The sequence below is a fragment of the Nannobrachium achirus genome, assembly GCF_963921795.1.
Source record: "Nannobrachium achirus genome assembly, chromosome: 1".
Classification (NCBI taxonomy): Eukaryota; Metazoa; Chordata; class Actinopteri; order Myctophiformes; family Myctophidae; genus Nannobrachium; species Nannobrachium achirus.
Genome location: NC_137810.1, coordinates 20,593,702 through 20,665,291, shown reverse-complemented (window position 1 = coordinate 20,665,291; position 71,590 = coordinate 20,593,702). Strand labels below are relative to the sequence as shown.

The following is a 71,590-nucleotide window of genomic DNA, read 5'->3' as shown; positions in this document are numbered from 1 at the left end:
AGTACAGAACGGTTTTGTACATCTGTGTGGGAATCTTAAAGAATCAGCTTTATTGTCACATCACAAGTTTACAGAAGTAAAGAAGTGTGTGAAATGTGTTGTTGTGCATCGTTCCCATCGTATCGTTATTTTCCAGAGGGGGTGGGGGAGATCAAGCAAAAGTGTTGGAATGCTACAGCCTTCCACAAGATACCCGTCTCTACAGTATGTAAGAGGATGAAGGTAATGGAGAGAGAGCAGGAAGATTAAAAGTTGTCTACATGGCTGTCCAGGAAGTAGAATGGACATAAATCAGGGCGATACGTCACATCTTGTATGTATTTGAGCATAGAGGTCTGGGCTGGTTTCCAGTTGTTAGAAATCACTTGTGCCATGCCCGTCGCAAAGGCATCGTTTCATGGGGAAAAGTTCAGGGAACAGATCCTTGGCACTGAAAAGACATTGAGCATTTTGGAGTCATTTTGAAAGCACATTTCTTACCTAGAAGGCACCCGGCAAAGGGTGGCAGTGTTTCTTTATGTCATTGAAATTCCCTTCACAGGACAACTGCTTTTATTAGATTACAAAGTCTGTCCATTACTTCAGCCATTACGAGTTGAATTGGGAAGGGACGTGCTATTAAATTGGACAGGAATCTCCATGAATATTTTACAGCCCATTCAGTGAAATAAGAGATTTTTACATGATTCATATGAGATAATACTTGACATTAAGAAAACGATAGCACCTTGATGCACAATAGATTATTATTATTCGTTTTTCTTATCAATAATGAATCATATTCAGGACATCCAAATTTGGATTTGTCCTCTGACTATTTGCATAAAAAGCTATCATCGTCACACTCTGACACACACGTTGACTCAAATTGTCTTTGAAAAGTATACTTGTTGCATGTCTCTCTGCCTTCTTTTCCTACTTTTCTTCTCTTACAAGTACTTGATGTAAGATCTGGTCTGGCTTTTATGAGTGTACAGTATATTGCTTTCTCTGTTGCGTTGTCTCTCTCCCTCTCTCCCCACATATATCTCCCCTTTCCCTCCTTCCCTCTCTGCTAAATCTCTTATAACCCCATTTATGATGTTGATTCTATGGGACCAATTTCCGTAGGCCATGAGCTTTAATATGGTTTGTAGAGCTCAAGGGTGGGACAGTTAGTGGGATATTTACAGTGTGTTAAAGGGGAGTCAAGGTTACCCATTTCTGCTCGCTTCTGCACCTCCCTCTGATTAACATTGAAGATTCTTTCCCTTCCATTTACCCGACCAGGAGAAATCTCTCCGGGTTATTGCTCGGGGCTGTGCTCATAGTCATTACCCCTCCTGACTTGTCTCCTCATAGAAGCTATTACGGTTCTGCTGCATTTGTCCGATGGTGTGGAAACAACTCATCAGTGGATGAGTGTGTTCCGGTCTACAATGTGCCTAGCATTTTAATTGGAGCCCAAACGGACCAATGCCAGATTTTTGGGATAGATGTCGGTACCGCTTTTGGAGAGCCCTAGACCACTGTTTTGTTAAAAAAAAGAAAAGAAGAAAAAACAGTACATTTGATTAATCTAAATGTATTTTATTTAACCACTAAGCCCTATTTAAAAAAGAAGAAAAACAAAAGAGAAGGTGTACAAGCTCACAATGCATGACCTTGTAATTTGTGAGCTTGTAGACCTGTTATTTTAGAAGAAAGAAAAAAAGACATGCACATCATCCAAAAAGTCACATAATGGGCGATATATCAGCCAAACAATATATTGGGCACACTCTAATTTTGATTCTGTATTAATAGTGATACTACAGCAGTGATTCTCAAACCTGTGGGTATCCTCACAGAGGATACTACAAATGGGCCCCTAAATAATTGGCAAAACAAAATAATATTACATTAATATATATAAAAAAAACTATTGTTAGTTCCATTGTTGGGCCGCAAACACTCTTTTTCAAGTGAGCCCTGATGGAGAAAACATTGAGAATCACTGTACAGTATACCGTTCCATTGAAATGCACATCTTGTGATTGCCCTTTGTCTGACAAAATAAAGTCCAAAATAAACTGTGCTAAAACTTTAAGGCGCTTTTATGTCTTACTCAAATGCCTTCCGAGAAATGTCTCTCTTCAAGAGGTAAGACTCTTCGTCTTCCCATGTGGATTGACAATCACCCTGACATCCACTTTTCTGTTCTGCTCCTTTCCCACACTGCATTTTCTTTTGTCCAGTTCAGCTTCTGTTTGTTATTGGTGCTATTGCTGCTTTCTGATGTGCATGCAGGCGTGCGTGTGTTGCTACTGTACATGTCATGACTTATTCATTACTCTGTAATGGATATAGTAACTCGACATTGGTGGTGGTGTATGTCATTTGGATTCCATATTGTTATCTTCTGTGCATCCTGTCATGAAACCCCAATTATCCATTCTCTGTCAATGCGACAGCAAGTGTTGTTGTACAGAGCTGTAGACAGACACAGGAAGATGAAAGCATGGTTGTCGTGCATTTGGTTCCTCACATAAACATTGTTTTTGTGTGTGCGTGTTTCTTTTTTGTATGTGTTTAAATGTTAATGTAAAGCCATGCTTCAATGTGTGCCAAAATCAGAGATGCCTGCAGTGTTGTGTCTGAATATGTACACTAATCCTTTCATTATTCCCCCTCATCCCTTCCTTGTCCACCCTCTGTCCCTCATTCTCTTTCCATGCTCCTTGTTTCTCTCTCTCTCTCTCTCTTTCTCTCACTCTCTCACACATCCCAGTTGATCAGAGTATGTTCGAGAATTCCATCGCTCAGCAGCAGAGTCCTCAGCCCTCCAGGCTAGGCCAGCCGTTGTCCCGCCGCTCCCCAGGATCCACTTACCCCAGCATGGGCAACAACAACTCCGTCGACTCCTTGTCCTCTGGAGGCCAGCAAAGGCTGAAGAATGCTCTCAACCTGGGCAAGGCTGTTGGGGCGAAGGTTAGCTCCACACAAGCAGCAACGGATCACACAACTCTATACATTGTATTATGCTTGTTTCATATTATACATTCTTTTGACACATACTGTATACCCACAAATATACATACTGGAAGGAGATATACATTTCATTTGAACATTTCCCTTTACAGGATTCATTGGCATTTGCAATTTTAGAACAGCAGGTCTTTGACAGTACAGTAACCTTCTGGACAATACAGTCTCCCACAGTCTCACAAACGGAGGTCCATTGCACACTTCCACTAGTTTGTATAATATTTACTGTAAGGGATAATCAACGGCTGTGTGGTATTGGAAAATAATGCATGATGTAGAGGCTAATTACCCTGTAATGTGAGGCACAGGGGAGGTTGCCTCCACACAGAGTGAATTATTTTCAGATAACAGCACAAAGTTGATTAGTGATTATACTGTACCTCTTTATTTGAATTATTGGTGAGTGGCAAATTTGCCATATGGTAAAGTATAATTCATTCATATTTGGGGGAAGTCTCTGAATGTGATCTTTGCGTTGGCATTATTCTTGATCAACTTTGGAATAAACGTTACCTTACTACTGAAGCAAATGGAAGAAGCCACAGTAATGACCTAGGAATGGGTAGCTGACTGCACACACACACACACACACACACACACACACACACACACACACACACACACACACACACACACACAACAAATACATTTTATGTCCCCCCCCCCCCCCCAAAGGTCGAAAGTTATATTGAAATCCATTATCCTAAGTAACCATTAAAACAGCACCATTTCTATTATGAATATCAATTTAGAAAAACCTCCGGCTAATCAGAAATTAGTATTCTCTAAAACTGCGGCATGATGTAATTAATGAGAAAATGAAAGTACCCCTGCCTTTACCATGTTCTCATTGATAGCTTCTCTGCTGTGCTCCCCCAGGTTAATGACCTGTTGAGGAGGAAGGAGCCCAGTCATCATGGAGACATCGGCGTTACTGAGGTGAACAAGAACGTCGGCGCAGTCTGGACCACCATGGACCACCACATCAACCAGACTACTGACAACAGGTGCACGCACGCACACACACACACACATACAGTACATAACACGCACGGCACGCACGCATTAGCTACAGCAATGTTAATGTGAATAATATTGATTATCATAGTGCTGTAGTTTACATGTTTTCTGTACATGAATTAAATAACAAGGACTTCCAACATAAAAAAGACGGTAAAAAGTCTTATTTGGGATGTTCCTTCTAGGCAGGGTGTTTAACTGTACTTGTACTGTACTACATTTCTATTGTATTGACTATACTTGTACTGTTCTCCAAATAATCAATCAATCCTCAATCGGATAAATGTTTTTGTACATTTTTTTTGAGGAAAGATAAATAATGTGGCATTATAATGTAGCATTATGTGACCATTGGCAGGGAGCAGCAAAGAAAGAACCATATTGGATAAGATCTGCTTGTTGAAAGTGTCTAAGCGGAAGTAGAAGAAGTACTGCCATAAAGGAAGTTACACATTAATGCTGTGCAGATCTGTTCACATTGCCACTTTGTGATTGGTCGAAAAAAGACAGCTTCTGGGGGAAGTACATACAATGGACGTCCTTCCCTAGAGCCACTTTTGTCTGTAGTTACTGTCCAAGCTTTGCTCCTCGTGAGATGAGATAAGGCTGTGACTGGGAATGAAGTTAATGAGCGTAGAACCTAGGACTAACAGGCACAGCCACACAGCTATAAGATGTCAAAATAATGATGGATTCTAACTGGACAAGCTTTTACCTGGAATGTCACCATTATGAGGCCCCCATTGCTGGGCAAATCTGGGCTGTGAAAATGAATTAGGAACACTGTGTTCTCCACTCGTGTTAGCCACTACTGTTAAGGTGCCCTTGAGCAACGCAGTTAATCAGATGTGACAGGGGAGCTGATCAGTGACCATGGGATGCTGACTATGGTTGTAATGGTTTTATCTCAAGTGTGAATGTGTGTAACTTGATGAATACATAGCAGGACGTTGCAAAAAGAAATGAAAGGAGAGAGGTTGATGGCTTAATATTCAACTGACTATTCATAAATCATGAGATGTTTTTTGGAGGTGTAAAGCCTGATTTATACTTTGCCATGAACCCACTTAAAATACAACTTCGTGCAATCTGTTATTTTCAGTGAGCAACATATTGAGGAAAGATAATGGTAGAATAAATTGAGTTTTAGTAGAGTGTGACTCAGTCAACTAAATGGTTCTCAAGGTGGAGTGCCAAGTCCAAAAAAGACAAGTCAGATAGTAAAAAAAATAGAAACACATCCAAAAAACTAATCAGAGAATTACATATGACTGGTTTATTACATCAATAACAGTCACACCTTGATGTGACAAGACACTATAAAAAAGGCTGTTTGAGCCCAAATGTTATTGATGCAATAAACCAGCGATGACGTTGTTGGAGTGTTGCTAGTTATATCACTCTAACCTCATTTCCAGTTTTATCTCCATCTCAGGAGGATATTAAGCCTGCAGCAGAACTACTGCCAAACGTGTCTACCCAGAAGTATAGGCCTACATGTTTTCCAGCCTACCGGACTTCCTGTAGCTCTGTACTTCCCTTTAGACACTTTATATTACCAGTAAGACAGGGGCGGAGGTTGTGGTTTGCCAGCCAAGGAGTGTGTGAAAAGTTTGGCATGGATAGGGGCAACGATGCCGGAGATAAGAGTAGGGTAAGGATTTGTGAATAATTAAAGGCAATGTGTCCCTAAACATGGATTTTTTTTCAATTAATGATCACAGATAAAAGGATGGCTTGTTGGAAGTTTGAAATCTAATTAAATGTTAATTCACTTTAACTCTCAGTTTAAATGGAATTGGCTTTTACTTAAACCTCTGTGTTCATTACTTACTGTACAATGTGTACATACACACTGTTTCTCTTCTCCTACACACACACACACACACACACACACACACACACACACACACACACACGCATGCACGCGCACAAACCATTGTTTCTTTGCCGTTACACAGAGAGCAGTTCTACTTCAGGGAAACATTGATCTGGTTGTTCTCTAGCTGAAGACAAAAAGAAGGTTGTAATGTACCCAGACCACCATACTGTATGTTTGTAATGCATCACTAGTGGTGGATTGTGTGCTGTGTGTGGGTGTGCACATAACTGCAGTACATGTGTGCGACTGTGCGTGTGTGTATACACTTGTGAATCTGAGCGTGTGCAAGTGGAATTGGAAGGTGGCACATGATGGGTGGGTGTGCGTGTGTGGTGCAATTTACCAAAGCTGCTCCGCAATCTGCTCATTTGTACTGTGTGACAATATATATATATATATATATATATATATATATATATATATATATATATATATATATATATATATATATATTTATTTATATTTATTTATTTATTTATTTTTTGTGAGGTAAGCGCCACAAACCGCTAAGTGACTTTGATACAGTGATCATTACAATAGTGCTTACATGACACCCTAGCATCCCTACTCTGTGGGGGAATGTTCCGCAAAAATAGCGGATCTACAAGCTCACAATGCATTGCAATGCATTGTGAGATTGTACAGTAGATCTGCCATTTTCTGCCAAGGAATTTGGTGTACAGTAGCTAGAGGGAGAAAAGGAGGGGACCCTCGGAGGCCCCGGCCAATGAAGAATAGGGTTTACCACGTGGTTAAACATAAAAACATAAAAATAAAATAAAATAAAACATAAAACTAAAACAAATACCATTAAACTACCAGAATATTGGTGGTTGGTTTTAGATGTGCTTATGGAAGGATAATTTACATTGTAACTGGTTTTAGATGTGCTTATGGAAGGATCATTTACATTGTAACTGGTTTTAGATGTGCTTATGGAAGGATCATTTACATTGTAACTGGTTTTAGATGTGCTTATGGAAGGATAATTTACATTGTAACTGGTTTTGGAAAATCAAACTGATCGTTTGTGGAGTTTCCTCCTGCAGGGATTCTTTTTTTTTATTTTTATTTTTAGCTTTTTCTGTTTTTCATTTCCTTTTGTTATCTTCTCTAGATCATGGTCTGCTTTCCAAAGATAAAACAAATTAGTGAGAATAATACACTTTTTTTTTAATTAGATAAAGTAATTAGTGGCTAGGTTAGTCGGCAATTACATTTATTGGCAACTGTGCTTGAATGGTAGGCTACTGACCATTAGTTGATGCTAAAATCTTCTGCTAGCTTACATTGGCTGCATTGGCTATACTTTGCAAGGTAATCCCAATTCCCAAACTAAAACATCAAACTGTTTTGTCAGCTCTATTTTAATGCTGCCAAGATGTTCACTCAGCAGAGGAAAATTACTGTAATTTTATTTATCTACAGCAGTGCAGGGTCAAACAGTATTTGTGGATCAGCTGATAGCTCAGTGGAGAGCTTGTAATAGCACATGGTTTAGAATGATGATACTTTGTACTTGCGTGGTAATCTGTAAATGAATCTACGCCCATTCCAGCTTATTAGAAATAACTATTTACTTGCACTATAATGTAAACGCTCAGGTAGAACGCTTACCGAGCTCAAATGGGTTTGTGTAGTGCTGCCTGTCACCTCTGGACAAACCTCATGCAGAAGTAATCAGAACATCTCTGTTATCGCTATGGTGATAATTACCAAAGATCATTTGCTGTCAGTCTGGGGATCAGCCTGATTAACGGTCATATTTTTGCGAACACGGTTTCACTCATTGTCCACAAAAAATATAATGATAATTGACAACCTATCCTCTGTGTCTCCTTCTCTGTATCCCTCCCATCTCTCTCTACCTTTCTAATATTCAGCCACAACTCCCTGGACTCCTTCCCTCGGTTGGAACCCCCTCCCCCGACGGTGAAGAAGCGTCTCCCCCGTGCTCTGAAGACCACCCAGGACATGATGATATCCTCGGACCCGGTGGTCGCCTCCCCCGAGGCACCCGACTCCTCTTTTGTCTCCTCGCCCGACAAGACACCCCTCATCGACCGACAGGACCCCCTGTCGAGTGGGCCGCGAGCAGGCGAAAAGGACGGCGCCTCGGGGGGAGGAGAGGAGGGGGAGGAGAACGGAGGGATGGAGGAGCTCGTCTCCCCGCCGGACGAGACGCAGCGGCCCGCCGAGAGCAACGGGAAGGAGGACGGAGTGTCGGGCTCGGAAGAGGACGTGGAAGAGAGGACGAGTGAGGGAGACGCGGAGAGCCATCAGACCCAGCTCCAGCTCTCGGTGCCAGACCTCATACACAAAGACACTCTGCTGGAGCCCAGAGACAAGCCCTACGAGGCCCGGCTGGCTTCCACCCCTCGCTCCGGGAAAGCCCCCCAGCGCATCAGCCTGAGCGAGGAAGGGCTGCTGGAGAACGGCGGCCCCTACAGGAGGGCCCTGGGGCTGAATGCTGAGGAGGTGGAACCTCACCCAGACTTGTTGTCCTTTGAGTAAGGAGTCCACACCTTAGTTGGGGGAATAAAATGTATCTGATTTAGCTCTGTTTTTCTTCCACTAACGAGGCTGTTGACGAGTCTTTAAAGATATATTTCCAATGCAAGTAGATGATTTGAAACCATATTTTAATTTGCCCTTTTCTGGAGCTAAGCAGTGAGTGAGATAGTTAAACTCTGTTGACCTCAGCCCCCCCCCCCCCCAGCAGAAAGTTTGTCACTGCCTTTAGATTTTTAGACTGATTAATTGGAGTAGAGTTGCTTGGACGATCTCAATATGACAAATGATTTGTAAAAGGATTTCTTACAAGTAAGGCAGGGTCAGGATCTGTGGGCTTCATCCAGTAGGCTATAGAGCATGTCACAGGCGATCTGACTCTCACCATCATCTCTAATATCTATCAAGCATCTCTGAGTAGTAGGATGATATAAAGAAGCCACTGACACAAATACAGTACAGTACACGTCTCTTGTCCAAACAAATGGTATCAAGTACATAGATTCTAATTTTAGTTAATAGAGCATTTCTCATTAACTTATCATGTCATTTTACGAAGCTAGTTGATAACATGTAGTATTGATATTACAGTACAGAAAATATTGGTATATATGTATTTCTGCATATCTGTCACACACTCAACTCTGACCATCACCAGATTTTCGCTTAAGATGGAATTGGCACGATGTGAATTAATGTGGAAGGATGATAGATGGTATGTTATTCGGTTCATTTTTTATTCACTCAGAATTTAAAGTGAAACATAGTTTTACGGGTAGGGTTGTTAAATATTTCATTATTAAGTTCAAAATAACGTATGATGGCATGGCTCCAGTATCACCAGTCTCACCTCCTATTCAGTAACCATCACTGTTTAGGATTTAGGAATTTATGAGACCGGCATGCCCGTCATGGCTGCCATGTGAATAAGGTCAATTGCCTGCTATACCCCCTATTTTGTCCCTGGACAATGTAAAGCAACTGAGTGGTTTGTTCACAGCCTGAACTGCCTCCTCAAACTGGTAACTACTTCCTGTCCCATGAACAGCACCACTGTATTACCAGGTGTCCAGAAGTTACTCATTTCCTGTTCCAGTTAATATGGGTGATTGGAAATCTCTGCCTACAGTTACTGTACGTCTGGTAATATCTCAAGTCAATGTAGGGACTAAAACTGTGAGTAAACGATGCTAAACTGTTTAAAAAGATAACTGCATTGCAGAATCAATGAAAATACGTTAGGCCGGTCTTTCATATTAGGACGATATCCTTTTCTAGACTATACATTGAATTTAGATGTCCCCAGATGCTACTGCAAATAGTTTCCCCCACTATTGAAGAAGAGGAGCACTTGGTATGTTTTTCTTTTTCTTTTCTTTTTTACGTCGACAACGCAGACGCGCTGAGCCTGAGGCCGTCGAACCGCACCCGAGTGAGCTGCTAGTGTGGCCGGTGGCCGTGCATGTCGATGAGCACGCTGTCAGAGTTGGCAAAGCCGTGGTGGACGGAATCGTTTATCCTGTGAGGCAAAATGAGAGTTCCCTTCCCTCCTTCTCGGCCAATCACAGGCCGATGCACCCCAGAAATTCTCCGGTAGGCGGAGATCTCCGATTGCCAGGCTAAGTGAGACTAATGAGAGCTACACACGATAGTGACATGAGTGATTCATGGGACTTGATCCAGGCCAAGAAAGGATACGTTTTACTGGAAAACAAAGATTTGAACTTTCCCAACCCTGAAAGATGGCACAGCGGGCGAGGATGGATGGTATGTGAAGAGGGAATCAATGGCAAGTTGTTTTTTGAGCGAGATTAGAGACAATGAGCCATAAACAGAAAGCAGCAAAGTACAGTAGGTTCATTTGACCTGACATATGCTATAGTGACAAGCCAAAGTGACTGTAATTAAAAGCCATTTTCAGGAGAAACGGAGACTCTCCAGTCTGCTGAAGATGTTTCTAAACATATATCACAAAAGTAATAGAATCCATAGATTTTAATGCATTTCTTTTTTGTGTGTGGCAAGTTTAATATGTACATAATGGAAAATAAGTACCAAAGTCTAGCCATTCCGTACAGTACGTTTGTTGCATTAATCACTTTCAACCTTGAATTTGAGCATGGCACTGTAGACGAATATTTGTTATTTTTCCAAAATAACAGCTCTACAACGTGCCGCAGTGTGGTATGTTGTGAGCTTGTAGATCTGCTCTTTTAGTAAAAAACAATGAATACAGTACATGCCATGGTTAAGAGAACACTGCATCAATAGATGTTTGTGGATAGTGTGACACACACTGTATGAATCGCTGCTCTGGAGCATTCTGTGGGGCAGCCCTGCAGAGGTACTTTGATTTATAGCACTTGCATTTGGGCTGTGCTTTAAATTAAAGAAGGTGAGTCATCTCACCAGGGTCCAAATGTAACCACTACATTGGTGTGTAATGTGTATTTAGCTGAGATAACAAAACATGCTGAACCAACAGTATACAGTATATCCATATTACCTGTTATCAAACACTGTTACCCTGTAATTACTTGATGCTTTCCAAAAGCCCCTCATAAATTGCTAAATTGTTGAGTCAAACTGCATAATACTGGAATAGTGTTTACGAGGAGCTCAGTGCAAGCATGCTAATGAGTCAGAAGCAATTAGGCGGTAATATGATGTTCTCAATAATATCAATAATGAGAAAAGCATGTGACATTTGTGTCACTCGGTTTTATGTTGCAAAAGCAGACTGCCACATGCCAACTCAAGTACAAGCCAAATAATTCGATTTTTACGTTCTTTCTACCTACCTGAACAAGGAGGAGATGCCATGTTATGAGAGGATATACAGTATCATATGAGGGATACGGTCATTAAAATCTGAATGTACTAGCTGGACAAGCATAGCTGAAAGCTGGCTTAGTGAAGTTTTTTACTTTACAGAACATAACCAAACAATAACGACCTGAAATCGTTTTTGTTTTTATTTCTCGCGATGCGGTGCATTATTATAGCTTGTTGATCGGCTATTTTCGCAGCCTTTCATTGACACTAGTATGAAAATAGGGCATTAATTTATGAGAGAGAGAGAGAGAGAGAGAGAGAGAGAGAAAAACATTGAAATACAAGGTGTATAGTCAACAGCGATGAACGATGATATAAAGCTGCGTATTATTCACTATTTCAGTCAAAATGTGCACTACCCACACACACTGACAATAGCATTCTTTATCGAGGTGCTGATTCAATATGTTAGAACACTAGACCATTGCAGATGCTGCTTAGATATAGCTACAGTACAGCCAATGTTGGATTCAAGTAATATAAAATACCTTACATCCTCAAAATCTCTCCTTGAAATCTTTTATAATACAACAAAATCGAAGCAGGGCAAAGGGCATTTGTAGGCATATTCATTCAGTACAGCCCTAGTCAAGGATATGGATGCTCTGCTGACCACTGAAGTACAGGTTTTTATTTTTTACATATATATATATTGAGCTATATGAAGGAATGTTGATGTACATTTTATCAGTATATTTTATATCTCTATCTTTTTCAAATGTCTATGTGAATATGAAAGAAATAATTGTTGTTCAAACAAATGATTGAAATTGATTTATTTTGATATACAATGATAGAATTTAGTAAAGACAATGATCTGTTTTTTTATTAGCAGGAGCAGGATTGGCAAATCATATTGCAGAAAATGTTATTTTTAATTGCAAGTTAATACAGGTCAATAGAATTTCAGTGATTGTCATGAAGGAAGCTAATGTTTGCACATGAAAGCTTTTGTGTTTGTGGACACATTAGACAAAAAGCCTGTTCAAGCAAACATCAGATGTTTTTTCTTTTTTTTAATTACTATTTGAATATTAATTGAAATCTCTCTATGTAATGAAATTATGTTTATTCCACTCCCACTTATATTGATATATTTCTTTTTACATGTGGATGTAATATGTTCTGTAACTATTGTAAACCTTTAAATTGTGAAAATGAAATTTAGACCTAATCACAATTTCTTGACTTTTGTGGATTTCTTGATTGTTTGATGGGTTAACATGCCACTACCAGCAGTACCAAGCTGTTTTCCGTCTTGAATCTTTGAAACAGATTATTTTAGTTCATTTATTCTGGGCATATCCTGACCTTTAATGCCTGTTGTCATTACATTCCTATAACCATGGCAACCAGTCTTCCATTCAACACTGCCAGCCACACTTCCTGTTTTCGTGGGATTCGCATCATTGTATCTCAATGCACTTTAAACTTGTAGTAGCCTAAATCAAGACCTTACATGCCCATGACAGAAAGGTTTTATTCATAAAACCATAATGACCAAGACTGCTACAATGATCCAATGCTTGAAATCCCCTAAGAATATATAATTATCTTGTGGTGACACAGAATTGCCACTTTTCCTATATATTATCTAGATGGATCTAGATGCGTTTGCCTTATTTGTGATACTGTTGTTGTGACCTCAATCCCGGCACATGGGGGTAATGCGGCATGTGTTGATATATATTCAGTTCCAAGCTCAGTGCTGAGAACAAACAATTAACGCAATTTATTAATAATTCAAATGCTTATTTATTTTCCATTCTATTTGCAAAAGAAACTGGGCCTTCGTGCATAATACAACAAATGTCTTAGACATCTGGCTGTCTGCCTGCCCGTCTAGCTGGCTTGTTGATTGGCACGCTGTTCTTTCAACCAGGATTTGTTGAAAGACGAAAGATTTTGAAATGTCTTCAAAATGTCCTCATATCAACTGTACTTGTTCCAAGAAGTACTTGGAACCTTAAAGCTTAGTTCATTGTTTTTTAGGTTATTATTCTGGCTGCAGCTTCTATACAACTCGTTTTCAAAGTGTACTAAAATGTCTGAGTGTTTGGTCCTCTGTGTGAAGGGGAATTTCAGTTATCACTTGCAATCACAAATACATTTTCCTGAGTTTGTGTGCATCTTGAGAGAAATCTGAGTGAAATTGTCCTTGGAACGAGCAGAGTGGCACCAAATGAGTTCTCTGACATGCTTTGAAAACCAGTATGTATAATGATTGATTCAGAAAGCCATCACATCGAGTAGGAGAATATTGCTGAGGCACTTTACATCAATGCAATGCATCTTGGGTCCATTCTGTTTGAGCAGGCAGCCGGTGCCTGCATCAACATCACTGTGACACCGTTGCCCCCATAGAGCTGGAGATTAGCAGGGCCTCCTCATCCAGGCGGAACACTGAGATTTGTCAGATAATGGGGTGAATGTCAAACCGATATAAAGACAGAAAAAGCAGTGTAATGGGACTTACGTGTAGGTGTCCTTGTTTGTACATGTCTAGTAGTTGACTCCTTGCCTCATATCCGAGTCCATGTCACATCACATAAGCGTCAGCAGTTGTGCACGTACAGTGTACACGTGTCTCTTAAGATTTGAGAGAGACTTGATGGAGCAAGAGATAAAACTTCCTGTTTCTTTCACTATCTGGATGTCAAAAGTGCTCATGTTCCCACTTCTCTCTCATTCTGACTGATTGTTCCTCATGTTGGTGTACTGTGTACTGCACTGCAGGACAGCTCAAGAAGGGGATAGATTACTATGTGTTGTAGTTAAACAGACTAAAAAGTGTACATGGATGCTGTGTAATTGATGTTTTTTAACTATTTGTGAGATTAATTTAGACTACAAAGTGTACATGGATGCTGTGTAATTGATGTTTTTAACTATTTGTGAGATTAATTTAGACTTGATATTTCAATTCTCATTAATCCTGTTGAGTGCAGTACTGCCTTCGTTTTAGCATACTGTAACTTTTGTTCCACTGTAAAAGGGCCAAGATGTTTTTAGGGCCAAGATGATTAAGCCCTACTCGTACTTCGTCACACGACGGTGTCTCACGTCCAAAATAGCTGACCTACAAGCTTACAACGCATTGCAAATGTGGACGTTGTGAGCTTGTAGGTCTATTTTCAGTGTGCGACACCGCTGTGTGGCAGGGCACAACTGAGGCATTTTAAGGGAATCTGTGGAGAGCAGGTCCACACTCAACAGACTAATAATGTGCATACTTACAAAATGAGCTTCAATGCAATGCATCCAAGTCAATTCACTTGCACAGCCTTTCTGGAAGCCATTAGTCATTTCATTGACACCTCTCCCTTGTTATTGAAGTGGGCACAGCCAGCTAAAATAAATAATCATAACTTGAATTTGTGGGTGACAAGTGCTCAGGGGCGTTACTCACAAGGGGTAGGAAAGTGGGACTGAGTTACTGGGGCCCAAGGTGGAGGGGCCCTAATAACTTTATCTATTGAAAAATAGCAGATATACAAGCTCACAGCGCGGCACCGAGTGCCGCGCTGCGAGCTTGTAGATCTGCTATTTTTGAAAAGTTGTGAAAATCTTTGAATATATGTATTTTTTAAGCGAACATTTCTAACTCAAATTTTGCTTCTGGGGGGTTCCCTGGAACTAAATATTTTGAGATCGGGGTCCATGGCCAAATACATATCATCTGTGGGGGTCCTTGACATAGGTTTCTTGCACACATTTTCACAACTTTTCAAAAACAGCAGATCTACAAGCTCGCAGCGCGGCACTCGGTGCTGCGCTGTGAGCTTGTATATCTGCTATTTTTCAATAGTTAACATTCATGGGGGGCCCGCAGTGAATCCTTGTACCCAGGGCCCAGAATTTGGTGTGACGCACCTGCAAGTGCTGTGCGCGGAGAAGACCACCGTTACACAGTAGCACCACACACACACACACACACACACACACACCCCAATTCTCACACTCGTTCTCCATTTGACTCCTGCAAACTGGCAAGTGGGTAGCGGAGAGTCAGATCAATGAAGGGACTCATTAATTAATGCTGAATTTAATTAATTTGCGTTGAACGACTCATTCATTACTCTAAGAGGCTGTGTCAGTGCCACGGTCCTCGGGTGTCCTCGCCTTGCCTCACACGTGGCACACACTTGGGGGACAAATGCACATGCATTGAATCATGGATCGAGGGTGAGATGTGGAGAGCCAAAGGACTGAGAAAACACGCACCAGAAAGAGTGACAGCTCAGCTGAGAGTAAACACAGCAGGTCTAGCCAGTTCAATTAAAAACCCTATATACTTGATCGGGGTCCCCCAGGGCTCTATGCCTGGTGTGGGGACACACTAAATCTCTTCGCCAAATATAGCTGATTTACAAGCTCACGGCATGTCACGTTGCAATGCGTAGATCTGCTCGGAATGTTGGCCCCATGAATAGACAATAGTTGTGTACAGGTAATGAACGGTTGTTGAGTAAATTCCTCAGAGAAATGTTTGTTTTACAGGCATATTCTTTAAAGGGGAAGACCACCCATTTTCAATATTGAACTATTTCATTAATATACCTTAGAGGAGTTGTGTGGAAATAAAAAAAAAGTTCCCCCTCTTCTGTGTTGCCTAGAACTGGAGGATTGATTTTGGGGTTTGTATTGTAAAGTACAATGTGTGATGTCATCAAGTTGTACTTTACAATACAAACCCCAAAATCAATCCTCCAGTTCTAGGCAACACAGAAGAGGGGGAACTTTTTTTTTTATTTCCACACAACTCCTCTAAGGTATATTAATGACATATTCAATATTGAAAATGGGTGGTCTTCCCCTTTAATTATATTTTTTCACAGCTCCTTGCTGGCATGTCTTTCCTTTCTTGTGATTCTCTGTCCCTTTCTTCTCCTCTTTCTATAGATCCATCTCTTTGCTCTCTGCCACATTCTATCGAGAGGTGTAATCCACTCTGTCTCAGTGCAGGAATGCTTGCTGACTCCCAGCTCACAGCCAAAAATCCTTGACCCCTAGGAGAAGCTGCCTGCCAAGGCATTATTAGTCATTGCCAGCTGGCTGGATAGAGTTCTTATCATGCTTATCGATCACAGTGGGGAAAGTTTGTGGGCGTGTGTGTGAGAGAGGGACAGAGAGCGAGAGCAAGAGAGAGAGAGATGTCATCCAAGGCAAGCCAACACCACTGAGCCTCTGGTTGCGACCGTACTGTAGGTCGCATGTTTAGTATGAAAACCTGCAGATCATGTCTGTCCGTCCGTCCGCCACATGTCACGCTGAGGCATGATGTCCAAGACATCAGTCATCTCCATATTTGGGAAAATATGGCCACATTTTGTCCAACTTTAACAACCAACCAGGTCTCTGCATTTTTTTGGTCAAAGTTGATCCCATGCCAAAGCGCCAGCACTCGCCCAGCAGTCTGCCGTCAGTCACAGGTGGATGCGTGCACACGCCCATGTGCGCGTCGCTTCTCGCCCTTAGGGTGTCTTACTTAGGTAGTTTATAGTACATTCCACTGCACAATTAAACCACCTAAAATGAATCAGTGAATTCAGAGAGAAAGACATGGGAGAGCTTTTCAGCATATGACTTTCCCATTGGTCTGGCAGTTTATCCCCATGTTCGTCACACCTGTCTTTCTTTGCCTCTGTGTCTCTCTCTCTCTCTGTGGAGAAGCAGGTCTGACACAGTGATTGCACCTGTCTTTTCACAACTCCAGCAACCGTGAAGCATCTTTATTTTTTTTCATCCTTGGTTCAAGCACCAGAATAATATTAGGCATGTGGATTGTATTCATTTATTTTGATCCCTGCTTGCAGCAACGCTCTAAGGCGATGTGGGCCAGTCAGACCAGCACTTTGGTCTTAAACAACATTTCTTGGAAAATACTGGTCTGGTTGAATTTTATTTTCATTTTTAGTGCACTGGTGAGCGAGTGCATAGGTCTATGGATGGCAATGTCTGTCCACTTTATTCCATTTGTGAGAATGTAGTAACACTAGTGGAGCTTAACCCTAACCCTAAACTATTAATCTTCTCTAGCTATGATGACTACATAAAGCATAGGCCTTGTCATCTATCAGTTTGTCAACAGGCCACAGAGTACAAATGTAATTCCAGTTCCTATGTTGGGTTTTCACAACAATAGGAAATCATATGTGTATCTCTATAGGGACTGTCGGTTATGACATCACCGCAAGATTCGGGGCTTAACTCCGCCCACTTTGGCGGCCATTGCCATTGCTAGGTCTTGGATGCATCAAGATCAGTCTGTACTAGTTCTACTTGTTGAGCAAGCAACGATACTTTTACTTCAATTGCTCTAGGCTTTGATTGCATTTCAATAAAACCATATTTGATCAACATAACGATCACACACATTTTACTGTTTATAGGGAATGTTATATTATTATAAACCGATCTTTATTTCCAAAGCAATGGATGAATGTGATGGCTGTTCTGATCTGCTTGTGCTCTTTCTGCGCTCATGCATGGACAGATTTTAGCGTGATATCTTTTTATTGGGAGACAATAATGAGCACCAGCAAACGAAAGCAGACATTCCAGTGAATATGGACACGTTTAAATTTAATTTTTTTGATGAAAATTGACCGAGTAATGGCCGAGTCAAATTGCAAGTGGTCTTGGCAGTGGCCCAATAACTGGCTGTAGGCACGCTATGTGGTATAAAGTAATTAAGTATATTTACTTAAGTACTGTACTTAAGTAGGCCTACACTTTTGTACTTTGCCAATATTTTTACTTCTTCTCCACTACATCCACTACATCCACTACATCTCTGATGAAGATGTTTTGATAACTTGAAAGGGACATTCTGCACAATGAGTAGGCCTACTTTTACTGTTGGTACTTAAGTACATTTTGATACCATTACCAATACTTTTATACTTTTACTCATGTCAATTTTGAATAGGCCTACTGGACTTCGACTTGTAATAGAGTACACTTGCATTGACCAATCCATCTTATCTACAACCAGCGAACTGTCAATGCTGTTCTCTGGTCATCGCTTCCTTTTATCCAAGAGTCTTACAAGAAAGATAGCAACGAACATGGCGGGCGGAAGTGGCCGATTTTTGCAAGGCCCCGCCCAGTCCTCACCCCCTATAGGAGCAGGATCTGACATTTTTCTTGTCCAGCTCTGGGCTTGACCCTGACTATTCATGTTTCATTCATTTACAAAGTTACAGAGAAGTAAGAAAAAACGATAGATAAGAGGAGAAAAAAAAAAAAAAAAAAACAAGAGCAGTACAGTACCAATAAAGAGAAGGTGCATCAATAGAGGGGGCGAATAATATATAAGTATACATAAAGTGTCTTACAAAAAGAGACCATAACAGTCAATGCTAGTTAGTGCAACAAGTATCTCACTGTCATTGTTAAACAAAGCAAAATACTCAGAAACTACCAACACAACCTAATAGTGCAATGTCAAAAATCAGTGCGAAAAAAACTAAAAAAAACAGCTCAAAGAAGAAACTAGGAAGCGTGTCACCGCAAGACGCACATGAGCACTCTCCCTGGAAGGTCCTTATGTTAAACATCTCGGCAGCACCAAACAGCCGACTTAATGACGGTGGAGATAACAGGCCTTTCGGGTGGAATTTAATCCTGAGCTTCCTTCCATAATGAGAGGAGACAGACACGTGGTACAAAACCTGGAAAGGGCTCTCCTCTGGGGCACCCGCTGGCCCACTGGTCCAGGCGCATACCACGTAGGCATTGCCACATAGGCATGGATGCCTGGCGGTGTCGCCGGTTCGATTCCCGATCCGGACGACCTTTGCCGTGTGTAAATCCCCATCTCTCCCCCCATTTCCTGTCAGTCTATTGTCCTATCAATAAAGGCATAAAAGCAAAAAAAAAAGAAAAAAACTAATCTCCTCTGAGCACAAGTCTCCGCCAGGCCGGGTTGCCTACCCAGGGTCTGCAAACTTTGGAAGGCAGTCATAGCCAGTGGGAATGGAATCTGAAAAATGTTAAAATGTTTTCCATGTGTCTGTGTGGTGCAAGATATATATGGCAGTGTTTTATAAGGCCGGGGCCACACATTTAAGGCACATGCTTTATGTTTTACCTGGGGGGAGATGGGGGGTAAAGCAGTGTTCCTTATGGAAGTCTAATGTTTTAAAGAGGCAAGCTTGCTCTGTGCCTTAAGGACAGCCTTAGAAAAAGCTTATAGCAAGTTTGCCTCTTCAAAACATGTGACTTCCATAGGAGTGAATTGGATGCTGCCCCCAGGTAAAGCATAAAGCATGTGCCTTAAATGTGTGGCCCGGCCTAAGGTCCCTGGTTCAAATCCACCTTTTGGAACGTTTTCACTCTATATCTAAAGTAATTAGTTGTAAAAATAAAATAAATATAAAAAATAGACAGCAACCCAGCACTAACCAGTGATGTTTATTATTGGTTATGAATTCAAAATCTGTAAATCACCAAATTAAGAGCCAGGGTGGGGATATGTCAGCATGTAACCCAGTTAAAGACAAGAAGATTAGTGTGTTTGGAGCTGGGTTTTCACTCAGTATTTCTACCATTAGCCTACCAGTTAACTTGAATAACTACATATACTGGTAGTGGGCTGTGGATAGTCAACTAACACACTAGCCTGGAAGAGAAGAGTGTGTGTGAGACATTTCAGCAAGTTTTTGAGTGAGTATGAATGCAATCTGAGTACTGTAATGATGTGGACATGGACATGTATAGTTAAAGGAAAGAACGTTTAATAGTGATGCGGTGTTTTGGATAGTTTGCTTTGGGACCCTGCTACCAAAGCTGTTGAAGTAGAGGTGCTCAGGACGTGTCAGTGCATACCAACTGTCAGAGTCAGAACTTCCTCTAACACTATGGACCAGAGCTAACTGCAAACCAGAGGATCCAGGTGTACACAGACAGACAGGTGGAGTAATGGGTTCTCTGGCACACCACTTGTTTTGTTGGGAAACTGGCTTTCTAAAGTTTTCAAAGGAACTGTCTACCGTGAGTACAGAAGAGTTTCCTTTCAAAGCATGCTGTAAAAAAAGTGTTGTTTAAATATTATGCCTGGGGGTTTTAAGCTTACACTTTTGATGTGGAACACAACAGTTTTTGAAGTGGAACGATACTTTTCTGACATGGAACGCATCATGAACACATTTTTTAAGTGGAACGATAAATCTTTGAAGTGGAACACAACAGTGTTTGAAGTGGGGGGGAAATGTTACAGGAGTGCTACTGGTATCCGTCAAACCACCGGTGCTCCTGGAAGGGAATAATACTCAGGAGAGAGGAAAGATTATGTCAAAGAGGCATAAAAGATCTAGCCTCATGTAGCCAGACGGGCAAAATATTTTTGCACTGGTGGATTTGTCCGATTCCAGGCTATAAAAATCCCAGTCCAGGCACTCAAGGTGGATTTTATAGGTAAAAGGCCTTTAGGGGATTTCGCCCCTGAGAGACATTAAAATACACCAACACGTATCAGCTTTTTCCTTCTTCAGGGCGTAATGAAACGATGAGACACAGATTAGGCCTAATTATTGGTACGTAGGTGTGTCCCAGTGAGGACCTGCAGTCTTACCTATGGTTTAAAATGTGTCATTTATTAGCATTAAGAGAATTCTTAGCAACATTGAAAAGAAATGATTGGCTACTCACTATTTGCTGTTAAAAAAAAATCTGATCATGATCCAGACAAAACCTCTCCAGAAAAACTACTGATGCATAAAACCTTAGTGTCTGTGTATATTCCAAGTTTGCCAAGTTGTCAACAACAGGTACTCTTATCTTTTAACTGTGTTCTTTCTGTTGTCATTTGTGTTTTTTGACCTTTATCAGAAATTATTAATATACAATCAGATCAGTCAGCTTAAAACATATACCACTTTACTGCACCCAGGTTAGTGAGAGTATCACCATTGGTCTGTTCGTTCCTATTCATTACTTCTCCCTGCAGATGACGCGTTTACAGAATTTGATATTCCATTCCACATCTCTGTTCAAGTCCACATCATTCACATTTCTGAAGAGATTCTTGTTTTTGTGGAAAATGTGTATTATACAACCATGTCATTTAAAAATCCAATCTAACATCTGAATATTATGGTTCTTCGATTTGATTTGATCAGAAGGTTCAGATATAAGATGTTCTGTAGAGCAGTGGTTCTCAACCTTTTCAGGCTGCGACCCCCAAAATATTTTAACTGGGGACCCCCCCCCCCCCCCCACCCTGACGAGCACTAAGAGTTGAGGCATTACAGTTTGTATAACACGGTTCTATTGTGAAAATAGCAGATCTGCATGCTCACAACGCATAACTAATGTTTGACAATTTGGCCAATGTTTAATTTGTCATTTTAGAGGTATTTAAAAGGTCCTTAAATTGTCACTTTAGAAATGTGAAGATAACGTTGATACACTTAAACTTCATGTTGGTTTGTTAACTGTTGGGTGAGAAAACAATGTTGCACATTAAGTTAATCATCTGGGGACCCCCCAAAATAATTTGGGGGTTGTCCTGACCCACAGGTTGAGAACCACTGCTGTAGAGTACAGAAATAACTTCCTAAAGGATAATATAGCACAAATGCTTGAGAATATAGACGGAAAGAGTTTTATCATTTGGTAAACTTCACAGTATAACAATCCATCTAAGAGTGATGGAAATCGATGGCCAGCTTGTTAAATGATTTATATATTTGCTGTGCCTGTGAGGTCGGCTTTGCAGTCAGCGAAGTTAGCAGCAGACTGGTCAATAGGTAGGGACAACAGAAACAATGTAAAGGAATCTACAGCAGGAGTTTGAGACATCTTGTTGGAAGGTTATGCTGCTCCCTGTAGGTAAGAATATCATACTGCATTTCAACTTTCTATTGGGGCTTTCTAATGCCTGCTTGCCTTGAGAGGCTGGTGATCAAACAACCAATTTAACAGGTTTTTGGTTTAGACCACCACTTGGAAATTCTCTTTTGGGTGAGCAGTAGATTTTTGCCTTCTGGACCAGGGTTCAATCAAACCCAGGGATTTGATTGCTACTTCCAAATTTCAGTTCTTCAATATTGAGGTAAAATGGGGGAAATGTGCAAGATGTAGAAAACAATTTTTGCAAACACATGTGTTCTGTGTTCCAAAAACACAGAACACACTTGCCCACTATAAACTGATAAGTTTAACACTGTGCGTGTTCTCTCAGTGAGTAAAGGTGATTTAATGGAAATTGGAATAAAAAGCTGAGACACATTTTCAGTTCAAGTAAAGCATAGCTTTTTTTTTTATTGTGAGATTTTGAAACAACAGCATGAGTATGATTCAAATTTTTACATTCATCCGTTTGTGGTTTGATTTGGGTGATATATCAAGAAGCATGTTTACATAGTTGTCTTTGTACTAGTATTGCTATGCAAGTCCTAATAGGATACTACTACTACTGTGGGAAGTACAGTAATAGTATAATTGAGGTTTAGGTTCACACAAAAACAAATGGAAACTTTTGTACCAATATGTCATAATGGACAAAGCTTGATAGTTTATTTGTATGATCAATTAAAAAAAGGTGAGCATGCATAACTAGGTAATCATACTTCTAGAAATATCTCCATGTCCTTTCTCAAATCATCAAATGTATTTCCTGTGTGCAACCTCAACATAACATTTGTCAATCTTAACCAAGCAGGTTAAAAAAACAAAAAAGGGAAGACTTAAGCAAAGGCAACAATGGAAATTAGAACTCTCTTTTGACAAATTACATCAAAGAAAACCTTTTATTGAACAATTTCGAATGTAATAAAGCTAGAATATAAAGTTTTTGATAGATTCACAAATGAATTCATCAAATATATTCGGCTCAGAAACTGTTAGTCAAATCCAGAAGCTGACAGTTTGACATTTTTATTCTCAAGCCAAGACAAGACTACAGCAGATTCAAGTCAAGTCAGGTTGAATTCATTACTTTAGTTTAAACAGTCTGGTTTAAATAAGGTTTGAGCTTTGTTGTTGCATAACGTGACAATATTGTTTAAACATAAATTAAGGTTTCAGTCAGCTTTACATTGGACCTCGTTTCAAGTTCATCAGGTTTGAACTGGGTCGTTAACAAAGTCAGTCACACTCAAGTGGCCAGAGGCCCAAAGATATTACATCTTTTTTTATGTATTCCTGCTCAAAAGGACTGGTCAGCTTTAACTTGAGTGAAATAATCCAGCAAATGAGATGGATGGAACCTAAATCTATGGTTCCCTCGCTGAGAAACTTTATGAAGATCATTAGATTTCATTTTTATGTGCTGTAGAGAATTGTTGTTTTGTACTGAAGTGTGCTTCGGTAAAAGGAATGGATTATTATTGTCATCAGGGTAAAAATGTCTGACAACTTTGGAACATGCACTCTTGTATATTATCTTTTCAGTTTCTATTTTAGTCTCACAAAGTCTTTGTACTTTAAGATTGCTCAGTGCAAGCAAACAGTGCTTCAGTGGTCACACACACACACACACACACACACACACACACACACACACACACACACACACACACACACACACACACACACACACACACACGAAAATATCAGTCTAACATGCATTGTGACATTCACGTCACAAAGAGTTCTGACTGACATGTCCACATATATATACGTAGATTGCAATTTGCAAACTCTCAAACTCAAATTCTCCATTTTTAAATCATTGATGTACCAGAAAGCTATTCCTCATTATGCTATGAATGATACACCCGACACAACTGAGTCAAGAAAAAGCATTGACAAATCTGATGCTATACTAGCCATATTGGTTTGATACCTAACTCAACAAACTGACAGGTAAAATCAATAGTACTACAGACAGTGGAAGACAGATGCAAACATACTTAAACGTAACTACAAATGAGCATGTAAAGCGAAAGTCTTACTTAATTTCAGCATGCCCATGGTTGTGGCTCTTCTCTATCCACACAATGTTATTACGCTTTTTACCCACTCGCATTCACTCTCAAATGTTCCAAGAACTGAAACATTTTACACCAACATGTAGCCTATCACTGATTGTTGATTGTAACCAGTGGTGCTTTGGTATTTTCTTTTCAGGGCGGACGGCCATTTATTGACGTCAAGTGCACGCGAAGAAAGAACGGATGTCAGAAGATCTAATGGTGGGAAAACAAACACAATGTTTTCTAGTCTTAAATTACATTTGCATTGTTACTTCTAGTTTCATTTAATGCAATTAGAAAATACAGCGCTGCAGTAGAGAAACAAAGTTTGCTTTGAACGAATCTCAAACAGTAGCCTACACATACCACCATGATAGAGCCACTACACGTATGAGGACGCACACACATGCACCTGCAGTCACCACTGGTCGCTTAAACCTACAGTAGGTGTTAAAGAATCCATATGAAAAGGGTACTTGGGCATGTGAATCTAGGGGGGATGCGCTGCACACCACTCACTGGTAAACCTGGTAAACTTGTATTTGTTATGCAAATAGCCATTTGATTCGAATCTATGGGGACGCGTTCTAGCATGCACACGCGCAAGCACTGTTCCGTGCCGTAACTGCGTGTGCATGTGGGAAAATGATTGGCCGGACGCCGTGGTGGTACGTCCAGCCTCCAAAGCACTACTGATTGTAACAGTGATTAGGTGTGAAGATACCAAACCAAGCAGCGACTGAGCCACGGTGGTACCAAACTAATTTCACAGACCTGGTCATAATACAGAAAACAGAGACTGATCCAATGCAACTTTCTCCCTTTGTGCAGATCAAATCAATGCCCCCCGGTGGAGGTAAAACGAACTGCAGTCATTCAAAGTATAATGCAGTCTACACCTATTATGACAGCGAAAGTTTTTTTTTCTTCCTGGCTGACAGAAATGCCCAGCCTTGGAAATGCATTTTCTTTTTTTTTTTTTAGATGTTTTGGTTGCTAGGTACAAATGTCACCACAAACTTGTTCTGGCCCTTGTTTCTTTGGATGAAGGGCTGAAACATGCAGGGAGAGGGTGGACCGACCTACCTATGTAGGTTCATGAAATGTTGTGGACAAGGAAACATGTTCGACAACAACTGTACAGATGTGACGCCTAGTCTTTGTGCCCCACACCTCCTCCACTGCAGCTGGACAGCTTGTTAAGAGTGACATTGATGTGTGCTGCGTTTTAACCCAAGCTGAACATTGTTTCAACTCTCAAGCGACCAGAAAAGAAATGCCTAACGTGTCGTGTAGTGCTCAGCGTCTCATCACACTGCTGCCGTTCACAGCAGTTTATAAATATGCGACGCTCCCATTGCAAATAATTAAAATGTGCTGGCCTCAGGCCTCAACAACACAGTTACTGACCTTTTAAGGAGTCAGTAATTCTACACCCACACCAGATTTCCTAACCGTAACCTCTAAAAATCAATTTGAAAATGCAAGTAGGCCTATTAATGATTTTTTTAGCAATAGGAAATTATATTATGATATATTTCTCTGTTATTCATTATCATAATCAGCTTTTAATGGGTCTTTGAGCGCAAGGTCTCCCCCCCCCAATAGTATATTCTGACCATTTTAAGAACTGGTTATTATACTCTAATGCAGATAGATATACATTTTTATATATTTTGTTTTAAAATGCATTCTGCTGCAACTAATACTGTATGTGGCACCACTCATTTTCAGAATGAGAGAATTTGAGGAAAGTGATGCATTTCTTGTGCAATAGTTACTCATGAATGGATGTAATTATCCTACTCTTACACAGCAGAAAATGCAAACCATTGCCCATTTGTCACTTATTTTGTCTTATTCTGGAACTCAAAGCGCAATTGCAACCCGTCTCTTGCTGATCTGAACACAAATAGCATTTCCAATTCATGTCAGCAAATGAGGAGTTTGTTACATGGTCATAATATTAGCCACATAAACCCTGTACTTGGTTAATCGGTGCTATGGATGGTCCCCTCTGGGGAACATGTTCTGGGCTGAGGAAGGGTCCACGCCGAAATGTGTCAGTGTAATTATTAATTAAAAAGTATCAGAAGGACTTCCGAGTACTGGCTAGGCTACCTAGTACCTACACTGTTTTTCGTACCCTAACCCTAACCCTTTTTTTACTTTGGGTAGCTTTCTTTTTCCACCCTGTGTGTTTGCATCAATGATGCCAACACTTGCGATCTCCAACTCGCTGCCTACCAGAACTTGCATTTTCACAAAGTCCACAAAATGTGCTGGCACGCACACATGCATGCACACTCTCTCTCTCTTACTGTATGCACAGCTTATTAATGTTACCGCACAGTGGTCAAACTAGACTAGCCCATCTCCGGCCTGTTCCACGTATCATGCGCAATATGCTATCCAAGCTTCAGATCGACTGTGACAATGCAGGATTCGGCTGCACAGCCACGTTGCGGCTAGACCAGCTGCAGTCACACTTGAAGGATTGTGAACACAACCCCAAGAGGCCTGTCAACTGTGAGGAGGGTTGTGGGCTAGAAATGCCCAAAGATGAGATGCCCAAACACAAGTGCATCAAGCACTTACAAAGTGTGGTGCAGCAGCAGCAAACTAAGATTTCGGAGCTTGAGAAAACCATTGTAGAGCCTAAGCACCAGTTGGGGGAACAAAAGGATATTCAGCTGCTGAAAGCATACATGAGAGCAAACCGCAGCAGTGCTAACCCCAACCTGCAGAACCTTGAGGAGAACTTAAGACCTTGAGGTCATGTGCAATGAACGAAGCAGAGAGATAATGGTGTCAGAGGCCAAAGTGAGATTAAAGAAAACTGACAACTAAAGAGGACCTCAAGCCAGTATGTCGTCTTCTTCTTCTGCTTGGTACATAAGATCCAGTATCACTCCTGCATATCAGACTGCTCCTCACCCCTAGGATCCCCTGTCTCGAGTTCAAGCACAGTAATATTTCTACTCTTCTCCAACATCTCCTTTGCTCTCATTTGTTCAGTTTTACCTGCTCAGTGTGTATATACCAGTGTTGCAGTCCATCTCCACCATAGTTCAAGAGAACCTTTATATATCACTAGATTCCGTTACCCGAATAGGTCTTCACGCTTTGTTTAGTTTAATATTTCACCTTTCTTTTATAAGCATGTGTCTTTAGAAGAGACCTACAACCACACGTCGCATAAGAAAACATATCAAAATAGCAATCTGTGTAAGCAAACAAGGATATGAATGTAATACTTATTATCTTATTAATTAAAAATCTAATCTATTCTCTTGTCTAAAATGAGACATATTGCCATCAGTTAAGTTAATAACCGTGTACATGACAAAATGCTCCTAGACCGCTTTTTGTTTCATATCCTAAAGCCAAGATGATTCTCTACTATTTTGAAATAATATACCAAAACAATAGAGGACCTTACAGCAAAAAACAACTTGATATTACAATAATTAGTTCACATGGTACAAATATTTGGGTCTAATAGTTTGATATTATCCTTCCAAAACAGACAGGTGCAAGCAATAGTGTCACTATGCGATCTTCACACCACCAAACTTTTCAGTCAGAAATGTGACCCAAGTCTGAGCAGCACTAGCTGCTGACTAGCAAGAAACAGGCAGTACCAGTAGCTGGATACACTGACATGCTTTGAAATCCATTAAAATTACTTAAATTCATACAGGCAGGATGATAACATAAATAAAGTACAGCCTTGTAAGTAGACTACAACCTGGGAGAAACAAATTATGTAAAAGAAAAACACAAATTGTCTCAATAAATATCAATACTTATATCAACATTCCAAAACTGAGATTATGGAGTTCATTTAGGACAATCTAATCAGTGCTTTCATCAAATATCTGGTAGACATAACTTTTCGGGCACAACAAGATTATCTTGCAATGCATCTATAAAGGCAGTGTGCTTTAAAAAGTGTATATTCAATGGATAGTTATGTGTCAAACAAAAAAGAAAATGTATGATACATTGATAAAATGATGAAATTATATGTATTACTATTTTTTATGAAACAACACTTCAGCCTCTTAACAGTTTGTCCCTGTGCTCATGTATTCTGGGCTTGGAAGGGGGAATCAGTGCTAACATGAAGTGGGACAACCTGATCAGTGTTTGAGCTGGTACCAGGCAGGACAGAGCAGTGATACAAGCTCAGTTCATAAGTGGAAGACCACGAATGGATAAATGGAAGAATTCTATTTCAAAACACATTATGCCTGTGCTGGTGAAAATATCAATACAATTCCAACAACACACAAAATGAGACAAAACTCATCCATTTCCACAACATTTCCACAACATAGATATCGGAGTCCTCTCAGACTCTGCCAAGCCTCTCATGACCGGGATGTTACGTTTGCCTTTCAGATCATATTCAGTGAGGACACACAGACAGCATGGCTGTCTGACAGTACTATAAAACCAGTGCATGCAACATTCTCAAGTTCACGACCACGTACAAACACTTGCAAACCCTCAATAAGACAATCACACTAGGCTGATCAATAGCAGAACATCCACACGGATTCGTCATGCATTATCAAAACACCACAACACGGACAATGGAAAAAAGCTCATACACTAGCAATGACTTAAGATGTGTTGTTCCATCTTCTGTTCTTAAGCTTAAATACACCAGTTCTAACCTCTCTCCATATAGCTGAAGACCCCTGTTATAACATTGCCCAATAAAGTGCTAACCTATTTATTTGCCCTTCCAGGTTAGCATTAATTGAGACGTGATGTGTGGAGCTGGTCTATTATCCAGGCTCAGCACTGCTACAGAAATCTAAATGAACACAAATGGTCAGGGTATTTATATTTAGATGCTGCCAAACTGTATCTAGCTCCATGTGATATCACATATTCCACTACTAAACCCTACTTTAAATGCCTTGGTATCTGTTTTTCGTTTTCCTTTCTCTTCACATTTGGATGAAACACAATGTCTGACTACCACTGGAATTGTAATGCAACATATTATTATAAACAGCACCCTTGGTTAGCATGCAACTGTGAGATCCGTTTCAGATCTGCTTGGCTGGCCAACCTAGCTTTCACACCAATCACACTAATCTGCAATAAATATGGGTGGATCGCACTGCAGGCAATATATAAATATGTTTAAAAAAGATGTATATAAAAATAGGTGGATTAATGTACCACAGATGGATAGTCAAAAAGTGCTTTAGTCAGGTGGAGTCTAATTTGGAACAATTATGATTCTACCCCTAGGCCACAAAAGGGTACCTTTCATATAGGCTACATAAAATAATATGTTTTGTTGTACTTTGGGGGGTATGTCATGGTAACTTTGGGGGTTTTGAACAGAGAGACTCACTACACCCAGATGTTGCTGAACAACGCTGACTGGATCCATATAACAGACATTCCATCTCCTTAAGTCATATAAAACTTCTAACCCATTTTGACAGGATCGGACTTGAGCATTGTAAATTGTGCTCTACAAGATGGGATAACTTCCACAATTTCTACAGCTTGATATGTAGAAATAAATAAATAGCGATCCATTTCATTATACGCTACACTCTTCTAAAAAAAATGAAAACAAAAACAATGCTTTGCTTATCACAGGGCCAGACTTCACAAGGGAATGGTTTTCTAAGGCATCCATCCGCAGAGGAGGATTGGGCTACATAATATATTTATGCACACAAGTGCAGCATAACTTTTCTGCTGTAGTAACATTTTGGTTGTTTAGCTAGCTTGTGAGTCGCAGGGCACTTGTGCAAATTTCATCTGGCCTTTAGCTGTGACAGCAGTGTTGTAACTGGTGTTACATATCAAATGGTACCACTAGATGGAGTCAAACAAGAAGAGAAAATGAATATTATAGTAAGGCGTTATATTCTCTACTCAGCAGCAATCCTTGATGGTTTTAATAGTGTTAACATTTCTTCGAACCCTCAAAATCATTTGTGAATGTAGTAAGATAAGACGTAAGGTGCAGTAATATAATCTTGTCTTAAAAATAATCTTGATGTTTGTTTCTGAAGGGCTCAAAGAGATTCTGTTGTGCTCAAAGAAATTATCTCACATTCTTGTCATCTATGTTAGGAAACATTTGTGCCCTACGTTTACAAACATCCAACTGGTACAGGGCATTATATATTTTCAGTCAAGTCAAATGGCAGGAGGATGGTGTCAAGCGATGTTTGTCCAACCTTTGCAATGACAGTTTACACCACTAGCCTTTGTTTCATGTTGTACTGTTCAAATTAACCTAACACTGTGTCCAGTGATTAGGCATGCATCTATTCTGTATGTGCACTAAGACTTTTTAAGTAATTCCTCTTCCGATGGAGCAAAAGTACCACAAGCATACAAAGTGGAACCTTTAAGCCCTTTGCACACAGGACAGTTGCGTTTTTTTCGTTTGCGGCATGAATAAAACGCATTGGATTTGGTGTGCAAGGCTGTGCGGAATCGGCGCTGCGGATCCAAAAAGGAGTGATGAAAGGAGTGATGAGTTTTTTACCGCATGCGACAAGACGCACAAATCGAACTGGGTTCGATCGAGAAAAAAACGCACGGCGGCAGCCACTCGTCGCACGGCTAATTCGGAGCCGGTGTGCATGAGGTCATAGAGAATCATTGTTTTCTTTTCAAAAAATTATATTGTCCGTTTTATCCGTGCGGTTAAACGCGCCTGTGTGCAAAGGGCTTAACAATGGCTAAATCATATGAAGATGTATATTTAGCTTGATATGAGCTGGGAGAGAGAAGCACATTTGTTTAGGTTTTGCCTTAGTAGTGAATTGACAGTGGCTGTGGCAAAAGTATAGACCGTTTGCTTCAACTTTAAGATATCTTTAAGCCAAATCAAGAGAACACTAGGAGAAATGCAGCCCCTTTGGTTCAGTCAGTGATTCTTAGCGTCTTGTCAAAAGACCTTACTGTGTGCTGTGTCTGTACATGACTGATAAGATCAGGTTTGAAGGTGCCCTTACACTACCTGAAATTGAGACACAAATTGAAATGGCATACATTGTCAATGTCACTTCGGCTCATACATCACAAGTGAGGGGCCAAAAACAATGTGCTGCTGCAATGTTTACAAAGCTCACTGTATGTTCTCATCAAAAGGAGGTCACAGCTGCATATTGTGTACACACATACTATCGAGATCTTTGTAAATAATGAGCTACACGGCATAAGGCTACAGGACAGAGCACTGAGACACAAGGGCCCCTTTGTGCTGCTGAGAAAGCAATCTACAACAGAGTAGCAAAAAATGTGTGGTAGACTCTGCACAGTAAAATCCAAATGGACCTGTAAGGGTTCATTTGGTTCCATTTTGTACACTCTTGGGAGTGAAAAAAACTGAGGTGGATGGGTCATGCCAAATCATTAGCCACTGCAAATTGTAGCAGGAGGATGCCTAACAAGCAGGATACAGACCCTGTGTACTATTCTCTTTCCTCTCATTAAAGTTTTAAACCAACACAAAGGAAGAAGAATGTAGTTATATCAGTGACAGAGGTAAATAGCACTACCTTTTCAGCACACAATATTTTTTCCATCAGTGCACAATTGGATGTGATTTCAAACGTGCATCAGTATTTCAGGATTTTCACATAGGTATAAACCTCCCATTGGTTTCTACAAGGAGGTTACCTTTCGCAGCTTTTTGTACCGCAGATCACATCCCTGAATTCATTGCATAAATAGTTAATCTAAACTAATTTACTCAGATGTGACTTAGATTAGTTCAACATAATGGATGCGGGTCAGGAAATTGTCAAATGGATGTGCAATGATACAATAGCAACTACAATAGATACCTGTACTGTTTGTCTGTGTTCCTCAACAAGTTCGATTTATACTTGTGAATGAATCACAGTTCTTATCTGGTGAACAGCACACAGGAACATGCAACGATTACCATTTGTTCTTTTTACTTCTGTGATTAACTCATGATTCAAAATAATTTGATTGCTGTCTTTTCAGACAAAACAGCTGGGAAACCACTTTTGTTCATCAACACACTAAAGTATAAATCGAACCTTTGGATAACCTCACTGCACAGTCTGGTATAAGTAGCCCCTCTTATAAGCACTAAGGGGATAAAAGGTAGCCACCACAAACTTCCCGTCAAAGGTACGGCCCGTCAGTAGCCTCTGAGCCTCTTTGGAGTCACTGGAGGTGGCATACTCCACAAACACCTGATGAAAACACAGGTAACACATAAGCAACGGTTATTTTTGAATGAGACATAGGCGACGGTGAGAGACAAATACAACAGAAGATAGAAGATATAACAGTCTTTGTTAGGTAAAGAACACAGAACATAACCAACCGGAGCCACTGTCACACATGCACTGTATTATGGAAGTTTTCCAGATGTATGAAATTTATGGACGCAACATTCCGGATCAGTAGGATCGGGCATGCAACAGATTTCATGCAGGCAGAACCCTTGAGTCTGTATACGTCCAATTTTTTGTGTTAGAGTTGGGAACATTCATAGATCAAACACAAACGTCTATTTACTACTGCAGTAGCCTTATTGACAATGGGCAGTGCGCATGTGGCTGTATAGAGATCCCACATTTCCCACAGGCCTGATTCCCCGGACATTTTCATATGTGAAAGTGGCTCAGGTAACATATGTCCGCTTTAATTTACACTTGGAAAAGACAGAACCTGTATCGATGGATATGCTACAGTAAATATGTGGACACCTTGTTTGTTTTCTTATTCCCCTCCCCCCCTCTTTTTCCACCCTTCTCTTTCTGAAAAATAATGGAGCTTGCTCAAAAACTTTCACTCACTGTTTTACACCTGTAAACCTGTGATGGGACAATAAAGACTATTCTGATTGTGTAGGGGTTGGGGAATCTAACCTGTCCTTTTCCTGGATTCTCCTTAGGGATGAGCAGAGAAACCACCGAACCATACTTCTGGCATTCCTCTTTCATGTCTTCCAGTATGTCTGAGGAAAAGGAGACATTACTCTTTAACAAAGACAGTAAATAGTTAATCATTTCAGAAAACTCCAGTAAGTCTGTCCAGATTGGCTTTTTGGGGTTTCAGACCTAGGCCAGACGGAGCTGGATATGTCATATATCCTGGTTTTTCAGATATCCACAAAGAAAAATATCTAGGTCCACGCGACAAAGATATCTAGGTCTAAAATAATCTGATTCCCCAGACCTCCACTAGGGGGACAAGCACACACACAGTAAAACAGTTAAGTCTTCAGAGATATCCGGGTTCCATGTCTACACGGATCCACTGAATCGGATATTTTTCAATGTCTTCACTTATTTATCCGGTTTAAATAATATCCAGTTTCACAGCCAAAATATCCAGCTTCGTGTGGCTGCTGTGTGTGTGTGTGTGTGTGTGTGTGTGTGTGTGTGTGTGTGTGTGTGTGTGTGTGTGTGTGTGTGTGTGTGTGTGTGTGTGTGTTTGTTTTTGACAGAAAACAAATCAGTTACCTTGTAAAACACTAAAAGACAAGTTGACACCACACATACTGTATTTCTAATGGTGATACCTTCATACTCCTCTTCGTTGTGCAGGTGGCTGTCATCAATAAGGTTGAGCAGACGCAGGACTGGAGAAGGCAACAGAACCAGGTCCTCGATGTGAGGAGCTGAGAGGAAAGACAGTCATTCTGGTGAGTAGTGGAGCATTAGTGGTTTAGTGTGTGTCTGTTCTTTATGTTGTGCTTGACGTCTCTTAAAGCCTCTACAGACTAAGAGATTTCGCCTACAATACGATATTATAATTTTTTCATCGGATCGTATGAGCACACACACTACACCATCCTCAGTCTTGACGATTATTGGGTTGTGTGTCCCGCTGTTCGAGAGACGCGCGACAGGCCCGCACACACAACAAGACCTCTCCTCCGACTCCCCTGTGGTGAAATCTGGTGCGAGACGTGATGAGACAAAAAAATAAAAAATTAATCACGCCTCCCTCAAAGCGCAGCGCTGAAGAGCAGCAGCTGTCAGCGACAAGCTTGATTTGCCTTTCCGCGGTGCGCCCCTGCCTTGAATCTCCCAAACCGTAAATAAAACAAAGCCATAAAAGATATGTTTCTGGATAAACAAACGTGTCTATAACCACTCAAACTGCATGGTGCACTGTGCGCAAAGATGCTGACCATTGATTTATTCCTGCATGCAAAACCGAACTGTTTTAAAGTGACTTTCAAAACTGAACAATCTGCTATAATACAAAGCGCCTCGGCGCTGCTGCTGGGCTGCGCTGCGAAGCGGTACGAAATTAAACCAGTGACATTAAAAGTAAGATCATGATACAAACTTTAAATGGTAGTAGGTTCTAATCATTGGATGATGATGTTTATGAAAATAATATTAATAACTAGTGACGGGAGTGAGTGGGGATGGAGGAAGAGAGAGAGGGAGAGTCGAGAGAGGGAAGGAAAAAGGAGAGATTTGCTCGGAGATATATCGTCACTACCCGTTTCCACACCGAATCACTGTTGGATCTCTACCCCGCTGTGCGGTGATTTTCAAGCAAGTTTGATATTTTCTCCTGTCGGGTGGGTTGTAAAAAAGGTCGTAAAAAAGCTAATTAACACATCAGCAGGCGCTTCCACACGACAGGAGAAAAACTGTGCCTTGTGAGCGAATTTGGGCTGTTCCTCGTCACAGTCATAAATTCCTCAAATGCCACAACATTGCGTACGAATTCTGTTTGTCTGGGGGGGCCCTTACACATACCGAAGGGAATGCTGAAGAGTGGGCTCAGGAGGGCAGTTTCAGCTGTACATCTGTGCTTGGGGTCATTGCAAAGCATGCTGCAGATACAAACACAACGTAAATGTAGCAAATCAACTGTGCAACTAAGAGGCAGAACGTTTTTCTGCATAATGGTAAATATTTAAGTAGCACAACAACTGGAAAGAACAGCATCATTACAGCAATATTAAAATACGAAAAAAATCTTTCTTTGAGTGCATATTAATTTAGGGCCTCTTAGTATTTCTATTCCTGTGTTAAGTGTGTTTAGTTACCTTTTGATAAGGTCTCTGAGGTGATAGACAGGGATGGCAGGACAGACCAGACTGTTACTGGCAAAGATATGGTCTACAATGGCAGCACTGTTGTCCTAAAGTAGCAGAAACCAGAATACTACTGTATTGTTTCAGTTTCCTTTGACTTCGACAAAGCCAAGAACATTTGTCTTTGCAACAGTACAAATGAAAAACAATCGATCTATCAGGTATAAATCTAGGTTTTTGCATACCTTCCACTCCTGGGAGCGGACAGTCTCTTTGAGTTTGATTCCTGAGTACATCTCCAGTAGGATGATGCCAAGGCTCCACAGGTCTATGGCTGCAGTGCAACCTGAGTCCCCTTCCATCTCCACTCCAGCCTGGGCTAAACTGTTCTGAAGCTCAGCCTCTGGTGCACGGTACCCGTCTGTCTGGATGTACTTCACATCCTAGAAGATAAGATGATTGATTTTATTTAGGTAAATACAACCAGAATCAGAAATACTTTATTGTCACACCTTAAAACTCATGCCAATGACGGTTTTTGACGTTTTTTTTTTTTTTTTTTTTTTTTTAAAGATGTCAAAATGACCTGAGATCAGAGAGATGCTTTTCTCTGTTTGTGTGTTCGCTCCCTCGTTTAGCTGATTGAGAAAATGTGTGTTCATGTGTGTTCATTCTAGTGGATGGACTCTTTTTTTCATTCAAACAGCTCTATCTCTGGAACCATTTGTCTGATTGACAAAATTATTGTTGCCACTGAATCACAACAACTGTGTTTCTGTGGGGGAAAAAATTATAAAAAAAAACAATTTTTCTCATTGCATAGTAAAGAAAAACATACAAAATCGTGGCACACCTACCTTGGAGCCATTTTGGCATTTGGCACAGAATGAGTTAAAACATACTTTACCAAGTATCAAGTTTCAACACAATATAATTCATTTTAACCATGATAGACTCATTGAAAACACAGGGCCCTTATCCTGGTGTCTGATATTGTCTTTCTAATATGTGAGGGGCTGTACTCTATAAATGACCCCAGCAATGGTTTAAAAGATTCACCGTTGCCAGTTTGGCCACCTCGTTTCCACACCAGACACACTAACGCAGTCCAACAAGACACACCTGGTTTCCCTCTTTGAAACTGAGGCCAAAGTCGATGAGCTTGAAACATTCGTCATCGGCGCTCCAGAGGACGTTGCGTGGTTTCAGGTCGGCGTGGACATATCCTTCCCTGTGGAGGAAGGCCAGAGCTTCCAGGACATCTCTGGCACAGTGCTGCACCATCCACATGGAGTGGCCTTGATGGGGCCTGCATAGATTAAAGCAGAATTTAAGCTGAAAAATTGTGTCACTGTCCTCATGTGCAATTTGTGAAACAGTGTGAACGGAGCCCCCCCACACTAGCACCGTTTCCCAAATAACTAACACAATATGTAAAATGATGATGTTTTAGTAATATTGTTCCTGCTGTTCCACATTGCACCAGGTGAAGAAATCACAGATGCTTTAACGTTTTGCCGTTGTCGGGTGGACCGTTGGTTTTGTATTTATCATTTAAAAAAATTACTTAGTGAAAATAGCTGATCTACAAGCACACAACGCCTCGCGATGGCGTTGTGTGCTTGTAGATCGGCCGTTTTCACTACTTTTTTGCAACACTCTTGTATGATGAAGCAGGCCTTGAATTTATGAAAGAACATACTATTTTGAATCTTGGAGATACGAGGTTACTGCACGACAGTGACGATTTGCTTTTATGAAATATCCCAGACCATTGGGATTTTATGGAAAATGCTTCTGCACATAATATTGCACTTCAAATGCACTAATCATAAAATAATAACCGAAAGTAGCCCATCTAGGCATATTGGCTACTTTCGGTGCGCAACATGCTTCTGTAGAACTTAGAAGACATGCTGGCTTCTATGGAATCCAAATGACTGAAATCAGCTGCAAACAGATGCATACTGTGGTGGCAAACAATTTCATAGCAAGGGCTAATCAGTCCAATAATGACTGCAACAACTCATCATAACCACATGCAGATGAAAGAAGTGTGCCACATAAGTTTGGTGAATCTGTTTATACTGTTGATTTTTGTGACCCATCATAACTAAGTCCATAATAAGAAACCATCTCCTACCTGCCACTCTGGGTGCCACTACTGGCTGCCAGAGCACTACCTCTCACCAACAGCTCTGACACACTGACATCCAACAGTTCCAGCAGCAGACAGCGCGTTGACACACCGACACTGTGATTGGTGAACACCCCATACAGCGTCACTGGCAAAAAATAAATAAAGGAAATGTATATTACTATAAACTTGCCCATCTTCTATGTTGAAACTATGGCTTGGGACATGAATCGTGCGGAATTCTCACAGTCATCATCACACAATTAAAGTATGGACATATTTTAATCATGCTGGCTTCCAAATTCAGCAGAATTCACAATTTAACTGGATCATGAATGCCTACTGTACTGGCCTGGCCATGGACAGTGAATTGCATCTCCCAGGGAGTCAAATCCTCACCTCAGTTCATCCATTTAATAATATTTGCCAACAGAATTAAACATTATATGACAGGAGGATTACTGTGTACAGTGTGGGGAAGGAACCGTGGATACCTATGTTCTTGTGGCCCTGAATGTCTTCCAGCACGGATCTCTCCTTGAGATACCCGTAATCTCCTCCCTGAGTGTCGGCCGTGAACTCCTTGACGGCGGCGGTGGTGGTGGTGGCTCTGCCGGAGCTCACTCTGTACACGGAGGCCGAGACTCCCTGGCCGAGACGCGACTGTACGTTCCAAATCTCCCCGAATATCTCGAACAGGACCGGCTTCATGCTCTGGTCCACGACGCCTCCGCCTCCCCCTGGCGCTGCTGTCATCATGGCAGCAGTGTGTGGCCGTACTGCCGTGGGGTCAGAGGAGCTGCAGTGGGCCATTAAGAGAAGCTAGTTGACAGCTTCCAGCAGCTGCAGGAGCATTGCAACAAACACCGAGGCGTCAACAGCAGCCACTCAACACTGCAACCATTACACTACCAGCACTGGACTAAAACTACGCTGCATTATTAATATTATTGTAAGGTTATTGTATGCTTGCTGAAGAAGCTCTCTGGATGACTTCACACAAATCAGCTAGTGGCCAAAAGTTAGCTAGTTCCTTCGGAGTGGCTAAACTACTAGCCAAAGAGTTGGAGCTGCAGCAAACAGACCGTTTTAACGGTGTGAATGTGAATCTTCGCCCCATAACATTACATTAAGCGCAAGCAAAGCGATTGTATCGGCTAAATGAATAACGTATATTTCTTCGGCTTCAATGACAACTAAGGTTTTTGCAGCTCAGTTGCTGAGTGGGTCATTGCATTGCTGCTGCCTGCTGCTGCTTGTTGTTGATGTTTTCACAAGACCAATCTTGCTTCCGGGCGCAACTTTCTCTAGTAGACTTGTGAGACTACTGTAGAGGCTTTGCGCCACCTACGGTGCGGGAGAGCGTATGACCATAAAAAGTAAATGCAAAGCCAAAGTTAGCTCTGGTCCATCGCTTTCACCTCCCGCAGGAGCAATGCGGGAGGTGAAAGCGATGGACCAGAGCTAAGCCAAAGTGAGTAAACTACGGAAAAGAAACACTGACAAATGGGTTCAAACATGTTCAATTCGTCAGCCAAATGAGATATTGGTATAAAAGTGACATTACACTAATTGTATATCTGTTCTTGTGGGGTTTCCAAGGGGATCCATCATCCATGCCTGTCCGCAACAGCCTAGCCATGGCTGGTTCCCAAAGTGTGGTTCGGGGACCTCTGGGGGTCCCTGAGGAGTTTCCAAGGGGGTCCATAGTGGGGTCTGTCAGGTCAAATAGCAAATGTACACATTGTCAGTGTCACCTTCCTAAAATAATTACATACTGGTTGAGTATCATTTTGATGATGCTGACAACCTCTCTCAGAGGTCGCTTCTCAATAAGGATATACCATAGGCTATATTTAACCAGAGGTACGGTTACCTCTGGTTAAATAGCCTAAGCTTGTTGAGAAGATGATTCTGTTCTCACCCCAGTGTGTAAAGAGTGTAACCTAGAGCCATTTTATTTTCACAAGACAATGTGTATGTGACTATTTAGCACAAGTCAAGACAATGTGACAAAATTAATCTAGCTAGCTTTAGTTAGGCCTGGCTGAAATGGTTCAACAATTGCCCACACACACACACACACACACACACACACACACACACACACACACACACACACACACACACACACACACACACACACAATAATTATAATACAATGAATAATGGTATACTTATTCGTTTTATTTTCAAAATAATGCACAAAAGAATACTTTCATTACTTTCAATTTACTACACACTATACACATTGCAAAAGTGTACATATTTCTTTTTGTTTGTTACAATGTAAAAAAAAATGGAAAACATTGACATTGTTATCTAGTCAGTTTTAAACATAAGAAAAGGAAGTTGCCTGGGTTCATTCACAGTTTTCGGTGGATACTAAAAAATGAGGTCCAGGACCAAAAATTGGAACACTAGAAAAGAGAAAAAAGGTCTGCACACATTCTTATATGGTCCCAAAATAACGTTTCGGCCTATATATGCCTTCTACAGGTGTAAACTTGAAGAAGTGGCTCACAACCCCTATGCCTATACCTATAGGCCTATGAAGAAGAAGAAGAAGTAGGCCTATGCATTGAAGCAAAGGAACCAAAAGTTCTGCTTGTGGTCTGTACTGTAGCATCTGTGGCTTGTCATACTGTCATTAGAATGAATCCTCACGCACATTTCCGGAAAAAGACAAAGCTTCTGCTAAATAATGTACAACTGTAAGGCTTTACCCCCTAACTAAACCCCCATGTGCTGCTTTAAAGTTTAAATTAGACCAAAGCTGAAACAAAGTGTGCAGCTAGAGCTTTCCCCCTGCATCTGCATGTGCATCTTCAGACGTTTTTGCTTAAAGCTGTTGCTTTTCCCGTGAATGAATTCTCATGTGTTTCTTCAAAGTTGTTAAACGATTGAAGCTGCTGCCACAGACAGTACAGCTAAAGGGCCTTTCCCCTGTATGTGCTGCATCAGACCAAATTTCTGTCTAAAGCTGTTGCCACAAATTTCACAGCTAAAGGGTTTTTCCAACTTTATGAACAAGCATGTGCTGCTTCAGACCATTTGCTTGACTAAAGCAGCGGCCACAATCTGCACAGCTGAAGGGCTTTTCCCCTGTATGAATCCTCATGTGCAGCTTCAGAGAACCATTTTCACTAAAGCTGTTTCCACAGATCGTACAATTGTAGGGTTTTTCACCTGTATGAATCCTCATGTGCAGCTTCAGAGAACCATTTTCACTAAAGCTGTTTCCACAGATCGTACAATTGTAGGGTTTTTCACCTGTATGAATCCTCATGTGCAGCTTCAGAGAACCATTTTCACTAAAGCTGTTTCCACAGATCGTACAATTGTAGGGTTTTTCACCTGTATGAATCCTCATGTGCAGCTTCAGAGAACCATTTTCACTAAAGCCGTTTCCACAGATCGTACAATTGTAGGGTTTTTCACCTGTATGAATCCTCATGTGCCTTTTCAGATAACTGTTACCACTAAAGCTGTTGCCACACATGTCACAGCTATAGGGCTTTTCCCCTGTATGAACCATCATGTGCTGCTTCAGAGTATTATTTTGACTAAAGCTGCTGCCACAAACTTTGCAGCTATAGGGCTTTTCCCCTGTATGAACCATCATGTGCTGCTTCAGATGATTATTTTTACTAAAGCTGCTGCCACAAACTGTGCAACTAAAGGGTTTTTCCCCTGTATGAACCCTCATGTGCAGCATCAGATGACTATGACGACTAAAGCTGCTGCCGCAATCTGCACAGCTAAAGCCTTTTTCCCCTGTATGAATCAGCATGTGCTGCTTCAGATGACTACTTTTACTAAAGATGCTGCCACAATCTGTACAGCTATGGGGCTTTTCCCCTGTATGAACCCTCATGTGCTGCTTCAGAGAACCCTTTTGACTAAAGCTGTTGCCACAAACTGTACAGCTAAAGGGCTTTTCCCTGGTATGAATCGTCATGTGCTGCTTTAGATGACACTTTTGACTAAACCGGTTGCCACAGTCTGTACAGGAAAAGGGTTTCTCTCCTGTATGAATCATCATGTGCTGCTTCAAATGACCCTTTTTTACTAAAGTTGTTACCACAAAGAGTACATATAAAGGGCTTTTCCTCTTGATTAGTCTTCATGGATGGCTTCTCTTTTGACGATTTCACACTGTGGATCAGTTTACAGCTCATAGACAACCTTTGTCCTTTCACATGTTGTGTCTTGTGTGATCGCTGTTTGTTTAAAACTGACTGGGCTCCCTTGGTCTCCTCCTCATCGCTGTCTTCAGTATCAGATTCAGAACAGTGTGAAGAGAGGAGCTGAGCATCACTGGTTGGTAGTGATGTTTCACAGTCCTCTTCCACCTAAAATAAATACATAAACACATATCAGATTTATGTTGATCTTCTAGATTTGGTTTCTACTAACATTTTGGGCAATAACATACTAAGCCACTTAAACACAAGCAACAATACTGTACACATTTGCTCAAATTACTATGGCCCTCTCCTTTTATAATCAACACTTCAAATCTATTGAACAGAAATAATTGATCTACAGGCTCAAACCATGTTGGCAATGCATTGAAAATTCATCGACACTGTGTTGTTTTTAATGCTGGGGTTACAGTATGTGGTGTAATAAGGCCTCATCCAACAGATATAATTTATAATCAAATTACCATTTTACTCTGTGGAACAGCTGTGTATTCCATGGTGTTAGAAAGATCCTGTGGAAGTTGTGGAACTATTTCATCCTTCACATCCAACAGTCCACTGTTAAACCTTACACGTGATAGAGGGACAAAACAAGCCTTCAACACTACTGCTGTTGCGTTCACCTGTAAAATCAAATGCAGAAAAGAAAACAAAGTCAGAAAAAAAAGTCATGAAAACATGGCAGATATAAAAAGCACATTACACAAAAGATAAACTTTGTTTGAATGTGATATCATTATTATAATAGTTAGGGGGTGGAACACGCCATCAACAGTATAGGCTATTACGTTAAATGTGGAGAAAAAATACTATTTGTGACGGATAGTCAGATACTCCACAATAACTACAAGACAATTGTGACCGTAGGTCACAGTTAACTATGAAAACTGTCATATCTTGACCGTATCATTTCTGTAACACCCCAATGTCTATATCTGCTGACCTTTTGTGACATCACATTGTTGTAACATCACATTGTGACATCACATTCAGACCTTGTCCCTTGTATGCCCATATACCGGTTACGGTATGAAGATCCATGATGTTATCAATATTAAGCCCATAGCTTGGAATGTCCATGGGCATATAGTCCTATTTTGTGAGTCTCATGTGTGCTATAACATAAGACATCTATGATGTCAGACTATAGTCATATCCATTTTGTCCACATTTTGTTCAACGTAATCAACAAACCGCAACTTGAATCACGCTTGCAAATGAAATCTGTTCAGTGCAACCTCACCCTTATGCGTCTTACAGGTATAGATAATACACCCAATAAGAAAAACATGACAAACCTGGTACTCAATCTTCCTCCTTTTGGTTTCTCTACAGGACTGTTCAACTTCCCCTGATTGGTTCATCTGTAATGATAAATGTCTTGGTATTACCGTATTAAACACAAGGGGGAAATAGAGGCTACACACATCTAATGTCTAACAAGCTCAGTCTTCTTCAAGGTTAGTAGTTTGTATCAAACACAACTAGTTGTCCATTACTAATGTAAAGTGTAAAGTCTCAACTACATAACCACATGTGCAACATCTTACCTTCTTGTTCAGTTGTTCTCAAAGACAAATCCTTGGAAATGGTTCTCTGTCTTGTCTCTGAATATGCTGAAAGCACACACATAGACTACAACAACGCTATGATAATTTACTTATACCTGAGGAGGGTCTTTCACACGTTGAATTCAACCAATCAGAGCAGAGCAAAGGAAGTGGGGGGAGATAAGATGCTTCCAATAGCCCTGGTTGACACGAACATTAACATAGCACATCAACTATCTGGAAACATTTCAGAATAAGACAGTCTGGTGATTAAATAACATGCCATGCATACTTGCTTCAAACTATTTAAAGTTATGATTTATGTTTAAAACAATCATCAAAGGCCTACCCAGTGTATCATTTAAATTGCAATTACTTTTACAGTTGTAAAACAAAACAAAAACATCTCATTGTGTTCTTGCTATCATGCTTCTTAACTTCAGTAACAGGAACAAGTCTCCCCATCTGCCCCAATCTTTAATAAACATAAAATATAGTATCATTTGGAAACACAATTTAACTAAATCAGGAGATATAAACCATGAATCACCATCATTTTGATCAACTATGCCAGTTACACATCATTTCTGTTAATTTCCCTGTTTCATCACTTCCATTGTGCTTGTTTATCCTGTATCCTGCACGAGTTCTGTCTCCTGAGTGTCTGTTTGATACAGAGCTGGGGTAACACAGGGATCCCAGTAATGAACAAACACTCTACTTAGCTATTGGATAGAGCTATATAGAGCTTATTTTTACAAAACATATCCATCACACCACTTTACATGCAGTAGCACCATGCAGTTTACACACTTTAAAACATTATTTCTGGTTGTAGGGTTTGAAACTCTTATCTTCATCTAGTCTGTTGGAAAACACAGGTTGTGAATGTTGATAATGTTTTATTTAGAGGATGCTTGTCCCTTTGTTGGATGGATGGGTAGGTGAGAATGGCGTAGGGTGTGCCCTGTTGCTGAATGGATGGACCAACTCATTTGCATGTATTCCTTTTAGTATGTAGTAGCCTATGTAAGTAGTGAGCATAATGCCCCCAACAGTATTGTGTGAATGGTGTGTGGAATAGGATTAGCATTAATTTGTATTCAAATTGCTTATAGGCCTACTGGAAAATACTAAGCATTCTGCAACATTAGGAAGGTGACATAACTTAAAGGAGGACTTCACCACTTTTCAACCTATCTTCATATAATAGGTCCTCACTAATTAATGTTCATGATAAAATATCAAAAAATAATCTACTCAGTCCGGGTCTCATAGGAGAGCTGTGGGCGGGTTTATTATATCAATGTGTTTTGCTCTAGTGAATGAATGCAATAGGACCTGAATGGAAACAAGACCACATGGTCTTTCTTCAGTGAATATCCTTTTTGGACCAAAGTGCTTTGTACTGTATGCATCTTTTATGTCTAAATAAATAAATCAATCAATCAATCAAAAAGTCAAATCCTTCCACCGGTGACATCATCAATGGGGAATCCAAGCTAATAGAAACGGCAGGCTTTATATTCCTAAAAAGTTGCAATGTTAAAGTGGAAGCCATTGTTCTCGCAATAATAAAAATCGACAGACAGGTTGAAAAGTGGTGAAGTCCTCCTTTAAGGAGTGTTTCATCCATATATTTGGCTTTTACAGGGTTAAACATGTAATGAGCACAGAGCACCGTATAGATTACGACGTATACAAGCATTATAGGCAGTTTTCACATGATGGTCAAATAGCAATTTCACACAATCATTATATGGTAATATAATAATAATTATTATAATAATAATAATTGTAACATTTATCAAGAATAAAACACACTTCACTTGACAATGAAAATACATTTCTTCGATGCAAAACAAAATGAAAGGCTTTCTCTGTTGCTGAAATATGTTTTTTTTTATTATGGATCATTTGTCATTTCAACATACGATACCCATCCCCAAATCCCAATAAGCCTCGTAAACCAGCCTCCTCCGGAAATCTACATTCCATTTGCTTTCTAGAAACAAGAGAAGTAATAATTATGATGAGCTGATCAGTGCTGCTGCTGATCTATTTTAATGTCTTAATCTGTGTAATTCTGTCATATTTACAGTTTAACTCTACAGTATTGTGTATGAGTATAGGACTAACCCTTTTTCTCAGTTCTGCTTGACTGTTATGTACAATATGTCTGTATGCCTTTGTGCAGTGGTGTGTTGGTAGGTATTTGTCTGTACTGGATTCATTTCATGACAAGCATGCTAGAGAAGCTCCTGTTATATACAGTATACCCCAAATTCATATCTCGCAACCCTTGACAGCCCATACATCCAAACAGAAAAGTCCTACTGATTTGATTAAACTCACCAACATTGCTAGCCTGATTTCAGACTAAGCTTCCTGAGGCCTGTACACTCAGAGAGTGGGCAGGGTCTTTCTATGGGTTGGAGCCAGGCTACAACATTGCAGCCGTATGGAAAGCTTGAATTATCCTCTTTCTATCTGCAAAGTTTTTCTTTCATAAAAAATCCACCTTAGACAAGCTTTCTCTCAAGAAATTATGTCAGGTGATTATTTGTATAAGTGTTGGAGTTTGGAAGCGCTCGTTTTCAACAATGCAACGTCCTGCTGCCTCCTGCATTATGTGCCATTTCGAAACAGGAGGTACGCAGCACTTACTTACAAACTCCTCAGAAAAATAACAACCTGCACGGAATTTCTTGACAGAAAGTAGCTCATAACATTTCTACTGTGTTTTTTATGAAACAAAAACTTTAAATGTGCAGAGTTTATACAATCAGATAGGACTTTTCTGTTTGGATGTATGGGCTGTCATGGGTTGGTATTGCAACTCTAGATTCCAGATATCAAAAATAGGATCTAACGGTGTTCTCTCTCTTTTCATTAAAGTTTATGAAGTTTAGGAAAGTTGCAGTTTGGACAGTCAATTGGAATATCCACCCAGCCCAGGTACTAGGGGTGTCACACCAAATTCTGGGCCCCCCCTGGGTACAAGGATTCACTCACATTTTGTGCTTTAACTATTGAAAAATAGCAGATATACAAGCTCGCAGCGCAGCAGTCGGTGCTGTAGATCTGCTATTTTTGAAAAATCGTGAAAATAGTCTTTGAATATTTCAAATCCTTCTATTAAGGTTTTTTTGAAAAACCTGTCTCTATGTCAGTGGTGCTCAAACCTTTTCATGTGAAGGACTCCCAAAATGACATGTAGGCCTATTTGGCCACGGACCCCATCTCAAAATATTTAGTTCCAGCCAGGGACCCCCAGAAGCAAAATATATATAGACCTATATTCAAAGATTTGCACACATTTTCACGACTTTTCAAAAATAGCAGCTCTACAAGCTGCGAGCTTGTATCTGCTATTTTTCAGTAGCTAAACTATAACATAATTCCAGGCCCCTCCACCTTGGGCCCAAGTAACTCAGTCCCACTTCCCCCCCCCTTGAGCCCAGGTACAGTTAATCAGAGTTTAAGTCTGTCCAATCCCAAATGATGCCTGCGAGGGCCAGGGCAGAAGCTTGATATTGGGGAAGACCTTGAAGAGGCAGGAAGCTCAACTACAGCCCCTAGGGAGCCCCTGGGCCTGGTCAGGCCAGGGCTAGGGGTGTTAGTGAGGGTTGCAGGGTGGACATGCTCGTGGGGGTGCAGATGCAAATGCTTGTGCTGCTGAAGTCCACTGTGCCCATTGTCTGCTTTGGTATGGGCCTGCTCCTCCACCTTGGCAGCCTAGAGAACAATAGAAAAAGCCTGAACAAGATCCTGATGAAACATGTTGTTTCACTGTTGACCAACACAAGTTCTGCTCGGTTCTCTGTACTGTTAAGTCAAACATATTGAAGTATCTTTTTCTTTTTTGGCCACAATATCAGTATTCTGTATTTGAGAATTATTTCAATCATTTAGTCTTTTACTGTAGTAAAGTGAGGGCATATAGGCAATTATTTTTTAGAAACAAAAATACGTGTTCATAATTAAAGTATCAAGCATGTAAAATCATACTTAGATGTAGGCCTATACAACGGTATGGGTAACAACAAGTCAAACTCTACTGTGTAATGTAGCAAAAGATTCACCTCAGGTTCGTAGATTTCACACTGCACTTCCACTGGCTGTCTAGTTTCCTTAACTTTGGCAGGCATTCTTACTTCAAACTGGTCCTCATGGGCTGTATGTGATCCCAAACAAAAGCCCCTATGCTGGGAGACAACACAGAACAGCTGGACTTGCACATATGAAAGTTGTTAACCTGTTATCTGTTAACACAGTTCTTCTGACTGAAACACTACAGTTGTGAGTAGGCTACTTGTCCAATTCTTAAAATATATGTGTGTGTGTGTGTGTGTGTGTGTGTGTGTGTGTGTGTGTGTGTGTGTGTGTGTGTGTGTGTGTGTGTGTGTGTGCGTGCGTGCGTGCGTGTGTGTGTGCGTGTGTGTGTGTGTGTGTGTGTGTGTGTGTGTGTGTGTGTGTGTGTGTGTGTGTGTGTGTGTTGTGTGTGTGTCTGTCACTGGTGCCTGATCATTGGAGCCAGGGGTAACATTGGCTCTCCCTATCGGCCATTGCTTGCCTGTCCCACACTTTCAGGTCTAACATCACTGTATGCAGTGTTGCCAGGTCTTGCTTGTTAAGCAATAATTTGGGCATATATTCATAGACCTGGTTGCTTGTTTCTCTCACATATAACCTGGCAACACTGGTCTTAGTGGTGTTGCCAGGTCTTGCTTGTTAAGCGACACATTTGGGCATGTATTCATAGCACCGGGTTGCTTGTTTCTCTCGCATATAATCTGGCAACACTGGCCTTACACAGCAGTGTTCCTGTTCTGTTTCTGAAACACAGAATAACATGTTGAATTGACTTGATACAAGACTGTCATATACTGATAATTTAAAGTTTCATGGCTTTAATTACAACTAATTAAAAACTGGGGACAATGGATAAACAGTAATCAGGATTATGATGTTGTTTGGACATTGGACTGTTGGGGTGACTGAATCTGATCATTCTGATGGTGAGTTATGCCTAATCTTTTATATACAGTATCACCTGCCTGGCCGCCGTGCCAATCATTTGAAATGATGTGGGTTCAGAATCAGAAGCAGAAGCACGCTGGTCGCTGGTCGGTGTTGTTGTGATTTGATTTGATGACATGTGTGGCTATATCTGGCAGTCTGTCTGTGCATCATTTTGCTATGATTTCTCAAATTATTTTAATTCATGACGTGAATTTACAGTAACCTATCGATGCTTGTAAGCCCTGCAGTCAACCATGTGTCAGTTATTTTAAACATGGTCAGTGGTGTCACTTCTTATGGCTGTCAAGCTTGCTGTTACAGCAAGATTGCAGAACCAATCTGCAATCTGCATTAGAATCACAGCAAGACACTGTAGCCTACCCGGCAAAATTTCGTGCATGCGAAGCCTGAAAACTGGCTAGCCCTACCGGTGACAAAGTTAGGCGCCCCTGGTGTGTGTGTGTGTGTGTGCGCGCGCGTGTGTGTGTGTGTGTGCTACTCACAGAAAACTGACAGTCCATGAGTGTGCAGTTGCTCAGTTCCTCAGGAGCAGTTTGCTTGGAGCATAATGTCTCCTGAATGGTGAACTCCACAAAATACGATGGGCCTTCATTCCACTGAGAATACATACACACATGTGAGTTCACTGCAGATAATCATCCTCCTTAAATTCAATTAATTCTTTCAATGGACTATAATTACTAAAATTGTATTTGATGACCTTCTTGCCCTGGCTGGCATTTTGCCTTTGAACAACACCAAAGACCAAGTGGCCTTGCCCCTAAAATGAAGAAATTCCAGGCCATATTCAATCAACGGCTCCATAACCAAAAAGGCAGTTCAGGTTTACAATGACTCTACCCACCCTCTCCACTTATCTTTTCAGCTTATACCATATGGCAGGAGGCATTAACTAAAATGAAGGGTTAAAATAATTTGTGCCATCTGCAGTGGATATTTTAAACATAAAAAAAAAAGAACCCTACTGCCCAACCCCTGCAGCCCATGATCACTACTGTTATTGGAATGCATTTTAACTGTAGTTTATTGCATTTGTTTATTTATGCATTCTTTGTGTTTTTATTGTTTGTTTACTGTATGCAAGTGTGCCAAAGGCAAATTTTCAATTTATGTTACATTTAATTGACAATAAAATTGTCTTTATCTTTATAGGGCAGGCCTATTGACTATTTATATGATACCTTCATGTAGCCTAATCATGTATCCCTCCCTCATCTTTTTATTTTATTTGTGTGTCTGTGTGTGAGGTCTGTTGAAACCTGACCTGTGAACTGGCTTTTGTAATGTTTTCCAAGGTGAAGTAGTTGGCTAAGCGGCTCTCTGTGTTAAACCTCTGCAGTGACAGGTTGGCTGTCTCCATGACGATAGGATCATTTAGGTTATCAGCTGTGGGGCAGTCAGGGCACACATCCACCACTGCTGTGGCAGGAACTAAACACAAGAGTTCAATTAAGAAATGAGATGTCAAACTTACATTCTGGTTTAGGTAACTAACAATCCAGTGCCTTATAATCACACTTGTTCACTGTTCTAAAATAAACTATAGTATATTCCTGACCTGTAGTGCACTGCTTCTCTACTACTTAAGTGCTATTTTTGTGCATTTGTACCATCTGACAAATTGACTTGTTGACCTCTTTCCCTTCATTACTGCAGTGCTAAATTGAACAGTGGAAAAACCTTCATCTGTGACACTATTACCTAGCCACTTCTGAGAGGTATTGTTTTCAGATTGTGTGTTTGTTCATCCTGGATAGCCAGATAAATCCATGACATTTCTGTGAGCTTGCGGCACATTAGATTTGTGCTGTGTGAATTATACTCCTCATTACCACTTCAAAATACGCTTAAATCAATTGCTCGATCACCTGACACTGATTATCATGTTGTAAGCCGCTATCTAATCCTGTGCAAATTTCAGTACCGTACCTTGACGAATTTTACACAAGTAGCTCTGTAGTTCCACTTCAGTACCAACATGAATGGACACCTCACACTCTCCATACACCTGTCAACACACACACACACACACACACACACACACACACACACACACACACACACACACACACACACACACACACACACACACACACACACACACACACACACACACACACAGGTTTGCAATTGCTACTTTGTGGGGACATTACACATAGTCTACTATCTTTGTGGGGACATTCCATTCATTTTAACCCTAACCCTAAACCCTAACCCTAACCCTAACCCTAACCCTAACCCCATACTGCATCTTAGGCCTTGACTTGGCCTAGGACAATATATTGAAGTCTTCACTCCCTAACCTTAACCTAACCCCTAAAGACCTTGTGGGGACGTATTAATTTGTCCCCACATGGTTTTTTCCCTGGATTGTACTATCTTTGTGGGGACATGAGGTCCCCACAAAGATAGCTTTGCAAGCCCACACACACACACACACACACACACACACACACACACACACACACACACACACACACACACACACACACACACACACACACACACACACACACACACACAAAGCTCAGATAAACTGCTAGTGTGTGTATTGTGTTTGAGTGATATAGTAGCATCCCCTACTGATACTTACTGGAACTGCACCAGTGTCCCTGACTTCACACTGTTTCCATGGCTTCCTGCTGGTCACGTGACATTTGGTCTCTAAGACATCTATGGTCAACTTGTAGAGCAGGCCACCTTTCTCCTGAACAAAGAGCAATAAATAGACATGAGAGAAAATGGTGGGAATACTTTCAAATCAACCGATCAATCGATCGATCAATCAATCAATCGATCGATCAATCGATCAATCGATCAATCAATCAATTTCAATTTCTCAAGCCTAAATGAATACATTCGCCAGCTATTAGCTCTAATCACAGCTGATATTTTGACGGGTAAACAGACAGTAACAGTGTGGGGTGTGTTTCGTTTAGGTGATGGCTACTGTGTGCCAGTGTGTTGGACAGCTCCTGCTTTTAACTTCATGCACACACAGAAACCCATAAATGAAACACACAGATAATTAACATTAGCTGCTGCATTTAGGCAACCTGTCAAAAAGTCTGTGAAAAGGGTCCACTGGGTTGGTTGTAGCTTGATTTAATAGTAGTAGTACACTTCTGCTAGTACAAGCACTCTGTTTGCATCTCTCCCTTTTCTTTTTGTAGTAGGCCAATAGGGTGCAAAGACCAGCCATAGCCTGATTTATACATAAAGCGTATTGTACTTGAAATGCATGAGGACCATGTTTTATTCATTTATTATCTTTTTTATTTTCATAAAAAATAAAATATATACAAAAATAACTTTTTAACTAATCAGCATTTTTTTGTGCAGCCATGTACAGTATACACTATGCATTAACATTTCATTATGTTTAACAAAGATGTGGCTGTAAAAAGAGTGAGAGAGAGAGTGTGTGAGTGTGAGTGTGTGTGTGTGTGTGTGTGTGTGTGTGTGTGTGTGTGTGTGTGTGTGTGTGTGCGCGCGTGCGTGCGTGTGTGCGTGCGTGCGTGCGTGCGTGCGTGCGTGCGTGCGTGCGTGCGTGTGTGCGTGTGCGTGTGTGTGTGTGTGTGTGTGTGCGCGTGCGTGCGTGCGTGCGTGCGCGCACATGCATTGTACACACCTTTTCAGCTGCAGTGTGTGACATGTCATACAGTCTGTTGAGGCTGAGGATGTATCCTTGCGTCCGGTCCTGGTTGATTTGCTCCAGGGCCTCCTCTGCTACCCGCACTGCCTCCGGGTTCCCACAACCAGGGCTGTCTGGTTGTGGTGTGGCCCTGGTCCCCTGCCACAGTGAAGCCAGACATAGGGCCAGCAGGCACACATTCACAGACATCCCGAAACACACGCACACAGCGTTGCCACCGATAAAAGACAGCCTAACTGTTTCTGCTATATAGTTTATTCTGAAACTCTGAAGTCTCAGGAGCTACAGTAGCATCAATGCTAATGACCGGGAAGGCCTATGCCAATCCTTGGCACAGATCTTGCTTATCTTGTAATGCTAGTTTAATCACCAAATAGCAGCCAGCTATTCTGACAGCTAAACATGTGAGAAGAAAGAATCTTAGAATGATGTGTTTTGGGCTACAAATTGCTTGGTGGGGACTGCTGGACTTTACCCCCTTTCTCAAAGGACAAGCAAACAGCTGCTATCTCCTATAGGCCAATGGCTTGGTCTGATAACCTATCAGGGTCATTAGGACACCGGGGGAGTATGGGGAAATCTCGCTTTTGCGAAAGCCCATCACTTCGACCGGAGGGTTAGCGACTCACTCCACGGAGGTTAAGGTTAGGGTGAGGGTTAGAGTCGGGTGTCGAAAAGATGAACGTAGTAACAGCGACACGTTCCCGGGAGTATAAGGTAAATAGTATGTATATCAGATCATGGTTGTTTGTTGAATGAGAGAATGTCATCATTGAGCAAATAGCAACCCAATTAGGCTATCGTGTCTAGACTTGAGTTTCGATGAAAAACATAAATATATTGCTGAGACAACATTTTGAGAGAGGACAGAGGTCTTATAGTCAGGGCATGATAGGAAGTTAGGAACCTTAACATCAAGGATAATTTATAGGTTAAGGAGCAGGTGTTTTAACTTTTGAATCATGGATATGATGTGTCATTCAGTGACAGAATGAAGTTCTTTCCAGATATCAACTGCAGATCCATTATCCACTCCTGTATGTAGAGCCTAATACTGTACCTTCCATTTGACTTCTTGAAATATTTCAATAGTCATTTATGGTGACATTTTAAATGAATACATAAGCATAAGCATAAGCATATACATATACATATACATATACATATACATATACATATACATATACATATACACATACATATACATATTATTATTGATTTTAAGGGATGATAAAAAAACACAATTAACAGAGGCTGATGGTATTTGATTACTGTGACAACATTTTGGGTCTGAATATAATCTGCTCCATGAAAATAATTGTGTTAATGTGTAGATCTTAGGTTTAGTAATTAGGCTATTCTCAGGATGAGAGGAATCACACTGCACTGGTGAATTACAGTGACCAGCCGTTTGTGATAATTACATCATTGTAAATGTGTTGTTGCTCTGAAACCCTTTCTGGCTCCTATACTGTTTTCCCTGTGTAGGAATGGTACCCAAATATTGTCAAAAATAATCGCATGTAAAATTAAATGTATGATATAAAAAGAAAAGAAAAGAAAAGATTTGTCTCAAGAAGGGCAAGGTGTGGTTGGTCTATACACAGATGAGAGCTATTTCCGGTGATTATCTGGCTGTTATAATGATAATAATAATGTAGAGCTTTTGACTCAAGTTCACTATAAACTAGTAAAATTATGTACATCTGTTCATACAGTATGGATGACTTGTATCATGTTAAGCAAAAAAACTTCACTCTCATATAGACACATCCTTCCTGTCTCTTGAATGTTATAAAACACATCTCAAAATGAATAACAAACTGACATGCCATATTCTTTTAAAACAGGCCTATGTGTGGGATCTTTGCATCAATCCGACAGAGACATTAATGTCTGATTCAAATCTACAGTACACTCAATATGCACCTTTTGTCAATATACTGTAGCACCAGGACACCTCCAATAGTTTATTGCTGTGTAACTATTTAATTCCAGAGCTATGAACAGAGGGTATGCGTGTGACATCATCATCATACCCGGAAGTTATGCGGGAACACAAAAAACGACTTTCTGGCCTTGACCTCCCATACATCCAAACAGAAAAGTCCTATCTGATTGCATTAAATGACGTTAAACTCACTTGGCCACTCACTTTGCCACTCGTTTTGCCACTCGATTTGCCATTCACTTTATGCATGCACATACCCTCTATAGTAGTATGGTTTTGGATACCTGTTATAAGGAATCTAATGCAATTCTTCCAAGCACAGAACTAAAATCTCTGTAAAACTATGATGGATTAGTATTCTGAAGGCTGTAGGCAAGATTTGAGCAAGGCATTTTATTTTGTATTATCTTACTGCACCAGCAGACTGGATGACCTTATTCATAAATGTCAAGTACATAAAAGAAATGACAAATTCCCGTCAAGCTTGTTGGGGTTGAGGTGTAAAACAACTATATATCAGGCATTATATGGAATGGAATGAAAACAAAAAACTGTTGAGTATCGCTGGTATTTATTGTTTTGTGCAGTCAATCACGTGAACATGAACAAGATAAAAACACGTAAATGTCTACCAGCAAGCATCTGCATTATAAACATGTTTTTAGGTGTTATAAATATGTCCATGTTGTGCAGTAAGTAATGGGAGTTCAAGGTGCAGCGCTCCACTTCAGCAATCCATCTCCCAGGCCCAGGGTCTAGCACATTGAAAGGGGCATAGACACCCTCGCTCCCGACTGATAGGTGAAACATCATGACTTAGATCTGTGCTGTGTCATGTGATCAATGAGATATCAATGTTGGGAACAGTATTGTTATGCCGGGACATTCAATAACTTTTTCAAATGTAAAGGGCAGACCGTACCAGTACATAAAGTGGTTCCTGTGTAAATAAGCCGAAAAGCTTACTAGGACCTCCTTTTAGTTGACCTTGTACCAGTGATTTGTGCTGTCATGAAACTGTACTTTTTCCTAAATGCAACCTTCTAATAAATTCTTCAATCAATCAATCATTCAAAATATCGAGAGAGAGAGAGAGAGAGAGAGAGAGAGAGAGAGAGAGAGAGAGAGAGAGAGAGAGAGAGAGAGAGAGAGAGAGAGACTTCATGATGCAGTGGTGAACAGGGAATTCACAGTTTAGTGATGGAAAAGAGAGGCAGTAGGGGTTGATAATATAGTCATCCTTCAAGATTAAGCAGACTATGTGAGGTAGGTGGAAGCATTGTATAAGGAGAGCAATGGAATGCCAGTAATCATAGTCAATGATTCTGATTGCGACGTGTTGAAAGCGTTAACTTCTCTTCTCATCCATCTTCCTCTCTGTGTAAGTCCCCATTAGCCAGACTGACACCATATTTCAGGATGTGTATGTTGTTGCACGCATGTGTTCAGATCAGTTCCGTTCCCCAGGGAGCAGCAGCTGTCTCCTCACGCAGCAGCCTGAACCTTGAACATGGGGTCTTCAGCAAAGAGCTTTGCAACCAGGTCGACTCCCTCCCTGGTTGGGGCAGCGGCTGGGCAATCAGCAGAGACAGACGAGGGGAAGGGCAGGATGGTGGGCTCCCGCTCACCGGGGATCTGGGGGTCAGGGATGAGGGGAAGGGTGACTCCCACCTCTGGGCCTGCGGCCGGCTGGTCGGGGAAGGAGGGGAGGGTCATGGGCTGGCCGAGGGCAGGCAGCACTCTCACCATGCCCTCTGGATGGTGGTGAGGCTCATGCTTGTGCTCGTGGTGGTGGTGATGGTGCTCGTGATCGTGCAGGTGAGCGTGCTTGTGGTCGTGGTCCAGGGCTTGCTCGTGGTCGTGCTCGTGCGTGTGCGTGTCAGTGTGGTACTTGTGGTGCTGGTTGGGGAAATCGCCGCTGTGGTCATGTGCCTTGGCGTGGTGAGCATGAACGTGGTCGTGTCCGTGCCCATGGTCATGGGAGTGATCGTGAGAGTGCGCCTGGCCCTCTTCGTGGTCATGCGTGTGATGATGGTCGGCGTTCTCCCCCTGGGCACCGTGTTGCTGGTGGCTCTTGGTGTGGTCGTGCACGTGGTCGTGGGGGTGCCCCTGCGTGGCGTCGTGCGCGGCATCGTGTGTCTGGTCCACGCCCTCCGCGTGGGGCTCAGCGTGGCTGTGGTCTGTCTCTCCTCCCAGCAGGTGGAGCTTCTTCTCTTTCTCACCAACCTGGGAACAATGCAATGCAAGAACAGCCAGTTACATACTGTACATACAGAACAAAACGCATGGCTCAGTGAGTGTAGAGTGGAAGACTTTAGAGAAATCTTACCTCAGGCTCATAGATCTCACACTCTACAGAGAGATCCTCACCACCAGGATGGTGGGAGTGGCTACCCTTGCAATGCCCTTTGTGCTGTGGTAGAGATAAAAAAAAACACTCACATTAGAATTTACATACTCAAAATCTCCATAACAAATCACTGTTGTTAACCTATACAAAACAACCACCATCACCCACCATTAATTATGCGACTTTGTTATTTGAAATCCTGTTTATATTCGAATTTATAATGTGTTTTGTACTGTCTTCCTTCCATACACTAGTAGACTTTGAAAAGCCTTTTAAAAGACTAAAGGCTGACACCGCAAACTATAGTAACTCACAGCAAACTCGCAATCCATGAGGGGGCACTGGTCTGCCTTTGTTGAGTCAGCACTCTTGGTACAGGTGGTCTCCTGAACAGTGTATTCTACATTGTAGAATGATGCCATACCGCCAATCTGAGAACACACACACACATCATTAGATTAAAATGTCACAATTCACACACAGACACCTTGTCAGATATTCTTTTAAGGACATGTCAAGTGCTGACCGAGGAGGTTGCCCGAGTGATGTTGAGCAAAGCAAAGCGCTTGGATAGCGCGCTCTCCTTGTTGAACTTCTCCAGGGAGAGGGTGGTTGTTTTCACGATCTCAGCGTTGTCCTTGGCAATGTGGGAAGGGCAGTCGGGGCACACCTCAACCACCTTTTCTGCTGGAACTGGAGTTGGAGAGATTAAGTCAATGAAAACAGTGGTAATTGTTAATTTAGCTACTGCATTTCATTTAGTACAGTTTGAGTGCTGAAAATCTAATACATACACACTGGATTATACATATTTTACATGTTGTAATGGGTGGTCATTGGGGGTCAGTTTTGAAAATCAAACCTATTTCAATGTTGCAGTTATGTTTTTACCTGGTCTGATCATGCAGTTGTATTTGTAGAGACGCACCACTCTGTGCACCCTACTGATGAAAATGGAGGCTTTGCACTGTCCATACACCTAAACAATGCAGAAAAGATGCAGTTAATACTGAATGTGGATTTCAATTGGTGTACCGGTGAACATGGGGATAGCTCGACTTTTTCCAATTTATTTCTGAATGAGCTTCATTGTCAGATCACAGATCTCGTTAAGGAGTGGGTGAAATTAGTTTTTGTTCCCCTAATTATCATTAGTTCCACAGAAGAAAGAGAGGGAAGAAGAAGGGGGAGGGGGAGGGGGTGAGTCAAAACAAGAAAGAAAAACATTAACTAATAATAATTTATCTACATATTTACACATGGTACATAGATAAGATATGGTGCATGAGCAAAGCAGCAGATATATTGTGCATGATCTATTTATGGACATTAGTTAAGGTGTGTGTGTGTGTGTGTGTCTGTGTCTGTGTGTGTGTGTGTGTGTGTGTGTGTGTGTGTGTGTGTGTGTGTGTGTGTGTGTGTGTGTGTGTGTGTGTGTGTGTGTGTGTGTGTGTGTGTGCGTGCGTGCATGTGTGCGCACGCGTTCGTGTGTGTGAGTGAGAGAGATCCTGTGGGCAAAAGCATATGTGTACAGTATGAGTAATTATTCACATAGTGTGTGTGCAGGTGCGTGTGCGTAAACGTGTTTACTAACCGGTACGTCATCAGAAGTGCGAACTTCACATTTCTTCCAGTCCTTCCTGCTGAGGACATGGCAGTTGGTTTCCTCAACATCCAGTGTCAAGTAGAACACCACTCCTGTCTCTCCCTGGAAACATAATCAGCGGTCTTCAACATGTCTGGACACGGACAAATGTGTCCGTGGCAAGACTTGGTTTTGTCCGTGGCCAATTCTAGTTTTTCTGTTTTACACACCATTATAATGTTCTTATTTTCATCATAAGATCCAATTACTGAATGTCAGTCTCCAGGTTTTCTTCAGAATATGTATGACACTTATTTACTATTATGAGTCCAACTAGTAATAATGCTTCTCAAATGTTTTATTTGCAAGGACCCCCATAACACTGAGAGTGTACAAATGGAACCAAATGTACACACTTTTGTAATATTATTGTCTTCTCATTTTGTATGTCAAAAATTGATTTTTGATAAAACAAATTCCCACACAAGCCAATGTTCATGTTCAGGGGGCGATGACCCCTGAACATGAGAAACCCTGAATTATCATGAAGACCAGGATGAACTCCACATTAATTTACAGCCTATCACAGAACTCCTTCTGTCCTGTACAAACAATTTCACATAAGCATCATCATAGGCAGATTTTACTGTGCTTTGCTGCTGTATTTTCATCATCTCTGGCACCAGTAAGATTCTTGACTCACGTGTTTCATCTGGTTGACGTTAGCCAGACGGTACAGGCTCAGGACGAAGCCCTCTTGGCGGTCTTTGTTGATCTCGGTGAGCGCGAGACCTGCAGCGTTGAGTGCCTGCGCATCCTGGCAAGAGCCTGGCTCCACGCCTCCCTGCTCCAGCGGCGCGCCGTGGACGCACACCAACCCCATCACCAACAGGGACAATAACGCACATTGCTTCATGGTGGAGACCTGTGAGTGTGTGTCTTTGTCAAGCTCTCTCTGTCTCTCTCACACACCAACTGACTGAATAATCTGGTGGGAGAGATGAATGTAGAAGGAGAGGGAGGGCCTTATATACTCTGCTCCTGCTGTTAGTCCCCTCTCTAATGCCCCCACCCCCAGCCATGTACCCCTCCTCCTACTGTATGTCCTGTCTCTGTCTGTTCCTTTTCCTGATTGTGGTGCCAAACCTCCCCCTCAGGTCCTGCAAACACTCAGTCAGCGAGGGCACCCTTCATGGCTCCAGGGGGTTGAACCCATTTAGAATGGGAACTCATTATTAGACATTATTTTCTGCCACGGACCCCCATCTCAAAATATTTCGTTCCAGGGACCCCCTTGAAGCAAAATTTGAGTTACAAATGTTCGCTTAAAAAATACATATATTCAAAGATTTGACACATTTTCACGACTTTTCAAAAATGGCACATCTACAAGCTCGCAGCGCGGCACTTGGTGCCAAGCCGTGAGTTTGTATATCTGCTATTTTTCAATAGCTAATGTATAAAATAATTAAGGCCCCTCCAGCCTCCACCTTGGGCCCTAGTAACTCAGTCCCATGCACTTTTCCCTCCCTTGTGACAACTCACACACACACTCACTCACACACGCACGCACGCAAGCACACACACACTTGCTCCCTGTCACGCGCCCTTATCTTTGGAATTCTGCGCTGGTTCAATCCATCTATCTGCCATCAATCAGTAGAAGTCTACAGTTGCTGCAGAGACTTGCAAACAGAGCTCATCAACCAGGAGCAATCAGCCCTGCGGCATATTCCTCTCACTCCCTGGAATGACACTGGTTGTCTTCAGTGTGTGGGGGTCCCCAGTCTAACAGTAGCTACATTTTGCAGTCTACAGTGAAAATATATCCTGTATGCGTGTATTGATTGATTGATTGATTGAAGGCTTTATTAGAAGTTTGCATAGGAAAAGGTACAGTTTCATGACGGTACAGTTCACTGGTACAAGGTCTACTAAAAGGAGATCCTGAAAAGACTAAGCTTATTTCAACAGGAAACCATTAAAGTATCTCATATAACATTGAATGACAGACAAATAGAACACAGTACTATGCAGTAGATATGTAAATAAAAGAAAATGAGAGAGACAAAAAAAAGAGAAAACAGTAAGTCTAAACAAACAGTAAGTATATACAAAGAAGGGGCAGGGGAAGTATAGGATTAGAGTATACAATTAAGAAAGTAGAATTAATGGGAATTACAAAGATAATAATAACTAGTAAGACGCCTCAGGGAGACATGCGACCTTGCAATTCTTGTCCATCTGGCCCCCTGTTCTTGGCCATCTGTCTTGACCTTATATGGATTCTGTTAGTGTCGTATGTGGCTGATGTGGCCCCATATATGGGAATTCCCATATGAAGTCCTGTTAGATATGGGCTTAATATTGACAACATCAGGGAACTCCATATATGGGCATAAGAGGGATTCTGTTAGTGTGACATCGCAGTGAAGCCAGAGCATGATGTCAGAACGGCAAACCCAGAGAACCACAGTGTCAGGCCAGGCGCAATCTCTTGAGACAAGAGTCAATGATGGCTACTTCAAAGGAAGAGGTACAGACGAGTGGGCGTTCCCCTTTCTTTGACAATGGCTTGCCAGATTGGGCCAGGCGTGACAGACAGACAGAGATACACACATACGGACTGTGACCGTTCACATACTAATCTGCGACCTACGGTCGCAATAAAAAAGATAAGAAAGGGTTAACAGTCCTGAATGCAGCTAGACGTCTCCATCTCATATTAGGTAAAAGGCAAGTCAGTACATATTCTCCAAGTGATGACAAGGGGAGATGCAGTTATTACATCATCAGCTAAAAGGTACAAAGTGCTCAAAGTAAATGGCACCTATTCAAAACAAAGAGCTCAATCACAGTGTGCTTCGTCAATGTTTGTTGAGTGTGAGAGTGCGAGGAAATCCATGCACTGTTTTGCCATAGCAGCCTGCAGCCTGCTCTATTTCCTAAAGTATTGGTGATTTTTCTTTTCCTTGTTTTACACTCAGGAAAATCAATGTCTGTTAATGGAAATGGGGTTAGCTTGACCTCATTTTGAAACTAAAACAACACAATATGCAATATGTTCTGATAATCAGGGTCATAGGACACTGGGGGAGTAAGGTATGTATGTCAGATCATGGTTGTTTATTGAATGAGATAATGTCATCATTGAGCAAATAGCACCCCAATTAGGCTATCGGGTCTAGACTTGAGTTTCGATGCAAAACATAAATATATTGCTGAGACAACATTCTGAGAGAGGACAGAGAGGTCTTATAGTCGGGGCATGATAGGAAGTTAGGAACTTTAACATCAAGGATAATTTATAGGTTAAGGAGCAGGTGTTTTGAATCATGGATATGATGTGTTATTCAGTGACGGAATGAAGTTCTTTCCAGATATCAACTGCAGATCCATTATCCACTCCTGCATGTAGAGCCTATACTGTACCTTCCATTTGACTTCTTGAAATATTTCAATAGTCATTTATGGTGACATTTTAATTGAATACATATATACATATACATATATATGTATATAAAATCAATAATATGTATATGTATACATGTATATGTATATGTATATATACATATACATATACATGTATACATATACATATTATTGATTTTCGGGGATGGTATTGGTAGATAAAACGTGTGCCCTATCATAGGTGACACAATTAACATAGGCTGATGGTATTTGATTTCTGTGACACATTTTGGGTCTGAATATAATCTGCTCCATGAAAATAATTGTGTTAATGTGTAGATCTTAGGTTTAGTAATTAGGCTATTCTCAGGATGAGAGGAGTCACACTGCACTGGTGAGTTACAGTGACCAGCCGTTTGTGATAATTACATCATTGTAAATGTGTTGTTGGTCGATACACAGATTTGCAGTGATTGTCTTATGGTTGTTATGATAATAATAATGTAGAGCTTTTGTCTCAAGTTCACTATAAACTAGTGTATACCCAAAAAGCAGCACCAGGATACCTCCAATAGTTTATTGCGGTGTAACTATTTAATTCCAGATCTATGAATAGAGGGAGGGTATGCGCGTGACATCATCATCATACCCGGAAGTTTTGTGGGAACACCTACTGAGTGACAAAAAGCGACTTTCTGGCCTTGACCTCCCATACATCCAAACAGAAAAGTCCTATCTGATTGCATTAAATGACGTTAAACTCGCTTGGACACTCACTTTGCCACTCGGTTTGCCACTCGATTTGCCATATAGTAGTATGGTTTTGGATACCTGTTATAAGGAATCTAATGCACTTCTTCATAGCACAGAACTAAAATCTCTGTAAAACTATGATGGATTAGTATTCTGAAGGCTGTAGGCAAGATTTGAGCTAGGCATTTTATTTTGTATTATCTTACTGCACCAGCAGACTGGACAAATTCCCGTCAAGCTTGTTGGGGGTTGAGGTGTAAAACAACTATATATCAGGCATTATATGGAATGGAATAAAAAAAAAGAAAAAAAAACAAGTGTCGCTGGTTGTCGCTGGTATTTATTGTTTGTGCAGTCAATCACGTTAACATGAACAAGATAAAAACACGTAAATGCACTACCAGCAAGCATCTGCATTATAAACATGTTTTTAGGTGTTATAAAATAAATATGTCCACGTTGTGCAGTAAGTAATGGGAGTTCAAGGTGCAGCGCTTCACTTCAGCAATCCATCTCCCAGGGCCCAGGGTCTAGCACATTGAAAAGGGCATAGACACCCTCGCTCCTGACTGATAGGTGAAACATCATGACTTAGATCTGTGCTGTGTCATGTGATCAATGAGATTTAAATGTTGGGAACAGTATTGTTATGCTGGGACATTCAATAACTTTTTCAAATGTTAAGACCAGACCGTACCAGTACGTAAAGTGGTTCCTGTGTAAATAAGCCGAAAAGCTTACTAGGACCTCCTTTTAGTTGACCTTGTACCAGTGAATGGAACTGTCATGAAACTGTACTTTTTCCTACCGGTATATGCAACCTTCTAATAAATTCTTCAATCAATCAATCAAAAACCAATGCAACTAGTCGCAACTCCTTGCAGCAAAAGGTTTTTAAGGCCAGTCCACACCAATGCAACTCCTTGCAACATTGTGGATAAAGGTTGCACGTAGAGCAAGTAGTTGCATGTTGCAAGGAGTTGCATTGGTGTGGATTGGCCTTTGACCATCATAACTAAACATCATAACATAACTACGGCCATACTCTACCCTGATTGGTCGAGGACTGGCTGGCCACCTCTGAAAACCGAACACGGGCCATGGTGGAAGTCCTTATATGGTCAGCACACATTCTAGTGAGGAGAATGAATGGAACATTTACAATTATATTTTTATTTGAATGAAATACAATCACTGAATATACCTTTAAGGCTGTATGCCATATGACATTAAATGCATTTACATATTCACTACGCAGTAGAGAGAGAGAGAGAGAGAGAGAGAGAGAGAGAGAGAGAGAGAGAGAGAGAGAGAGAGAGACACTGCATGATGCAGTGGTGAACAGGGAATTCACAGTTTAGTGATGGAAAAGAGAGGCAGTAGGGGTTGATAAATATTGTATAAGGAGAGCAATGGAATGCCAGTAATCATAGTCAATAATTCTGATTGAGACGTGTTGACATCGTTAACTTCTCTTCTCATCCATCTTCCGCTCTGTGTAAGTCCCATTAGCCAGACTGACACCATATTTCAGGATGTGTATGTTGTTGCACGCATGTGTTCAGATCAGTTCCGTTCCCCAGGGAGCAGCAGCTGTCTCCTCACGCAGCAGCCTGAACCTTGAACATGGGGTCTTCAGCAAAGAGCTTTGCAACCAGGTCGACTCCCTCCCTGGTTGGGGCAGCGGCTGGGCAATCAGCAGAGACAGACGAGGGGAAGGGCAGGATGGTGGGCTCCCGCTCACCGGGGATCTGGGGGTCAGGGATGAGGGGCAGGGTGACTCCCACCTCTGGCCCTGCCGCCGGCTGGTCGGGGAAGGAGGGGAGGTTCATGGGCTGGCCGAGGGCAGGCAGCACTCTCACCATGCCCTCTGGATGGTGGTGAGGCTCATGCTTGTGCTCGTGGTGGTGGTGATGGTGCTCGTGCTCGTGCAGGTGAGCGTGCTTGTGGTCGTGGTCCAGGGCTTGCTCGTGGTCATGCTCATGCGTGTGCGTGTCCGTGTCAGTGTGGTACTTGTGGTGTTGGTTGGGGAAATCGCCGCTGTGGTCGTGTGCCTTGGCGTGGTGAGCATGAACGTGGTCGTGTCCGTGCCCATGGTCATGGGAGTGATCATGGCCCTCTCTGTGGACATGGTCATGGGAGTGATCGTGGCCCTCTCCGTGGACATGGTCATGGGAGTGATCGTGGCCCTCTCCATGCCCATGGTCATGGGAGTGATCGTGAGAGCCCTCTGCGTGGTCATGGTCATGGGTGTGATTGTGGCCATGGTCATGGGAGTGATCGTGGACATGGTCATGGGAGTGATCGTGGCCATCTCCGTGCCCATGGTCAAGGGAGTGATCGTGAGAGCCCTCTGCGTGGTCATGGTCATGGGTGTGATTGTGGCCCTCTCCGTGCCCATGGTCAAGGGAGTGATCGTGAGAGCCCTCTGCGTGGTCATGGTCATGGGTGTGATTGTGATTGTGGCCCTCTCCATGCCCATGGTCAAGGGAGTGATCGTGAGAGCCCTCTGCGTGGTCATGGTCATGGGCGTGATTGTGGCCCTCTCCGTGCCCATGGTCAAGGGAGTGATCGTGAGAGCCCTCTGCGTGGTTATGGTCATGGGTGTGATTGTGGCCATGGTCATGGGAGTGATCGTGGACATGGTCATGGGAGTGATCGTGGCCCTCTCCGTGCCCATGGTCATGGGAGTGATCGTGAGAGCCCTCTGCGTGGTCATGCGTGTGGTGATGATCGGCGTTCTCCCCCTGGGCACTGTGTTGCTGGTGGCTCTTGGTGTGGTCGTGCACGTGGTCGTGGGGGTGCCCCTGCGTGGCGTCGTGCGCGGCATCGTGTGTCTGGTCCACGCCCTCCGTGTGGGACTCAGCATGGCTGTGGTCTGTCTCTCCTCCCAGCAGGTGGAGCTTCTTCTCTTTCTCAGCAGCCTGGGAACAATGCAATGCAAGAACAGCCAGTTACATCCATACAGAACTAAACACAGGGCTCAGTGTAGAGTGGAAGACTTAAGAGAAATCTTACCTCAGGCTCATAGATCTCACACTCTACAGAGACATCCTCACCACCAGGATGGTGGGAGTGGCTACCCTTGCAATGCCCTTTGTGCTGTGGTAGGGATTAAAAAAACACACACATTAGACTTTACATAGTCGAAATCTCCATGACAAATCACTGTTGTTAGCATATACAAAACAACAACAACCACCACCCACCAATAATTATGCGCCTTTGTTATTTGAAATCCTGTTTATATTCAAATTTATAATGTGTTTTGTACTGTCTAATTTCTTCCATACACTAAAAGATACACTAAAAGCCTTTTAAAAGACTAAAGGCTGACACCGTCTCGGTTGCAAACTATAGTAACTTACAGAAAACTCGCACTCCATGAGGGGGCACTGGTCCGCCTTTGTTGAGTCAGCACTCTTGGTACAGGTGGTCTCCTGTACAGTGTATTCTACATTGTAGAATGACGCCATACCGCCAATCTGAGAACACACACACATCATTAGATTAAAATGTCGCAATTCACACACAGACGCATTGTCAGATATTCTTTTAAGGACATGTCAAGTGCTGACCGAGGAGGTTGCCCGAGTGATGTTGAGCAAAGCAAAGCGCTTGGATAGCGCGCTCTCCTTGTTGAACTTCTCCAGGGAGAGGGTGACTGTTTTCACAATCTCAGTGTTGTCCTTGGCAATGTGGGAAGGGCAGTCGGGGCACACCTCAACCACCTTTTCTGCTGGAACTGGAGTCGGAGAGATGGTGTACATTGAATGGAGCGTGATTAAGTCAATGAAAACAGTGGTAATTGTTAATTTAGCTACAGTACTGCATTTCATTTAGTACAGTTTGAGTGCTGAAAATCTAATACATACACACTGGATTATACATATTTTACATGTTGTAATGGGTGGTCATTGGGGGTCAGTTTTGAAAATCAAACCTATTTCAATATTGCACAGTTATGTTTTTACCTGGTCTGATCATGCAGTTGTATTTGTAGAGACGCACCACTCTGTGCACCTTACTGATGAAAATGGAGGCTTTGCACTGTCCATACACCTAAACAATGCAGAAAAGATGCAGTTAATACTGGATGTGGATTTCAATTGGTGTACCGGTGAACAGGGATAGCTCGACTTTTTCAATTTATTTCTGAATCGTAATCAATGAACTTTATTGTCAGATCACAGATCTAGTAAAGGAGTGGGTGAAATTAGTTTTTGTTCCCCTAATTATCGTTATTTCCATAGAAGAAAGAGAGGGAAGAAGAAGGGGGAGGGGATCAAAACAAGAAAGAAAAACATCAACTAATAATAAATGATTTACAAATTTGCGTGTGAGTGGGAGAGAGAGATCCTGTGGGCACAAGCATAATGTGTACAGTATGTGTACTTATTCACATATTGTGTGTGTGTGTGTGTCTGTGTCTGTGTGTGTGTGTGTGTGTGTGTGTGTCTGTGTGTGTGTGTGTGTGTGTGTGAGTGAGTGAGTGAGTGAGTGAGTGAGTGAGTGAGTGAGTGAGTGAGTGAGTGTGTGTGTGTGTGTGTGTGTGTGTGTGTGTGTGTGTGTGTGTGTGTGTGTGTGTGTGTGTGTGTGTGTGTGTGTGTGTGTGTCTGTGTGTGTGTGTGTGTAAACGTGTTTACTAACCGGTACTTGATCAGAAGTGCGAACTTCACAGTTCTTCCAGTCCTTCCTGCTGAGGACATGGCAGTTGGTTTCCTCAACATCCAGTGTCAAGTAGAACACCACTCCTGTCTCTCCCTGGAAAATATACACAACATAATCAGGGGTCGTCAACATGTCTGGACACGGACAAATGTGTCCGTGGCACGACTTGGTTTTGTCCGTGGCCAATTCTAGATTTTCTGTTTTACACACCATTATAATGTTCTTATTTTCATCTTAAGATCCATTTACTGAATGTCAGTCTCCAGGTTTTCTTCAGAATATGTATGACACTTATTTACTATTATGAGTCCAACTAGTACTAATGCTTCTCAAATGTTTCATTTGCAAGGACCCCCATAACACTAAGGGGCCTTTTCCACCCACAAAGAACCGGTTCCAGAACCAGTGCCGGTTCAACTTTCTTGGGAAACTTGGTTTGTTCTTGCGAACCGGCTTGCGTTTCCACCAGATTGAACCAGAGCCAAGGATTTGGCTCTGGAACCACAAAAACCAAGGATTTTGTGGTTCCGGTTCCGAACCAACTTTTACGGTTCGGAACCAACTCCGGTTCTCGGTGGAAAAGCACACCTCTGGTTCATCCCATAGGTGGGAGAAAGAACCGAACCAGTTCTTTGCCGGTGGAAAAGGCCCCTAAGAGTGTACAAATGGAACCAATTTGGTTCCATTTGTACTCTTTGTACACACTTTTGTAATATTATTGTCTTCTCATTTTGTATGTCAAAAATAGAATTTTGATAAAAATGTTCCCCCACAAGCCAACAGGGCGATGACCCCTGACCCATGAGAAAACCTGAATTATCATCACCAGGATGAACTCCACATTAATTTCCAGCCTATCACAGAACTCCTTCTGTCCTGTACAAACAATTTCACATAAGCACCAAAGACGGCGTTATTTTGCGGCTGTATTTTCATCATCTCTGGCACCAGTAAGATTCTTGACTCACGTGTTTCATCTGGTTGACGTTAGCCAGACGGTACAGGCTCAGGACGAAGCCCTCTTGGCGGTCTTTGTTGATCTCGGTGAGCGCTAGACCTGCAGCGTTGAGTGCCTGCGCATCCTGGCAAGAGCCTGGCTTCACGCCTACCTGCTCCAGCGGCGCGCCGTGGACGCACACCAACCCCATCACCAACAGGGACAATAACGCACATTGCTTCATGGTGGAGACCTGTGTGTGTCTTTGTTGAGCTCTCTCTGTCTCTCTCACACACACACCAACTGACCAATAATCTGGTCTTATATACTCTGCTCCTGCTGTTAGTCCCCTCTCTAATGCCCCCACCCCAACCATGTACCCCTCCTCCTATAGACGGGTTTCTTGTTTACAAACATCGAGACTAAATGCACAGCTGACTGTATCATGTAATCAATTCCGTCCAATCCTCAAACCTGTTGTTTTGGGGAGCGCTGGTTTCATTGGCTAATTTTGGTACGGACTCTGCGCACGCATCTAGTTTTATCAGTGTAACGTGGACCATAAACCCATCTATGTCCTGTCTGTTCCTTCTCCTGATTGTGGTGCCAAACCTCCCCCTCAGGTCCTGCAAACACTCACTCAGCATTTTCATGGCACCCTTCATGGCTCCAGGTCAAATTGACCTTTGACTCAAACACCCCAAAACAAACTAGAAGAAGTGCTCTTCCGAGCACTTCTTCTAGTCCACCCACGCGTCCTGGCAAATGTAAAAAGGGTGGCAAAGGATTCACTGCGGGCCCCCCATGAATGTTCTTCATAGAGGGAAGGGGGTTGAAACCATTTAGAATGGAAACGCATTATTATACATTATTTTGTGCTTTAACTATTGAAAAATAGCAGATCTACAAGCTCACAAGGCACTCAGTGCCACGCTGCGAGCTTGTAGATCTGCAATTTTTGAAAAATCGTGAAATCAGTGTTGTTCAAACTTTTTCATGTGAAGGACCCCCAAAATGATATGTATTCGGCCACGGACCCCCATCTCAAAATATTCCGTTCCAGGGACCCCCTTGAAGCAAAATTTGAGTTACAAATGTTCGCTTAAAAAATACATATATTCAAAGATTTTACACATTTTCACGACTTTTCAAAAATGGCAGATCTACAAGCTCGCAGCGTGGCACTCGGTGCCGCGCTGTGAGCCTGTGAGCTTGTAGATCTGCTATTTTTTTTAGCTAATGTATAAAATAATGAAGGCCCCACCAGCCTCCACATTGGGGCCTGTAACTCAGTGCCACTTTTCCCTCCCTTGTGACGCCCCTGCATACACTCACTCAAACACGCGCGCACACACGCACGCACGCACGCACGCACGCACGCACGCACGCACACGCACACACACACTTGCTCCCTTTCACACGCCCTTATCTTTGGAATTCTGCGCTGGTTCAATCCATCTATCTGCCATCAATCAGTAGATCTCAACAGTTGCTGCAGAGACTTGCAAACAGAGCTCATCAACCAGGAGCAATCAGCCCTGCAGCATATTCCTCTCACTCCCTGGAATGACACTGGTTGTCTTCAGTGTGTGGGGGTCCCCAGTCTAACAGTTGAACACCATTAGCTACATTATGCAGTCTACAGTGAAATATATCCTGTATGCATGTATAGAATAAGATTAGAGTATACAATTAAGAAAGTTGAATACATCGGAATTACGAGGATAATAATAACTAGTAAGACGCCTCAGGGCGACATGCGACCTCGCAATTCTTGTCCATCTGGCCAGTGATGTATAACAGACCAGTTACCCATATATGGAGACCCCTGGACCCATATATGGAGATCCATGTACTGTATATGGAGATATGCTGTGAGAGCCCAAACATGCTTGCTCAGTTATTCGTTATGTGAAAGTCCTATGACGTCTTGGCCTTATATATGGATTCTGTTAGTGTGGTATGTGGCTGATGTGGCCTCCATAAATGGGCATTCCCATATGAAGTCCTGTTTGATATGGGCCTAATATTGACAACATCAGGGAACTCCATATGGGCATAGAGGGATTCTGTTAGTGTGACATCACAGTGACATCAGAGCATGATGTCAGAGCGACAAACCCATAGAACCACAGTGTCAGGCCAGGCTCAATCTCTCGAGACAAGAGTCAATGATGGCTACTTCAAAGGAAGTAGGGTTAGACCGAGTGGGCGTTCCCCTTTCTTTGACGATGGCTTGCCAGATTGGGCCAGCTGTGACAGACAGACAGAGATACACACATACGGACAAGCTGTGATGTTCACATACTAATCTGCGACCTACGGTCGCAATAAAAAAAAGATAAGAGAGGGTTAACAGTCCTGAATGCAGCTAGACGTCTCCATCTCATATTAGGTAAAAGGCAAGTCAGTTCATATTCTCCAAGGGATGACAAGGGGGGATGCTGTTCTTACATCATCAGCTAAAAGGTACAAAGTGCTCAAAGTAAATGCCACCTATTCAAAACAAAGATCTCAATCACAGTGTGCTTCGTCAACGTTTGTTGAGTGTGAGAGTGCGAGAAAATCCATGCACTGTTTTGCCATAGCAGCCTGCTCTATTTCCTAATGTATTGGTGATTTGTCTCTTCCTTGTTTTACACACAGGAAAATCAATGTCTGTTAATGCAAATGGGGTTGTTTGATTAAGCTAAAGTAGCCTGATTGTCCAAGTTTGAGCCAAGTCTTCGTCTTAGTTTAGTGTAGTTGACATGACTTTAGCTTGATCTCATTTTGAAACAAAAACAACACAATATGCAATATAAAGTCCTTCTATAAAGGCCACTAAATCACATTAACTCTTTCCTTGAGCATTGTCATACGGTGATATTACAATATTGGACAGGCTCATGCAGTCATAAAATACTCTCCTACAGCTTGAAGACAGTCATAGATTTAGTTGCAGAGTTAGGAGATAATGCACTAGTTGCAGTGATTGTTTACATGGGCTAAGGTCAGTAATCCTCTGCAAAGCCTGAGTGAAGCCAAGTAAAGTGGTACACATTTTTTGTTGACTCTACTACTTTTTAGTAACTTCACTGTGTAACTGTTGAATCTGGTTTAAAGTAGGTCATTTTATATCTATATCTAAGGTATTCTTTTGCAAACTATTTACCTTGCAATCAAGTGTAAGAATTAGACTAATTGCTATTATCACCAGGCTTTTATTAAGTAGCCTCTGTTCTGTAAAGATGCAGACAACTATGTATTGATTACATCACAGAGTTTTTAACGGTTTAGGTTTTTGTGAACTTCACACTTTGGAGTTGCAGCTCATGCTTCCATTGTCTGCTACCAATCTGCTACAATGAGGCATTTACATCTACCTCCAGGAAATATACTGGAAATGGTGTGTAAAGAAAGGATGAGTAGATCAGTGCATGATCACCAGGGCCATCACCCCATGCAGCCACAAGCTGTTGTTCACGCCGCTACTGTGGCCTCCGGCTATAAAGCAATACCGGACCGGTGCATCAGAAGTCATTCCACCAGACTCCTGAACAGGTTTCACATGGTTTTGATTGATTGAAGAATTTATTAGAAGTTTGCAATATGAAAAAGTACAAATCACTGGTACACGGTCAACTAAAAGGAGATCCTAGTAGGCTTTTCGGCTTATTTACACAGGAACCACTTTATGTATCTCATATAAATTTTGAAAGACAGACAGATAGAACACAGGGTACCATCCTCTTTTACAGTACACTTTAAGAAATAATAAGACATAATAAGACAGAATAAAGCCATAATAAGAAATAATGTGTTGGTAATTAGAGCTAATATATTTTATTAGACAGAAACAAATACAGAATAGTAGAAAGAGCGAATACATTCTCTGGCACCGTCACCTGTCGCGGAACTGCAGCGGCAGACACTGCCGCACGACTGGCAGTTCGACCAGCAGTCGCACTGCATCGCCGGCGATAGGACCAGCAGTCCCGCCAGTAGGACCGGCGGCCGCCGCACGGACTGGCAGGTCCCGTAGCGGTAAACTGCCCGTCCGTGCGGTGGCTGACCAGCGACTGCTGGTCGGTGACGGTGCCAGAGAATGTATTCGCTCTTTCTACTATTCTGTATTT

General features: G+C 41.7%; 5 protein-coding genes across 6 annotated transcripts in view; 1 reads left to right on the top strand and 4 right to left on the bottom strand.

Moving 5' to 3' along the window:
* The window catches only part of LOC308292007 (carboxyl-terminal PDZ ligand of neuronal nitric oxide synthase protein-like), a 236,139-nt gene extending 223,816 nt beyond the window's left edge, over positions 1-12,323 (top strand). The window contains exons 11-13 of the mRNA XM_080734199.1: positions 2,750-2,949; positions 3,886-4,013; positions 7,792-12,323. Coding sequence (XP_080590325.1) covers positions 2,750-2,949; positions 3,886-4,013; positions 7,792-8,422 — 959 coding nt within the window. The 3' untranslated portion in view covers positions 8,423-12,323. The remainder of the gene's footprint in view (positions 1-2,749; positions 2,950-3,885; positions 4,014-7,791) is intronic.
* Positions 12,324-22,533: 10,210 nt separating this feature from the next.
* On the bottom strand, positions 22,534-38,577 carry uhmk1 (U2AF homology motif (UHM) kinase 1). 2 transcript variants are annotated; one of them, XM_080736130.1, is made up of 9 exons: positions 37,850-38,577; positions 37,362-37,503; positions 36,341-36,527; positions 35,464-35,661; positions 35,231-35,325; positions 34,938-35,014; positions 33,740-33,838; positions 33,084-33,172; positions 22,534-32,402 (listed from the first exon to the last, which is right to left on the bottom strand). In XM_080736130.1, the coding sequence occupies exons 1-9, from the start codon at positions 38,166-38,168 to the stop codon at positions 32,256-32,258; spliced, it is 1,353 nt and encodes a 450-aa protein (XP_080592256.1). In that variant the 5' UTR covers positions 38,169-38,577; the 3' UTR covers positions 22,534-32,255. The 2 variants fall into 2 exon arrangements, with proteins under 2 accessions (XP_080592256.1, XP_080592257.1); XM_080736131.1 differs by having other exon boundaries at positions 36,341-36,553; positions 37,409-37,503.
* Positions 38,578-44,706: 6,129 nt separating this feature from the next.
* LOC308290737 (fetuin-B) lies at positions 44,707-52,244 on the bottom strand. The gene is made up of 7 exons (XM_080732646.1): positions 51,791-52,244; positions 50,753-50,866; positions 50,089-50,167; positions 49,424-49,590; positions 48,642-48,755; positions 47,199-47,321; positions 44,707-46,851 (listed from the first exon to the last, which is right to left on the bottom strand). Exons 1-7 carry the CDS (start codon positions 52,001-52,003, stop codon positions 46,588-46,590), a joined length of 1,074 nt encoding a protein of 357 aa, XP_080588772.1. The 5' UTR covers positions 52,004-52,244; the 3' UTR covers positions 44,707-46,587.
* A 2,075-nt stretch (positions 52,245-54,319) lies between these two features.
* LOC308281454 (antihemorrhagic factor HSF-like) lies at positions 54,320-58,710 on the bottom strand. Its single transcript, XM_080721643.1, has 7 exons — positions 58,404-58,710; positions 57,710-57,823; positions 57,007-57,094; positions 56,642-56,808; positions 56,430-56,546; positions 56,095-56,178; positions 54,320-55,991 (listed from the first exon to the last, which is right to left on the bottom strand). The coding sequence occupies exons 1-7, from the start codon at positions 58,614-58,616 to the stop codon at positions 55,251-55,253; spliced, it is 1,524 nt and encodes a 507-aa protein (XP_080577769.1). The 5' UTR covers positions 58,617-58,710; the 3' UTR covers positions 54,320-55,250.
* A 4,419-nt stretch (positions 58,711-63,129) lies between these two features.
* Positions 63,130-67,774, bottom strand: LOC308286595 (uncharacterized protein). The gene is made up of 7 exons (XM_080727680.1): positions 67,504-67,774; positions 66,515-66,628; positions 65,839-65,926; positions 65,443-65,609; positions 65,233-65,349; positions 64,883-64,966; positions 63,130-64,788 (listed from the first exon to the last, which is right to left on the bottom strand). The coding sequence occupies exons 1-7, from the start codon at positions 67,714-67,716 to the stop codon at positions 63,466-63,468; spliced, it is 2,106 nt and encodes a 701-aa protein (XP_080583806.1). The 5' UTR covers positions 67,717-67,774; the 3' UTR covers positions 63,130-63,465.
* Between the last annotated feature and the right edge of the window lie 3,816 nt (positions 67,775-71,590).

What these genes read in the sequence shown, in the direction of transcription:
- uhmk1 (XM_080736130.1), bottom strand. Translation starts at nt 38,168, where the DNA reads ATGGCCCACTGCAGCTCCTCTGACCCCACGGCAGTACGGCCACACACT. An exon ending in TCAGGGCCACAAGAACATAG is followed by an intron (nt 37,504 to 37,849) that starts GTATCCACGGTT and finishes ATTTTTTGCCAG; the next exon opens with TGACGCTGTATGGGGTGTTC. An exon ending in CTCAGAGACCTTATCAAAAG is followed by an intron (nt 35,015 to 35,230) that starts GTAACTAAACAC and finishes TTGTATCTGCAG; the next exon opens with CATGCTTTGCAATGACCCCA.
- LOC308290737 (XM_080732646.1), bottom strand. Translation starts at nt 52,003, where the DNA reads ATGTCTGTGAATGTGTGCCTGCTGGCCCTATGTCTGGCTTCACTGTGG. An exon ending in TTACAAAAGCCAGTTCACAG is followed by an intron (nt 48,756 to 49,423) that starts GTCAGGTTTCAA and finishes ATGTATTCTCAG; the next exon opens with TGGAATGAAGGCCCATCGTA. An exon ending in TCATGGACTGTCAGTTTTCT is followed by an intron (nt 47,322 to 48,641) that starts GTGAGTAGCACA and finishes GTTGTCTCCCAG; the next exon opens with CATAGGGGCTTTTGTTTGGG.
- LOC308281454 (XM_080721643.1), bottom strand. Translation starts at nt 58,616, where the DNA reads ATGAAGCAATGTGCGTTATTGTCCCTGTTGGTGATGGGGTTGGTGTGC. An exon ending in CAACTGCATGATCAGACCAG is followed by an intron (nt 56,809 to 57,006) that starts GTAAAAACATAA and finishes CTCCAACTCCAG; the next exon opens with TTCCAGCAGAAAAGGTGGTT. An exon ending in GTGAGATCTATGAGCCTGAG is followed by an intron (nt 55,992 to 56,094) that starts GTAAGATTTCTC and finishes CATTGTTCCCAG; the next exon opens with GTTGGTGAGAAAGAGAAGAA.
- LOC308286595 (XM_080727680.1), bottom strand. Translation starts at nt 67,716, where the DNA reads ATGAAGCAATGTGCGTTATTGTCCCTGTTGGTGATGGGGTTGGTGTGC. An exon ending in TCATGGAGTGCGAGTTTTCT is followed by an intron (nt 64,967 to 65,232) that starts GTAAGTTACTAT and finishes TCCCTACCACAG; the next exon opens with CACAAAGGGCATTGCAAGGG. An exon ending in GTGAGATCTATGAGCCTGAG is followed by an intron (nt 64,789 to 64,882) that starts GTAAGATTTCTC and finishes CATTGTTCCCAG; the next exon opens with GCTGCTGAGAAAGAGAAGAA.